The sequence below is a fragment of the Erpetoichthys calabaricus genome, chromosome 6 (assembly GCF_900747795.2).
Source record: "Erpetoichthys calabaricus chromosome 6, fErpCal1.3, whole genome shotgun sequence".
Lineage (NCBI taxonomy): Eukaryota > Metazoa > Chordata > Cladistia > Polypteriformes > Polypteridae > Erpetoichthys > Erpetoichthys calabaricus.
Genome location: NC_041399.2, coordinates 70,547,032 through 70,619,120, shown reverse-complemented (window position 1 = coordinate 70,619,120; position 72,089 = coordinate 70,547,032). Strand labels below are relative to the sequence as shown.

Here is a 72,089-nt window from a genome sequence, read left to right as displayed (position 1 = left end):
ATCCTTCACCGCCAGTGTCCACCAACGGGTTCGGGGATTGCCGCCACGACTGGCACCGACCACCTTACGGCCACAGCTCCGGTCAGCTGCCTCAACAATAGAGGCACGGAACATGGCCCATTCGGACTCAATGTCCCCCACCTCCCTCGGGACGTGGTCGAAGTTCTGCCGGAGGTGGGAGTTGAAGCTACTTCTGACAGGGGGCTCTGCCAGACGTTCCCAGCAGACCCTCACAACACGTTTGGGCCTACCACGCCTGACCGGCATCCTCCCCCACCATCGAAGCCAACTCACCACCAGGTGGTGATCAGTTGACAGCTCCGCCTCTCTCTTCACCCGAGTGTCCAAGACATGTGGCCGCAAGTCCGACGACACGACCACAAAGTCGATCATCGAACTGAGGCCTAGGGTGTCCTGGTGCCAAGTGCACATATGAACACCCCTATGCTTGAACATGGTGTTCGTTATGGACAATCCGTGACAAGCACAGAAGTCCAATAACAAAACACCGCTCGGGTTCAGATCGGGGGGGCCATTCCTCCCAATCACGCCCTTCCAGGTCTCACTGTCAATGGCCACGTGAGCATTGAAGTCTCCCAGGAGAACGAGGGATTCCCCAGATGGTATGCCCTCTAGCACCCCCTCCTGGGACTCCAAAAAGGGTGGGTACTCCGAACTGCTGTTCGGTGCATACGCACAAACAACAGTTAGGACCCGTCCCCCCACCCGAAGGCAAAGGGAGGCTACCCTCTCGTCCACCGGGGTAAACCCCAATGTACAGGCTCCAAGTCAGGGGGCAATAAGTATACCCACACCCGCTCAGCGCCTCTCACCGGGGGCAACTCCAGAGTGGTACAGAGTCCAGCCCCTCTCAAGGAGATTGGTTCCAGAGTCCAAGCTGTGCGTCGAGGTGAGTCCAACTATATCTAGCCGGAACCTCTCAACTTCGCGCACTAGCTCAGGCTCCTTCCCCTTCAGAGAGGTGACATTCCATGTCCCAAGAGCCAGCTTCTGTAGCCGAGGATCGGACCGCCAAGGTCCCCGCCTTCGGCCACCACCCAACTCACACTGCACCCGACCTCCTTGGCCCCTCCCATAGGTGGTGAGCCCATGGGAAGGGGGACCCACGTTGCCTCTTCGGGCTGTGCCCGGATCTTGAACTCTGTTCATGAATTAAACTTATTATTGTCTCTACTGTAACCCAGCCACAGGGGATGCACAAACCAGTTTGTTTCTTCGTGCTGGTCCCAAGCCAGATAAATGGGGAGGGTTAAATTGGGAAGGGCATCCGCTGCAAAATTTTGCCAGATTAATACGCTGCCAACAATTCAGATATCCATACCTGATCTTTCGAGGTCCGGGTTAACTATGGCCACCACCACTACTGTTAGCCAACAGGGTGCTGGCCGAAATTGGGCTACAGGTTGCTGAAAAAGAATGGGTAGATATTTCTGGAGGCCAGAGAAGCAGAGGAAGGTAAAGGGAGTGGAACTGAGGATTGGAACATTGAATGTTGGCAGTATGACTGGTAAGGGGAGAGAGTAAGGTGATGAAGAGAAGGAAGGTTGATATATTGTACGTACAAGATACTAAATGGAAGGGGAGTAAGGCCAGGTGGATCGGAGGTGGATTCAAATTGTTCTATCATGGTGTGGATCGAAGGAGAAATGGGTTCCGAGTTATTCTGAAAGAACCGTATGTCAAGAGTGTTTTGGAAATGTAAAGAGTGTCAGACAGAGTGATGATTATAAAGATGGAAATTGGAGGTGTGATGATGAATGTTGTTAATGCATATGCCCCATAAGTTGGGTGTGTGATGGATGAGAAAGAAAATTTTTGGAAGTTAGTTGGATGAAGTGATGGACAGTGTACTCAAAGTACAGACTGTGATGATTGGAACGGAGTTCAATGGACATGTTGGTGAAGGGTATAGAGGGGATGTAGAGGTGATGGGCAGGTATGGTGTCAAGGAGAAGAATGAAAAAGATCAGGTGATAGTGGATTTTGCAAAAAGGATGAACATGGCTGTGGTTAATACATATTTTAAAAAGAGGGAGGAACATAGGGTGACTTACAAGCGTGGTAGAAGATGCACACAGGTAGATTATATCCTATGCAGGAGGGTCAATCTGTAGGAGACTGAAGACTGCAAAGTGGTAACAGAGGAAAGTGTAGTTAGGCAGCATATGATGGTGTGATGGTATGATGGTGTAGGATGACATTGGAGATCAAGAAGAGGAGGAGAGTGAGAGCAGAGCCAAGGATCAAATGGTGGAAGTTGAAAAAGGAAGACTGCAACTTTGAGTTGAGGGAGTAGAGTATACAGAAGAAGAAGCTGGCAAAGAAGAAGTGGGATAATCAGAGAGATGAAGAAAGTAGACAGGAGTACAAGGAGATAAGGCGTAAGGTGAAGAGAGAGGCAAAGGCTAAAGAAAAGGAGTTTGATGAGTTCCATGATAGACTGGACACTAAGGACGAAGAAAAGAACCTGTATCGATTGGCTAGACAGAGGAACCGAGCTGGGAAAGATGTTGTGACTGTAGATGGCGCTATACCAGCGCTTAACCCGACACAGACAGACACTGGAGGCACACTACTAAAATAAAGTGCTTTTATTTTCTTTTTCGCTCATGTGGAACGTCTTCCCCGTCCCCAGAAGCCCACAACACAGCTCAAAGATCAACACTGCACACAATACTTTCCTTTCTTCACCCTCTATCTTCACCACTCTTCTCCAGCAAGATTAGTCCCTCTCCTCCTTACTCTGGCTCTCAGAGTGGTGGCTGCTGGCTCCTTTTATAGCCCACCCAGAAGTGCTCCAGGTGTTTGATGACCTATTTCCGGCTGCACTTCCGGGTGTGGCGGAAGAACCACCCACACAGGCTCAGGAACAACTGCAGCACCCCCGGATCCCAACAGGGATGTAGGGAACTCCATCTCCCATGGAGCCCTATGGGAATCCGAGGGACCACTGCCACCCAGGGGGGCTGCCATCTAGAATCCCAGGGGAGGTACTGTTCTGACCAGGCTTGCCTCCCCGGTCCATACAGTGAAGAGGCGTCCCGGCCGTCTGTGACAATGTGCAGCAGGTTAGGGTGATAAAGGATAAAGACGGAAACGTACTCACAAGTGAGGAGTGTGTGTTGAGCAGATATAAAGAGTACTGTGAGAGGTTGATGAATGAAGAGAATGAGAGAGAAGGTTGGATGATGTGGTGATAGTGAATCAAGAAATGTAATGCATTAGCAAGGAAGAAGTAAGAACAGCTTTGAAGAGGATGAAGAATGGAAAGGCTGTGGGTCTAGATGACATACCTGTGGAAGCATGGAGGTGTTTAGGAGAGATGGCAGTGGAGTTTTAAACCAGATTGTTTAATAAAATCTTGGAAAGTGAGAGGATGCCTGTGAGAGAGAGTGGAGAAGAAGTGTACTGGTACCAATTTTTAAGAATAAAGGGGATGTGCAGGGCTGTAGTAACTACAGGGGGATAAAACTGATGAGCCACAGCATGATGTTATGGGAAAGAGTAGTGGAAGCCATGTTGAGAAGGGAGGTGATGATAAGTGAGCAGCAGTATGATTTCATGCGAGGAAAGAGGATCACAGATGCGATGTTTGTTCTGAGGGTGTTGATGGAGAAGTATAGAGGAGGCCAGAAGGAGTTGCATTGTGTCTTTGTGGACCTGGAGAATGCATATGACAGGGTGCCTCGAAGGCAAGATTGCATTGGTTTGATCTTGTGCTGAGTAGAAATGCTGGATATATTGGGAAAAGGATGCAAAATATAGAGCTGCCAGGCAAGAGGAAAAAGGAAGGCCTAAGAGAAGGTTTATGGATGTGGTGAGAGAGGACATGTAGGTGATGGGTGTAACAGAGCAAGATGCAGAGGACAGGAAGACGTGGGAAAAGATGATCCACCGTGGCAACCCGTAACGGGAGCAGCAAAAAGAAGAAGAAGTTTCAGTTTAAACCATGCCATTAATTTATTTTAATTTCTTCTATATTACTTTTGTTATTCGGTATGTATTTACTTTATGTATTAATTTTGTAATTACATGCTTTAATGTTAGATGTGATTACTCATGATTAATTACATATATTTATGCAATTAATTAGTTACTTTTTTTAATCGACTATATATATATTGTGATGGACGGCCGGGGTTCCTGCCCGGACAGGGCACCCTTTATATGAGAAGACCGGGGAAATTGGCGCACTACCAGGAGTACCTCCCCCGGGACACGAGAGGGCAGCCCCCTGGGTTTACATCAAGGCCACGGATTTGGAGCATAGAAGCCCATCCTGCTGGGGGTCCATGCTCATCACCAGGGTGCACCTGGACAGCTCCAGAGTCTGGAGTCCGGAAGTGCTGCCAGAAGAGGAGCAGGGTTCCTATGCAGCACTTCCGCCACACCTGGAAGTGCTGCCGGAGGTTAATCATGGGACACCTGGAGCACTTCCGGGTGCACTATAAAGGAGGCTGCCTCGCTCCATTCAGGGGCCGGAGTCGGGAGGCAGAAGACGACAACAGGGTGGACCGTGAGCCGGTGTGCACACGGACAACTAAAGGGCATTGTCCGCACTGCCAGAAGGAGATCCTGATGGACGGGGCGGATGTTCCCGTCCTGTTTTAATTTTCGGAGGGCGCGGAGTCCGGAGGCAGAAGACGAGGTTGCGAGTGAGGAGTGGAGGTGGCAGAAGAAAGGATTGAGTGGAGTTGGGTATTGGAGCACGGTATTGTGTGTGGGACAGTTTAAATAAATAAAAGAGTGTGTTCTGGACATTCTTGGTCTGTGTGTCTGTCTGTAGCCAGGCTATCTTCTACATGGCATCCCATATGGGACTCTCCACCTGCTAAAAGGAGGGGACCCCTCATAAAAATAATTTGTAGAGTAGCCCGGCACAGAAGCACATGGCACGCACTCGGAGCAGCACAAACCACGCACACTCCCGCTGCACGCACGCATGCACACACGCATACTGCGACTGACACCCTGCTCAGAAGGCCGCCAGAGGTCTACGGAGGCACCGTCCTGCTAATGGGGAAGAAGAAGAGCAGGTGAACCCTAAGAGTGGCAAATCCCCAGGCACGCGTCATCGTCGAGGACACCCAGGTCGGCGCAGTGGCTGAAGAGGCCGTCCGGAAGCAGCTCGCTCCAGGAGACGGGATCCAGGAGGTAAGTCTCGCGCATGGGGATGATCGATCCGGCAGAGCTTGCCCGTCTGTCCCCTGGTCTTGCTTTTTAGCAGGGGACTGCCTGAATCCGCATCTGTGGCCGAAGCATGCTGACCCGTGGAGCGACAATGAGACGACCGTGGAAGAGGACGAGGGATCACTGCACGGTGAGGAACAAAGGCCAGGTGAAGAGCGCCTAGCAGCTTGTCTCCCCACTGGGCCTAAGCAAAGGCAGGAAGAGGCAGTGGAGGACTGGATAGCCCTCCTCGAGACAGGCGAGGGATTGGACGGCTTGTGTCGGGTGCCCGACGCTGATTGGTCGAAGGCGGGGCTGATGTACGTCAATCCCAAGCCTGAGGAAGACCTGACTGAGTCTGTGCAAGCAGCGCAGCAGCTCTATGGCTCGCAGCCGGCAGGTGGGTATGAGAAAAGCATGAATCCTGACATAAGTGACTTGTTGCTGACTGTACAGGAGTTTGAGAAGGTCTTTCGCCCTGTATAGCCTCTTTTGCAGATTATGCGCGACTTGAAGGGCGTTATCAAGACGCTGGAGGAGACTGCAGACGCACCCCTGAGAGCCGTACTGGGGTGGTTGAGGCAGCACGATGTGGGATTCTCCAGCCAGTCCGATGCCTGGGTACAGGTGAATGATACCGGTATCGGACATAATATTGGAAACCCTAGCGAAAAGCAACTGGGATGTAACAGAACGGATTCAAGTAGCAGGGATTCCGACAGTGGACGTGGCGGTGATGACGGATCGCACGGTAGGGGCAGAACTGGCAGAGGCATGTATAAAACGCCGACTGATAAGTGTTGACTGTCAGACTGCCCCGCCCAAAAAAACAGAGACTGTTTCACGCAGGTCTACAGGGGCGCAGGGTCTCTTTTCATGTCATAAGGAGGCTCAGACCATTGTTGTGCACCAGAGAGAAAAAGGGAGGACCCAGAACGGTAAGAACGGGCTTCCCTAAGTCAGTATGATCAAGGGGGGGGGGGAGTGTATTGTTTAATTAAAGTGCATATGTCCTTCTTAAGTTGGCATATGCTGGGTTTATGTCCAAGTGTCTGTTGATGGCGTTTTCATCTGATAGCCAAGACTCGGCCAACTCTCTGGTGCTTTTTGTACAGGCCTTAAATTTTACTTTTACGTTGTCCCAGTTGAATGTGTGTCCTGTCGATTTAGTATGTGCATATACCAAAGATAGTGCGTCCTTTCTTCTGACGGCGTTGCGATGTTCCTGTACACGTGTTGAGATTTTTTTTGACGTTTGTCCTATGTATACAGCTGAGCAAGAATTGCATGGAATACTATAAACTGCGTTTCGTGTTTCGGCTGTCAATTTCTTGTTTTTAGCATTAAACAGGACCATGTGCAGATTGTTGGTGGGTTTATGTGCTATTTTGATGCCCCACTTGGTCAGGGTGCGTGCCGTGCCTTCTGACACATTATGGTGATACGGGAGTGAATGCCAGGTGGGGTGGGGGTTCTGATTAACGTCGCTTGTATGCTGATTCCTTTGGTGCCTACTGTGTAGACTCCGATTAATGAATGATTTTGAGTATCCGTTCGAGGTGAAAAGTTGAAACAGATAGCGTCTCTCATTAATTTTTGTTTCCTTGGTATTACAATGCGTTTGGACTCGTTTAAATAGGGTTTTCACGCAGCTCCGTTTATGAGACACCAGGTGATTGCTGGCGAAGTGTAGAATCTTGTCTCCGTGGCATATATATATTGTCACACACATGTGCATGGGAGGCATCTAAAGGGTTCAAATGGTTGTAATTACATGTCAGGGTGTGGCAGTGTGCAATGATCCTTCCTCTCTTTCCTCTGCAGAACAGCTGAAGGAAATCCTGCCTGAGTCTAAGGACGTCACTTCCAGTTCCATCTTCACTGACATTACTTCCGGTTCCAGTTCCTCCAGTTCTCCTATAACCACCATTTTCAATACTATTACTGTGTTCTGTTTTGGACTCCAGTCTGTAAAGACAGTTTTTTTCACTCAACCTACTTATTGCCAAGTTTACGGGCTGGCTACCCCAAACGTCATTCTGTTTCTTCTGCTCTTTATTTTCACAGTTGGCATATTCAGCAGGATTTGCTCCGAAGATGAGCCAGGAGCAGTACCTCAACACAATTCTGGTTAATATGGCCTCAAAGCTCCTGAACCTGAAACTCCAGGTGTGGGAGAATAATGAATGCAGAGTCCGAGGCACGTGTCACTGTCCAGCAAGGTGTGGGCTCTGTCCCTCCAGAGTAATGACAATATTGAATCTTATTTTTTTAATATTTGAACGTACAGCCAACAGGAATCACTGGGAGTGTGCGGAATGGGCTGACATAATAGCTCTGTTCCTAAAGGGGGAAGCACGGAAGACTTCCTATGACCTCGCAGAGGAGACAGTCACCAATTATGATGCTCTAAAGACTGAGGTCCTCAAAGGGTATGGCGTTTCCCCGGACCAGCAGGCAAGGATTTGTCATGAATGGCAATTTGACCCAGAGAAGCCAACACACTCACAGGACTTTGATTTGTGAAGCAAGGCAGGACACTTGCTACGGCCTGTAGTAAATGCGTTGCGACAAGTCCCTGAGCAAATCTCTTTTGATCTTCTAATAAATGCCCTTCCTGATTACCTTGCCCAGCCAGTCCAGCAGCAGTCTGTTAAAACTATAGAGGCTTCCATCATTACCACAGAACATCACTGGGCAGCTATCTGAGAGGGCACAAATGGCATTTGGTCTAAATGCTAAACAAGGATAGGAAGTGTTCTGAATGAAGAGTCTGCCCACCGCAGCATGGAGACCATGTTAAAGCCGAAGTACAAGCACACAAACCCGGTGCTGTTTCAAATGCAGAGACACTTGGTACACCATACTCCCCACTGCCCTCAACTCAGCGAGCCCATGGAATGTAACTGGATGAAGGGAAAAGGGTATTGTGCTAACCCTCTGTCTCTTCCCTGTGCAGTTGTGGTACTAGTTAATGTGCATAAGGTGACAGCTTTAAAAGATTCCCCCAATAGCATTTCCATTTTTGCTTGTCGTTTTGTGTTACAGCAACAGTGGTTGGATTGTAAGACCAGTCTGACCTGTATCCACCACGAAATCCTATGGTACAAGTTTCATCAAATACGAGGGCTCACTAAAAACACTCACAGTAGCTGTCCTCCAGAATCCTCCATATCCGGTGATACTGTCGCGTGACTTGTCTGACATTAAAAGTGGTTTTACACAACCCACTCCTAAGAAAGTTTTGGGCCTAGTAACAGATGGGAATATTTCATCACAAGCTGATTCCATGCTGTGTTTACAAGTCTCAGGATGAAACCACGTTGATTGAGGTCGACTCTGATCCTTTCACTACACAACAATTTTAGTTCATGTAAACTCTGGCCTCCTTAAAAGAGGAGCAATGGAATGATGATTCCATTAAGTTTGTGAAAAATGCAGTCATTCTAGTTGATTTCCAACACACTCACCATCCTATTCCACATGGCCCACACTTTGCCCTAAATAACAGTCTTCTCTATTGAGGAGCCAAATGTGAGGGGGAGGTTCGATCATTGTTGTTAGTGCCGCAGTCTTACTGGTGGCATGTCTGTGAAGTAGCACACACCCATCTTCTATGAGCCCATTTGGGAACTGAAAAGACTCTAGAGCACATTAAGCTCTGATTCTGGGATTAATGAGGAGGTTTGATGCTTTTGCACTTCCTGTCCTGACTGTCAATTAAGTCAAGTTCCTAAAATGGACCAAGCTACGCTAGTCCCCACCCCATTATTCATATTCCCTTTGGGTGAATCAAGGTTGACCTAGTAGGACCCCAAGAGCCCTCGGCTAGAGGACATACAGTGCATCCGGAAAGTATTCACAGCGCATCACTTTTTCCACATTTTGTTATGTTACAGCCTTATTCCAAAATGGATTAAATTCATTTTTTTCCTTAGAATTCTACACACAACACCCCATAATGACAACATGAAAAAAGTTTACTTGAGGTTTTTGCAAATTTATTAAAAATAAAAAAATTGAGAAAGCACATGTACATAAGTATTCACAGCCTTTGCCATGAAGCTCAAAATTGAGCTCAGGTGCATTCTGTTTCCCCTGATCATCCTTGAGATGTTTCTGCAGCTTAATTGGAGTCCACCTGTGGTAAATTCAGTTGATTGGACATGATTTGGAAAGGCACACACCTGTCTATATAAGGTCCCACGGTTGACAGTTCATGTCAGAGCACAAACCAAGCATGAAGTCAAAGGAATTGTCTGTAGACCTCTGAGACAGGATTGTCTCGAGGCACAAATCTGGGGAAGGTTACAGAAAAATTTCTGCTGCTTTGAAGGTCCCAATGAGCACAGTGGCCTCCATCATCTGTAAGTGGAAGAAGTTTGAAACCACCAGGACTCTTCCTAGAGCTGGCCGGCCATCTAAACTGAGTGATTGGGGGAGAAGGGCCTTAGTCAGGGAGGTGACCAAGAACCCGATGGTCACTCTGTCAGAGCTCCAGAGGTCCTCTGTGGAGAGAGGAGAACCTTCCAGAAGGACAACCATCTCACAGCAATCCACCAATCAGGCCTGTATGGTAGAGTGGCCAGACGGAAGCCACTCCTTAGTAAAAGGCACATGGCAGCCCGCCTGGAGTTTGCCAAAAGGCACCTGAAGGACTCTCAGACCATGAGAAAGAAATTCTCTGGTCTGATGAGACAAAGATTGAATTCTTTGGTGTGAATGCCAGATGTCACGTTTGGAGGAAACCAGGCACCGCTCATCACCAGGCCAATACCATCCCTACAGTGAAACATGGTGGTGGCAGCATCATGCTGTGGGGATGTTTTTCAGCGGCAGGAACTGGGAGACTAGTCAGGATAAAGGGAAAGATGACTGCAGCAATGTACAGAGATATCCTGGATGAAAACCTGCTCCAGAGCGCTCTTGACCTCAGTCTGGGGCAACGGTTCATCTTTCAGCAGGACAACGACACTAAGCACACAGCCAAGATATCAAAGGAGTGACTTCAGGACAACTCTGTGAATGTCCTTGAGTGGCCCAGCCAGAGCCCAGACTTGAATCCGATTGAACATCTCTGGAGAGATCTTAAAATGGCTGTGCACCGACGCTTCCCATCCAACCTGATGGAGCTTGAGAGGTGCTGCAAAGAGGAATGGGCGAAACTGGCCAAGGATAGGTGTGCCAAGATAGTGGCATCACATTCAAAAAGACTTGAGGCTGTAATTGCTGCCAAAGGTGCATCGACCAAGTATTGAGCAAAGGCTGTGAATACTTATGTACATGTGATTTCTCAGTTTTTTTATTTTTAATAAATTTGCAAAAACCTCAAGTAAACTTTTTTCACATTGTCATTATGGGGTGTTGTTTGCAGAATTCTGAGGAAAAAAATGAATTTAATCCATTTTGGAATAAGGCTGTAACATAACAAAATGTGGAAAAAGTGATACGCTGTGAATACTTTCTGAATGCACTGTAAATATATTTTTGTTCTTGTTGATTATGCTACAGAGAGTCGTCATCCCTAAAGAAGTCCTAACAGACAAAGAGATGCCTTTTGCCATGAAGACATTCAGGGAAATGGCTAAGTTACTCCACGTGAAGCATTTTAAAAACTTGGTATACCCTCCTCAAAGCGAAGGTGTTATAGAGAGGTTTGGTAAAAAAAATATCTCTCAAATACTCAGCATATCATTGTGTGCTACAACTGCTATACATTAATGTCCACTTTGAAAGGCACTATATGAAAAAGAACAAAAGTAAAAAAGAATGATAGGTCATTTAGCGCTATATAATAGCATCCAGTATAAAGATACTAAATGAAGGAAATAAATATTAGCAGTCATTAAGAGTTATATAATAGTGTCCAATATGAAAATGAGATGAGAAATAACAAAACGTAAAGTTGACATCTTGTCGCCCTCTTCTGGTAGCCGTAGAAAGTTCCAGTACATAAAAATTATTTTTAGAAGATGCGCTTTTGGTCAAAAAAAAACAAAAAAAAACCCAGTAGTTTCTTTCTAACTAAGAATAACTGCATGTGATACAAGTGCTATACATTAGTGTCCACACTAACAGGTAATCTACTAAAAAAAAGAAACTAACGAAGAACAGTAGAAATGCAATGTATAAAACTGTAATCTTTATTTCTGCTTTTATTGTTATTAACACAGTTTAAGTAGGGACTTTCGGCAGTGTATTTTAAAAAAAATAAGCAAAACAAGACATCCCTGAAAAAAATACACTTTTAAAGTTTCACAATGGATAGATTAAGTACGGTCTACACCGGGAGATATCAAAAATAAATCTAAAATAAGAGTTTATGTGTGCGGTGATCTTACTGCTTCCAAAGGAAAGCTAAAAAATAATAATAATAAGTCTGACTGCCTACATACTTGCTGGTGTCTCCAGCTATAACATCTTTGCCAGTTCAATACTGCGATAAAAGACACAGAGAGAAGGTGGGAGCCTAAGAGAAGAACAGGGACCATCCATTGTCTACACCTGCTTTATCCTGGCCAGAGGAGCTGCTGCCGATTGAAGCAAGCATAGGAAACAGAAACATCACAGGGTAGGATGGGGGACCTAAAAGGAAAAATTTTTAAATCTGTGAAGTACCCCATTAGGATGTAGGACCTGATACACTCACCCTCGTCATTAAATAGAAAAGAAATCACCCATCCAAGATCTCATAAAAAAAATCAACAATAACACATCACAAGGAGTGACAACGCTTTGTCGGAACCCTGAATGGGCTGGCTAAAAGAAAATGGTCCTGGGGGGTCCACGTGAAGGGACACCCCCTGTCGGCCGGCTCAGACTACGTCATCTGAAAGGAGATCCGAATTCAGCAGACTGTCAGCCGCGCAGTCTTTAAGCGGGTTTAGCTCGGGTATGCTGGCGTAGGGGTTATGGCTTTGACAGAACGACCCCCGACAATGAGCTGGACCTGCAATGGAGGTCGAGTCGAAGGGGGTCCAGAAAAATGATGGTAATCATTACACTCTCTTTTATTTGCAGAGTCAACAGACAGATTGGTTCTTAAAAGTGATGCAGCTCCAGTGCAACGGGGGTCCAAGGAACAGCTCTGCACTAGACCACCAGTCAGGACGGAAGAAGCGGTGGTCTCAAATCTCACGTCTTAGCCTCATCAAAAAAATGCTGCTTTGCGTCCTTTATTGGAAGAAAGAACAGACACCAATTGCTTACTTTTAATAATAATAAAGCAAACTGACATGATTGCATTTCTAAAGGGAAGCAAATGCTAACAATTACACAAATGTAATAACAATAACACATTTTATTTATATAGTGCCTTTCCCGTGCTCAGAGTGCTTTACAAAATAAACAGCAGGAAATATCTAAAATGGGATACAAAACAACATCCACATAAAACACTAAATAAACATAAATATATGAAACACAAAGATGAACAATGGATTAAAAACAAGCGTCAGGCTACTGTTCTTCAATCAGCTCATTCTTATTGACTTCATCATTAAAGTCGGCGAGCTAAATTATTAATATTTACTGAACTCTTCACACACGGCGAGACACGATTGGCTCCATAGTTGTAGCACAGGCAGTTGAATTCACTCGCTCAGGGTCCCACCGTATTAGTGGGGGGTTGATCATACAACACAGGGATGGTATATCAAACTGGGATTCTGTAAGCTCAACGCCACAACGGGCGTATTATTAGTTATTATTTGACTGACCCCTTTATCCAAGGGGACTTTTACAGACCCCTTTATTTAGCAAAACGTTAGGATTTGAAAAATGTTTATCTCGGTCTGCGGTTGCTATTCGGTTTACATGAACAGATAGTAATGAGCGGATTCCGTCCCCGCGTCGCCTGCTGAGCGCCCTTTGAGTCGTCTGGTGTCACACATCACTTGGGAGATGTTGAGGGCACCAAAGGGTGGGCGAGTAGCTCAGGAGGTTACGCGATCCCTTCGGAAAGGGACGCCCCAGTTTCAAGCCCCATACCCACCATCAGGGCCGGATTTTCCTATAGGCTAACTAGGCTTCAGCCTAGGGCCTCAAGATCAAGAGGGGCCTACATTCAAATTGTTAGCAAAATTAAAATTACACTATTCTAAAAACAGTGAACACTAAAACACTGAACCGAAAATAAGGAGAAATTCTACGCATATGACTAATAAACAAACATAAAAATGTATTGGTTAATATCAACGCGTATTACGTATTTTATTATCTCTCATGTAATTTACAAACTTAAAAATGGAAGGTGAAAGGGCCTCATAAGTGGAATAGCCTATGACCTCTTTTCATATAAATCCGGCCCTGCCCACCATGTATGGTTTACTTCAAATTATTTCGTAATTGCCAGTTTACATGCAGTGCACTCCCACTACCAATAATATTAAAGACTTCGCAGCAGAGAATTAGCTCCCCCCGATAAACGGGCTAATTCAATCCACCCGCTACAATACCGGCCAGTCCAGGTATATGTAGTAAAGGACCCCTTTATTTAAGGGGTCCGCTGACCTGTCGCTAGTATAAAGCACGAGTAGCCGTCAGCTTGGTGAGTCGATTGCGGTAGCTCAACCGGGTAAACCACCGTTGTGCGAGTAGAGGGGTATTGATATAGCAAGCAGTCCCTTTATTAGAAGGGATTGGCAATAAAAATAGTTTATAGTGAGAAGAGAGCGACCCGAACCGGCCACGCGGTTGAAACAGACCGACCACCCCTGTTGAAGCGGCAGACCGGAGCCGAAGAAGGCCCTGAGCTCAAAAGCCCAGCCTCTACCCCATAGGATTCACCTCACATAATATGTAAACTGTCCATTTATTTGCAGCGCCATCTATTCTGACAATGATATAAGAGATTTCTGATTACTTCCAGACGGAGGATTAGCTCTCCGAGATAGACGAGCCGATTCAGCTCTTCTGTTAAAAAGCGGAGGTGCAGGATTCGAGTGCAGTCCTCTCTAGGCGTTTATTTAAGGGGTCCGCAGACCTGTCACTAACATTAAATGTGTCTGGTCGGCGTGCTAGCCACTCAGACTCGGTAGCTCAACCGGTTGGACCACTCATATAAGGTAGAAGAGTTCGAGTCCGCCTCCAAATCATAGCAGGAACTACAATAAAAAGCAGCCTCTTTATGTATTGTGGCCACTGACGAGTTAACGGTATAAATGATTTCTATACCAGTCCTCTAAAGATGACCCCGTGGTGGCACTGCGAAACAAACAGGAGATTCCATCAGCCAAGTCTGAGAGGACCAACCGCTGAGGATCAGCATAACCCGAAGTGTCAACGGAGGGATCAGCTACCGAAAGTACAAAGTGTCCGTTTATTTCTAGCGCCCTCCATTCTGTCAATGATATAGAAGATTTCTTGAATCGTACAACAGGATTAGCTCACCGAGCTAAACATGCCGATTCAGCTAAAAAGCAAAAGTGCAGGGTTCGAGCACTGGCCTCTCCAGCAGTGATAACTGGCCAACCCATTTATTTAAGGGGTCCGCAGACCTGTCACTAACATTAAATGCGTCTGGTCGGCGTACTAACCATGCAGGCAGACTCGGTAGCTCAGCCGGTTGGACCACTCATGCAAGGTAAATGAGTGCGGGTTCGAATCTGCCCCAAATCATAGCAGCAACTATGGCCACCAAAGAATTAACGGTATAAATTATTTCTATACCCTTCTGCTAAAGGGGACCCCTTGGTGACATAGCGAAACAAGCAAACGACCCCATGAGCCAAGACAGAGTCGGCCCTGTAATCGAGACCGACGACCCAAGGGGTGCCCCGAGTCGAGGAGGACCCAGAAGAATGGCGAACTGAAAAACTCTCCCTATTATTTGACGTGTGGACGGAGAAATTAGTTGTTAAAAGTATTGAAACTCCGTAAGGAAAAGGGCTCGAAGAGTATCTCTTTAGGATAAACACCTTCAGACCCACCAGCCAAGATAAAAGAGGCAATGGGTGCCAATCCTCCTTCTACCATCATCAGAAGATATGACCTGCAAAAGAGGGAAAAACAGAAACCAACCCTTACTTTTAATAGTCAGTCATGATAAGAAAACGGAGCATTATGTATGTGTAAAGTGAGGTAAATAAAAGTTACAAAAATGTAATAATTATAATAGTACATTTTAATTATATAGCGCATTTCCCATATTCAAAGAGCGTTTACAGGAATTCAGAAAAAGCAACAGGGAATATACAATATAAGATAGAAAATTATATCCACATAAAACACTAAATAAAGATAAATACTGGAAAACAAGCTATTAGCTAAACAAACGCGTTTGATGGGCTGAGTGTGCTCTCGTTTGTCAAATTTCTTGTTCTTCTCTTCAATATGATTAATTAACAGAACAGAATATCCCGTTCACTACTTCTCAATCAGCTCCTCCTTGTTTACTTACCCATATGTTTTTGTAAAACGAATATCAACAGCCCATTGGGCGAAGAGCGGACGGGACTACACCACCCAGTACTAGAACCTGCTCAGACTATGCAATAGGATTTAGAGGAGGCGGAGAAAGCTGCCTGTCATCTGCCGCTGGTGTTGACATCAGGATTCGCATATGGGAAGCCTTTTCAGAATTGAATCGTCTTTCTTGATATCAAAATTCAAATTTATGATATTGTATGCCTTTGCTATATGATAATGACAAGATATCGGCGCTTTAAAAATTGATATTAAGTTTCTTATTTCTGATATCAGCATTTTAAAATCCGGGCTGACAAGATAGCACACTGGCGCAGTGGTTGCGCTGCTGCCTCGCACTAAGGAATTTGCCTGTTCTTCCCGTGCCTACATGTGTTTGCTCCGGTGCTGCGGTTTCCTCCCAGTGTCTAAAGACATACAGGTTAGGTGAACTGCCGACTCTACATTAGCCCCAGTGTGTGTCTGACGTGTATGTGTTTGTTAGCCATCAGAACACAGCAATCCAAGTCGTATGTCAGTGGTTACAACACTACTTAACCTACATCTGATCACTGAAAAATTCCTAAACTTTTTCCGTGGTAAAATTTTCCACCCATTGTTTGATTTCCTGCAGCGAATCTGGTCTGAGTCATCGGGGCAGCAGTCTAAGCTAAGACACCCAGAACATATCTACTGGTATTGTTGTTCTTTAATAAATAATATATTGTTTTTACCTTTCTATACTTTGTCTTCATATCTAGAGTGATTGAGGTAATAAGGTCATTTTTTAAGAACACCTGGAGCAGTAAGAATTGCCATGTGATCCAAACTGCGAGGTTTATCGAGCTGCAGACAAAGAGCTCTGTCCAATAATGAACAGTGCGCTAAAGTAACACATTCACTGGTCAGTAAAGGGCCTATAGCCAGTGATGTTGAGCCTTTGTATGTCTGAATATATTCTTGGAGACCAAAGGTAATATTTAGGTTTGAGATATGTCCAAGACATCGCAAGTTGTTCGTGCCTATGATTAGTAAGTCTCTTGGAGTACTAGGGAAAGCGGACTGTGCAGGAGTTATTCATACGGTACTTGTGTGGGTTAAAGTGCTAGGGACTAACGTGCATGTGTATACATCTGTCATAAGGTAATTTTGTGGTTAGGGTCTGTGTGTATGCGTATATATCTACAGTATGCATTATGTGTGTGTTTACCTTGAAGTGAGACAGTAGACTAACCCGGTGATGAACCTGATGAGTACATTTATACCTGAAGAAAATAGGTAAAGAGTATGTAGAGGGAAATATCGCGATAACACATCATCAAAAACTGAAATCTATCATTCATAAAAGTATTCAGACCCTTAATTCAGTAATTTGTAGAAGCCCCTTTGTCAGCAATTACAGCTTCATCTATCCTTGGGTAAATCTTTACAAGTTTTGCTCACCTGGATTTGGGCAGTTTATTCTATTCTTCCTAGCAGATCATCAAACACTCTGTTTCACTGGATGGGGAGCATCTGTAAACTGCCATCTTCATGTCTCTCCACAGATGTTATGGGATTTAGGTCTGGGCTTTGGCTTGGCCACTCAAGAACAGACAGAGACTTGTGCAAAAACCACTATATTTGAAAATAATCTTATTCGTATTTTCCCCGACTTCTCACCATCAACAGCTGCAAAACGTGCAGCCTACTCTGACATTAAAAAGTTGCTACGGGAAGCCGATATCAAATACAGCCTCTTGTATCCCGCCAAACTGAAAGTGGAAGTTCAAGATCAATATTATATTTTTTCAAGCAAAGAAGAAGCCAAAAAGGAATTAAAGAAGCTGTTTCTGACACTCTTTTGAAAGTTAATAAGGAGCCGTATTCTATCAAGGCATGGGAAGGACCTGTCATCTGCTCTCTGGATCCATATTTAAAGAGACTGGTATTATAATTATACATCCTTTTCTTTATCTGGACATTATATGTTTATGTCTTAATCAGAGTTATAGACGTGAGTGTGGAAGTGTGGAAGTAATTAAAGTAGGATTTGTTTTTTTTATTACCTTAAAGTAGACTATTTAACATCATACACTTGGTTTATTGCTATTTATACTATTTATACTATTACATTATACTATTACAGTAGGAATTACCATGTTTATCCTAGACTACTTTTTAAAATCATTCCCAGGGTTCATTATTTTTTTATCTTAATATTTTAATTTTTAAAATTGCTGAAGATTATTTTAAGCTTAGATTGTTAATGATTATATTTTCGGCAGATAGTATTAAGAATTCAGCTACAATAGATATCTCTTTGTTTTAATTCTCTAAGGCCGCTGCAGGGTGGTGTTTGTTTTGTTTTGGACGTGCTCTGTCTCTTCGTATGTCAGAGGACCGGGACATCGTGAAGTGGGATCAAGCCTCATGTGGGGAGGCAAAATGGGGGGGGGGGGGGGGGGGGGGGGATAAAGGGGGGAGAGAAGGAGAGCAGGCTATATCTAATCTATTCTTCTAATCCCTATAACTATAAATATCAATGCAACAATAGGCTAAAATGCAATAACTCATGGGGAAATTTTAAACTAAGACTGAAACTGCCTCATTACCAGTTAAGACTATAAAATTACATTAAAAACTCAGAATCAATGTCTCCATGATGGGACAGTTAACTTTGTGAGCTGGAATGTTAAAGGCCTGAATCACGAATTAAAGAGAAAGAAAATATGCTCTCACTTAACAGGCTTAAACGCTAAAATAGTATTTTTACAGGAGACCCACTTACTAAGTAAGGATCAGTTCAGACTACAAAAAGACTGGACTGGCCAAATGTTCCATTCTAGCTTTATAAAGAAAACTAGAGGGGTGGGAATTCTCATACACAGAACAGTTCCATTTGTAGCATCAGATGTAGTATCGGACCCCGAAGGGAGATATGTGATGGTCATGGGCAACTTATATAACAGTAAAATGATTTTGATAAATGTTTATGCACCCAATGCTGATGATAAGGAATTCATGCAAAATCTATAAAATAAAATTATAATGGCTGGGGACTTTAATTGTGTTTTTAATCCACTCTTGGATAGGACTCCTGTGTCAGGGGGGATGATATCTAATACTGAAAAGACAATTACACAGTTTTTAAATGATCACAACTTATCAGACTCCTGGAGGTTTCTTAACCCAAACTCAAGAACATATTCATTCTACTCACCAGTGCATTATGGCTACTCAAGAATTGATTATTTTTTTATAGATAATAATTTCTTGTCTACAATTAAATCATGCAAATTCAAAGTGTTATCTCCGACCATGCACCTCTAGTCTTGGAGCTAAAATCAATAAGCCCCTCACACTCACCTCGCAGATGGCGCCTTAACCTTCTTCTACTGGCAGACGAGAACTGCACAGAATTTATATCCAAACAAATCAGCTTCTTCCTAGAGACAAACACACCCACAGAGGTCTCCGCAGGAACACTCTGGGAAACTCTAAAGGCCTTCTTAAGAGGACAGATTATTTCATATCTTTCCCACAGAAATAAATTAGAAACCAAGAAAATATCAGAACTAAGACGCGAAATTACTAGAATAGATGAAGAACAAGCCAGGCGTCCAAGCGAAGCTCTCCACAGGAAAAGGCAGGCCCTGCATACAGAACTTAACATCTTAACAACTAAAGAAACTAAACAACTTATTTATAAGTCTAGACATCATTACTATGAACACGGAGAAAAAGCTAATAAGCTTTTAGCTCAACAAATTCACAAACAAGAAGTTCGCAATGCAATACCAGTAATTACCAACACGAATGGAGAAGAAATTATAGACCATAAAAATATAATGCACACATTTAGAGATTATTATAAATCCTTATATTCTACTGAGCTCAAAGAAGACAACACACAATCTAATGCATTTCTGGATACATTACAGACACCACAAATAGATGCTTTAAGTGCTGAGGAACTGGATAAACCTCTAACGCTAACAGAATTACTAGATGCTATAAAGTCACTACAAAGCGGGAAATCAGCAGGCCCTGATGGTTACCCCGTAGAATTTTATAAGAAATTCTCCACTCAGCTAGCTCCCCTTTTATTGGCAACATTTACAGAAGCTAGAGACAACCAAATACTACCTGAAACATTTCGACAAGCATTAATCACCGTCTTTCCTAAACAAAATAAGGACTTGTCACAATGTGCATCATACAGACCAATTTCACTCCTGAATAATGATGTTAAGATACTCTCAAAAATTCTAGCTAGAAGGATGGAGAAAGTGCTGCCCTCGGTAATATCGCAGGATCAAACTGGATTTATTAAAGGCCGACATCTATCTTCCAATCTCCGACGCTTGTTTAATGTTATATATTCACCAGCAAAATCAAACACCCCAGAGATATTACAGTAATCCCTCGCTATATCGTACTTCGACTTTCGCGGCTTCACTCTATCGCGGATTTTATATGCAAACATATTTAAATATATATCGCAGATTTTTTGCTGGTTCGCAGATTTCTGCGGACAATGGGTCTTTTAATTTCTGGTACATGCTTCCTCAGTTGATTTGCCCAGTTGATTTCATACAAGGGACGCTATTGGCAGATAGCTGAGAAGCTACCCAATCAGAGCATGTATTACGTATTAAATAAAACTCCTCAAATATATTGTGAGCACAGGGGCTGTTCGTACCCCTAGAAGATTCGGCCACTCCTCAAAAAACACTGAAAGATTACCTTCACATTGTTCTCTTCCTTGCTGGGCTTAAATGTGGCTGTTTTGTCAAGCGATATGCTTCCTGCATGGTGCTTCGCATACTTAAAAGCTCGAATGGCACGTATTGATTTTTAATTGTTTGTTTTTCTCTGTCTCTCTCTCTCTCACTCTCTCTGACATTCTGTGCTCCTGACGGAGTGGGTATGAGCAGGGGGGGCTGTTCGCACCACTAGACGATACGGACGCTCCTCTAAAAAAATGCTGAAAGGCTACCTTTACATTGCTCCTTTCCTAGCAGCTGCGTTGTCCGGCGGTGCTTCGCATACTTAAAAGCCAAACAGCCCTATTGATTTCTGATTGTTTGCTTTTTTCTCTCTATCTCTCTGACATTATCTGCTCCTGATGCGCACTCCTTTGAAGAGGAAGATATGTTTGCATTCTTTTAATTGTGAGATGGAACTGTCATTTCTGTCTTGTTATGGAGCACAGTTTAAACTTTTGAAAAAGAGACAAATGTTTGTTTGCAGTGTTTGAATAAAGTTCCTGTCTCTCTACAACCTCCTGTGTTTCTGTGCAAAAAATAACCATATAAAAAATAAAAAATAACCATATAAACATATGGTTTCTACTTCGCGGATTTTCACCTTTCGCGGGGGGGTCTGGAACGCAACCCCCGCGATAGAGGAGGGATTACTGTACTATCATTAGACGCAGAAAAAGCATTTGATATGATTGAATGGAACTACCTTTTCACTGCATTGGAGAAATTTGGGTTTGGCCCGAATATTTGTGCATGGATCAAATTACTGTATACCAATCCAGAAGCTTCAGTTTGTATTAATAACATTTGTTCAGACTACTTTAAGCTAGAACGTGGCACCAGACAAGGATGTCCCTTGTCACCACTGCTGTTTGCAATCGCTATTGAACCACTGGCGGTTCACTGCCGAAATTCTTATCAGATAAAGGGGATTGTCAGAGAAGGACTGGAACAGAAAATTTCTCTATATGCAGATGATATGGTTTTATATATATCAGACCCAGAAAACACTGTCCCTGCAGTTCTAACAGCACTAACAGAATTTCAAAAGATATCTGGTCTTAAAATTAATCTGAATAAAAGTATACTCTTTCCAGTGAATTCACAAGCATATAATATCAGATTGGACACCCTACCTTTTACCATAGCAGATCAGTTTAAATACCTAGGGGTAAATATCACAAGTAAACATAAAGCTCTTTATCAACAAAATTTTGCCGTCTGTATGGAAAAAATTAAGCAAGACCTGGATAGATGGTCAACCCTTCATCTCACTCTAGCCGGAAGAATTAACGTTGTTAAGATGAATATCCTTCCTAAACTTCTTTTTTTTTATTTCAAAACATTACAATATATATCAATAAATCATTTTTTAAGCAATTAGATTCAACAATAACCTCATTCATTTGGAACTCAAAGCACCCCCGTATCCGAAGAGCGACCCTACAAAGACCTCAGGCAGAAGGTGACATGGCTCTACCTAATTTTCAGTTTTATTACTGGGCAGCAAACATACAAGCCATAAAAACCTGGACACAAATAAATGAACATACACAGGCCTGGTCCGCAATAGAAATAAAATCCTGTAGTACTTCTTTATACTCCCTGCTCTGCTCTCCAATAAATGTAAGTTATCGCAAATATACTAATAACCCAATTGTGCTTTACTCACTTAGAATATGGAACCAAATTAGAAAGCATTTTAAGATGGAAAATCTTTTATCTGTGTCTCCTCTGCAAGAAAACCACCTCTTTCAACCCTCGCAAACATATCCAGTTTTTAATACCTGGAAAAGTTTCGGGATTAAAATGCTCAGAGATCTTTATATAGACAACATATTTGCATCTTTTGAACAATTACGTTCAAAATTCATCCTCCCAGCTACACATTTCTTTCACTATCTTCAAATTAAAAATTTTGTTAAACAGAAATTGCCCGATTTTCCCCACTTCGCACCCTCCACAATGCTGGAAAAAATACTGCTCATTGCCGAGGAATTAAACACCATTTCCGCATTATATAAAATCCTATTAGAGTCCCTACCTTTCAAAGATCCAAGAGGACATTGGGAAGAAGATCTCTTAATCAATATATCAGAAAAGGAGTGGAAGGTAGCAAAGCAGAGAATTCACTTGAGCCCCATATGCGCAAAGCATAGAATTATTCAACTAAAAATTATGTATCGAGCTCATCTGTCTCGCTTAAAACTGTCCAAAATGTTTACAGGGCAAGATCCAACCTGCGAACACTGCAACCAAGCTCCTGCCTCACTGGGTCACATGTTCTGGGTCTGCACCAAATTAACATCATCCATCCATCCATCCATTTTCCAACCCGCTGAATCCAAACACAGGGTCACGGGGGTCTGCCGGAGCCAATCCCAGCCAACACAGGGCACAAGGCAGGGAACCAATCCTGGGCAGGGTGCCAACCCACCGCAGAAATTAACATCATTTTGGACAAAAAAATTTTAAGTGCCTTTCAGACAGCCTTGGTGTCACAATCCCTCCTAACCCATTAACAGCTGTGTTCGGTGTTCTTCCAGACGGACTTGAAGTGGAAAAGGACAAGCAAATGGTGATTGCATTCACTACACTTTTGGCACGCAGACTTATTCTGTTAAATTGGAAGAAACCTAACTCTCCTCTGATAAGTCAGTGGGAAACCGATGTTTTATATTATTTGAAATTGGAAAAAATCAAATTCTCAGTTAGAGGATCTGTACAAAATTTTTTCAAAATCTGGCAGGATCTGATCAATATTATTTTAGAATAAGAGAAATAACTATTACCGCATTTAATTCCCTTCTCCATCTCTTATTTACATATATATTTATTTCTCCCTTTCCTTTGCTTATTGTTGTCTTATTAAAAAGCCCTAAGCAATTCTCCTTTAGCTAAGCTCTCCTTCTCAGGGGTGGGGTTTGATTTGTCTTTAATTTGTTTGGTTATAAATTGATCTGTTTGTATGGAATGATTACAATAAAAATTAGTAAAAAAAAAAACAAAAAAAAAAACCACTCTAGCATTGTTTTGGCTGTATGCATCAGGTGTTGTACTTAAAGGTGAACCACTGCATCAGTCTAAGGTTGCATGAACTCTGGAGCACATTTCCTTCAATAACTCTGCAATTGGCTACATTCATTCTTCCTTCAATTCTGAACAGTCTCACTCTTCCTGCTGCTGAGAAGCAGCCCCATACCATAATGTTTCTACCACCATGCTTCACCGTAGGGATGGTATTAGGCATTTGATGAGCAGTGCCTGGTCTTTGTCAGACAAAGGGTTTTGATGTTTATCCAAAGAATTCAATTTTTTTCTCATCAAACCAGAGGATCATTTTCCTCATTCTCTCTGAGTTCTTTAAATATTATTTGGCACACTCTAAGTGGAAGTTAGCCACTCTACCATAAACACCGGATTGACTGTATGCTGCTGAGATGGTTATCTTTCCAACTGGATCACCCATCTCAGCCAAAGACTTCTTAAGCTCTGTTACAGTGACCATTGGATTTTTGGTCAGATTCCTGACCAAGGCTCTTCTTGCCCAGATACTCAGTTTGGCAGGATGGACAAGTGTAGAAAGAGTCCTGGTAGCCCCAAACTTCTTCCAATTCATAGTTATTGAGGCCACTGTGCTCCTGAGAACACTCAAAGCTTCACAAATGATTTTAGGTCCTTTCCCTGGCCTAGATCTTACCACAATTTAATCATGGAGGTCTACAGGGAGTTCCTTGGCCTTCATGGCTGGTTTTAGGCTGACATGCAGTGTGAACTGTGATACCTTATATACACAGGTGTGTGCCTTTCAATTCAGTTAGACACAGTTGGCCTCCAGTCAAGTTCTAGACACATTTCAAAGGTAATTAAAGCAAACAGGATTTATGTGACCACAATTTGGAGTGCCACATGGAAAGGGTCTGAAAACTTACAGTATATGAATGGGAGATTTCAGTTTTTGATTTTTAATAAATTTGCAAGTCTTTCTGAAAACATGCTTTCACTTTGTCATTATGGGTTATTGAGTGAAGACTGATAGGCAATAATGATAAATATATCCATTTAAAATTTAAATCTACAATGCAATAAAGTGGGCAGACGGTGAAGGGGTCTGAATCATTTCTGAATTCACTACATAGTTATATTTCAAGCCTTATCACCACTCCACAGCAACCGTATGGATAGCCTTTCCAAACATGCAGTGCTTGTCTCCAGGTTTGCAGCTTGTTTGTGAGCACATCCCTTCCAGGTCTGCAGATATCAGTGAGCAGCAGTTCAGTAATTTTTTATACAGTATAAGGCAGGTGCCAGAAAGTAATGCGAAACAGGCCATTTGTGCTTATACCATATACAACTGTTTCAGTTCTGGGCATGGCTCACTGCATTTTACTCCACTTTAAAAATGAATGCATTCTATTAGCGGTTAGTCACTAAAAGCAAAAATATCTTTGACATCACTGAATACTGTTCAATGCATTTTTTTATTAATACATCTTTTTTGACATGAAGCCAGTCCTCTTCCACATCCCCAGCATGGTTTGTCTTTCAGAGCCCAGCAGCTGTCAGACTTCGGGGTACAGAGCATAACTAGAAATACCGCAGGCATTGTCCTTATTCCTGGCTAGCTTCATGTAACCATTTTCACCCCATGAGCTGCTCCAACTGGAAGAAAAAGAAGCAATCAAGTAATAAGTCACTGTCGCACATGGTAGTAATGGAAGTCCAGTGTTATGGAACATCAGCTTCAATGGGCTGACTGCAGATGCGGACTCGAGTTTTTTATACTTGTTTGGTCTTAGATGAACAGTGCTGTTAGATGCACTAGGGTTTTCCAAAAGACACAGATGCAGCATATCCCTGAGCATACTGTGACCATTAGCTCGATCAAAATAGGTAAACTAAGTACATCATACAGTGATTTTAATGTTATACAGATCTAAATGAGAGAGGATGTGTTTAAAAAATTTGCAGTGGGCTAAAACAGGGGCTTTCGATTCAGTCTGACCCATTCTTCTCTTGAATTTCAGCTTTCTGTAAAGCTATTTCTGAAATAGGCTTTGGTGCATGATTAACTTTAAAAAGACATTTAAGATGTACTAGGATAGTCAACTGAAGGATGGACTGCTAAAGGTGGACCTTTGAGCAGACATCTTTTTTTAATCTTTAATTATTTCTTTTCATTTTAAGAGGTCTCCATCTTGTTAAAATAGGTTATTTTTTTCTTTAACTAGTGTCCTGTAAAAATGGCAGTCAGTAAAGTGCAGGCATTAGAACAAATCATAATATACTTTATCATCCATCCATCCATTTTCCAACCCACTGAATCCGAACACAGGGTCACGGGGGTCTGCTGGAGCCAATCCCAGCCAACACAGGGCACAGGGCAGGAACCAATCCTGGGCAGGGTGCCAACCCACCGCAGGACAATGCTTTATCAGGAACTTCTAATTTTATTATTATTCACATATGGCATTTTCCAGACATTTCTAAAAAAATGAGAAGGGCAGCATAGTAGCACAGTAGTTAGTGCTGCTGCCTCACAGCTGCACAGTTCTGATCCTGAATTCTGTGGAGCCTGCACATTTTTCTATGTGTCTGTTTAGATTTAGGTTAATTGTGAGTATTAAGGATTGTTCCCTGTAATGGACTGCTTCCTCATTCAGTGATGGTTTCCATCTTGCATGCAATGCAACCACTGGGGCACTCCCTATGATTCGCAAGTAGGTAAGCAGTAGTGATGAGTGAAACAGGCAAGTTTCAATTCACATACAGTCTCATAAAATTGACACTAAAATACATTTTGTAAGCAATTTTCCAATTTTGGTGGAATGCCACTAAATAAAATCTTGTTCAAACATTCTGTGTCTACCAGTGTTCTTTTCTGCAGTTGCATACCAGATCAGCAAAATCAGCTCTACTTATGCCTGTCGTTTACATCATCATGGAAGATATGTTTTTGAAAAAATGTGACATTCTCCACACAAAGATCCACTTAAACACCCCATTGTGCATATTCTGTGTTTTCTACACAAAACAACGCAGCCAACCCTCTGTAATAGCCTATTCCTAGTTGAGGATATGCACACTACTGGTGTTTTTTTCTTTTTTACTTGAGATTTTTATTTAAATATTAACTGGCTGGCAAACACATGCAGAATTAATGTATGACAAGACAGGAGCTAAGCACCTTTATTCTTGTGTGAAAGGCACATAATGTAATTTATTTCACAAATGTTTTATGAATTGAAACACCAGGTTTCACTCTAAAATTATTTTCACACAAATCATTTTACACATCGCTAGTTAGCAGGTTAGAAAATGAATGAATAAAGGAAGAAAGCAGAATTTTAACATGTAAGCTAATTAATTTCCCATATATTTAGTATACAGTAGTCTCTGCTTCCTGGATATTTAAGGGATGTAATCCCTCCAGCATGCCCTGAGTCTGCCCCTGTGTTTTTTCCCAGTTGGACATATCTTGGCTATATTCTCTCAGATAGCCATATCCTATGGTAGACACCAAGGGGAATTCTAACTACCCAACCAAAACTCTTCAACTGGCTCCTTTCAATCCAGTGAGATCCTCCTTCAGAGGGGTAGAGAAGGCAGCCCCATCCACAATCTGCAATTTCCGTTTCACACACACATAAAATATAAATACATATGTTTAAATATTTGAATAAAGTGTTGCACATAGCTTATTTTTACTCACAATGAAATGTTAAATTAGTGGGAAAGCAGAGTCATCATTCAAAAATAAAGGCACATCCATCCCATACTAACTACATTATTAGTTGCAAGCTAAACATTATTGCAGAATGCACTATAACTAAAGTACAGAAATGTCAAGCATTATCTGAGATAAAGACAAAGTGTTAAGAGTGAGCTCAGGAAAAGAAAAAGGAAGCAGAAGAATACAAATTTGGAACCTAAATGTTGAAAGGTTTCTTGGAAAAATCAGGAGATAAGAAAAAGGGACATTAACAGCAACCCTGTCAACAAGAATAGTAGTGAGAAAGCAGAAAGCACCAACAGCCTTAGCAGTAATCGTGCTGATCAGTTAAGTAGCCATTTTACCACCTCGCCCTACTAGTTCCTGCCTCCGCCTCCACAACCTACAAGAATCTCACAACACAAACCCACTCACTCGTTGAGATAGCCCTGCCCTAACCCTGTCATGGATTTTCAGCCCAGAAACCCTCAGTAGGAACCTCATTTTAGTTCTTCTGTTTTTTCAGTCACTACACAAGACCATAATCATAGATAAAGAAGGAGCTGAATACTGACTGGTAAATTGAAAACTTAGTCTAAGGGTGAAGCTCTTGCTTCACTACTATGGTGTGGTAACATCTGAAAAACTGCTGCTGCTGCACTGATATATTGGTTAATCTTTCAATCACATCTTACCAAACTCATGAACAAAACCCTGAGGTACTTGAACTCCTTAACTCACTCACCCCATGCCAACAGGGAAAAAGCCAGATTTGGAGCATCACAATTTTGTGTGGTCATGCCTGTATGCCAGAGGGCCCCCTGATCTGCTTAGCTGAGGTAAGCATTTCTACTCCAGGGCAATAGGGGCGATGTCAATAACATTCTCCTCTCCTTTTTTCACAGCCCAAAAAAGTGAGAGCAATCAAGTCCGATAGTAAGGTCAGAAGAAAGTCCCACCTCTTCTGAACCCTTAGACATAAAAACTGGAACACCAGGAATGTGGCGCCATCTTGAGAGGACCTTGGAAGACAGAGGAGCTTGGACGAGTAACTACTTTCTACATAATCGTTTCAGTTCTTTAAAACCTGAGTTAATTTTGGGACTGTTTCTGTTACCATTTTCCCTTTTTGAGTTAAAAAGTAAACATGGTTACTGGGATGTTACCTCAAAGTTTCAACGTTTTCTTGCCTGCTTCCTGGCTGCCGGTCACACTGCTTAATGAAAATCACAGTCCGTTGAGGCTAAGAGAGCAACATGCAAATTTGCAATGTCCTGTGGTGTAATGGCTAACTATGATAAGTGGTCCATGGCATTGTGCAGGTGTTTAAATAAATAATTGTGTCCCATCAAGTGTAGGTTCCAATAGGGTGCTGGTGTGCATGATCATGCTTTACTCTGGGGATGATTGGGTAGCTTATCTAATCACGCATACAAGTGCAAATGCAAGCAGGTCAGTCAGGTGTCTCATTCATATTTCAGAGGTAGCGGCGTATCACAACTGTGCCCAATCAAGCCAGTTAAAGAGGAGCCTGCACAGCAGACAGGGGAACAAAAACAGAAATAGGAAGAAAGAACAGAAAGAGTAAGACAGAGGTTTAAAAGGAACTGAAAGTAAATGAGGTGACAGGATTGGGATCCTGCCAGGGTATGGTGGAGTGGAAGCAGGCAGCCAGAAGGCAGCCCCTAGGAGATGCGTAAGGCCAACGCTTATGGGCTGAAGAGGGTCACACCAGTGTAGCATTTTTTGGGGTAACTGGAATGATCAAATGCTCGTAGGTGGCTCCCGCATCAGACTAAGGACTGGCAGTGGGAGACAAAGGAGTGAGGCAAGGTGAGGTGCAGCACCCTTCTGGGAGCCTGTGAGGAAAAGTTGGCTGTGCTTGTCAGTTGGGTGTCTCCTCTGCTGCAAGATCCCATGTAGGGTAAGCAGAGGAGACATTGGTTTTAGAAAGGCTGTGCTGGGACTGAATTTTTTTTTTTGTATTGGACAGCTTTCTGCCTTCAATTTTAACTTCATTTTGATGAATTATTTATTGAACTGTTTCATTAGCACATGCAAAAAAATTTTTGCTGTACTCTGTACATGTGATAATAATGTCCCTATATAGCTCTATATCTGCCAGATAAGTACACAGACTGGCACAAGAGAATGAAGGCTAAGGATACAGACTCAAACAAATGGAAAGTAGCTGACTGTGGGGACTATGACAAAAATAAAATTACGAGTTCAATATTAAATTTCCAGAAATACAACCATAAAACCTCAGCTACACTAACAAGGCTGATGGTTCTGTCTGTGTTGTGTCGAGACATATGTGCTCTGTGGCATACCAATGATATCTGTATCACCTGTTTTTAATGATCCAATAGTCTTGGTTTCCTTCAGTCCCGTAGCCAACCAGCAGGACTGCGTGATTCAGCTGTTCTTCGTCACAATTTGGATCATTATAGATTCCTGTAAGACAGAAATGACGCTCAATGCACCAGTTGTGAATGTCAGTGGATTGTATAATTCCCAGTTGAAGTTTACACCATAATACATAAATGAAATTATCTCTGATTTAGAATTTTTGTCACAAAGGACTGTCATTTTATATTTGAACAGAATATCCGATTACCTGAGCTGTAGAACTGGAAGCTGGGATTGCTTGCATCCAGTGTTACTGTGATTGGGCCAACAGTGGCTACAGCATTAGCTAATGCCTGCTCATCACCTTCTGGAAGGAATTTATAACCTGTGATTCGGGCCGCAGACCTTCTGCTATTGTATAGACAGGGTTGGTCATCCTGCAAGACAGCAACACAAAATGCTGAGAAGGGAATCATTAAAAAAAATAATTGTGTTCCTCCTTTATTTTTGAAGATGAGTAAAACACTTCATGTCAGACTTGGCTTTCTTTTCCAACTGTGGAATCAATATGATTTTTTGATAATGTGTATGGTTAATACATCAGCTTCTTTTAGTCTTTTCCCCTTAACTAGGATGGAAGAGCTATGTTAATGGATGAATGGTAACCATAGTATAGAAGTGAACATGATAGATTGACTTTGAGGTTTGGAAGAAAAACAGACGGACAACCGTTAATGATGTCAGGTGATCAGTCAGCTCTATCCCTATCATTCTTTCAAGATAAAAAGCCGTTGACCACAAGAAGCAAAGATTCACTATCAAGGGTCTATTAAATTCTTGCAGTATAAAACTCCTTCTTTCCCTTCCAGAATAAAGAGGGTGTCTATCTGAAACCACAAATCTTTAATGTTGTCTCTCTCGGATCTTTATCACCACAATAGCATATTTTAAAAATAAAATCTAACATCACTGCTATGTGAATAATTTAGTGTATGTTATTTCATATGGATGTGTTTTTTAATTCTGATGGACTTTGTAGACTGTATTCTTCCAACACAACATAAGGACACTGTCTATAGCACCTAACCAACCATACTGTATGTCTACAAGAAGACTGGAACTCCAGTCCTAGATCTCAACAGCAACAATATTCAAGAACATCAATCATAAAATAAAAATATATATATCTGATTCGTGCATAGATGCTGAAATTAGATCCTGAATTTTCTTCACACACTGAATGTAACAAATTTCACTTACAAGAGTAAGTAGGCCATGAGGCTTGTTTGTTTAACTAATGACTAAGTTGTTCCAGTATCTAAGAATTGAGATACTTCTTAAAGGTTGTCTCAAATCTTGCTTTATAACCAGCTGGTTCAAGATTCCCATGACCCAATATGTGAAGAATGCCCTGTGACTTCAGTGCACTAGCCCTTCATTTTAATCAGTTTCCTTGAATGTGTAATTCACTATTTAACTGGTACAATTCTGATGGATAAAAGTTTTTAAAGTCATTGAGAATTAAAAAGACATGGGTTAAAACTTCTACTGTTTATTATAATTTTTTTCATTTTCCCAAGCCGGATAAATGGGGAGGGTTACGTCAGGAAGGGCATCCGGTGTAAAATTTTGCCAAATCAATATGCAGACAAGATGATCAGCTGTGGCAACCCCTAATGGGAGCAGCCGAAAGAAGAAGAAGAAGAATGTTGCTTTATTAAGTGCCTTATAATAATGCAGGCTATAGATGACTCAAGATAAAGGCAGATTGACTATGTGCTATGTTCCTTTTATTGGTGCTGCCCTCTATTTTATGCAGTATTTGCATTAAACTTTACTCAAGATACTTTTTTGCAAACTGGTATGATGGTGCAGTGATTAGAATGGCTGCCTCTCAGATACAGTAGTCTCCTCTGTGAGTTTCTCTCCATTCTTGAAGACATGCACGTTAAGTTGATTGATGAATTCATGTTGTCCCTATGTGAACATGAGTATGAGTATGGGTAATACGCAAGGGTAGGTCCTGTGATGGACTGGAGGCCTACCAGGGAAAGCTGATACTGCTGACCCCTAATTATATTAAGCAGCTTTGAGAATTGTATGCCATATATTACTGTATAGGAACATCACAAGCCAATTGCTCATCCAGGTGCTTTGTATTACATCAGCTCTTGCCCACATTGTATAGTAACACTGTGTAACTTACCTGAAGGATGTATCTTGGAAGCCCATTATATATATCTGTTGGACTGGTTTTTACTCTTTTTGGTTTCTCCTATTTTCTATAAGCTTTTGAATTGAAGACGGGACTCTCAACCAATCAGTGAGGAGGAGAGGGGGATCTTCAATTGAAAAGCGCAATCTATTTTGAATGTGTTTCCTATTTGTCCACTATTGTGATTTGATAGTATTTTTTGATATTTCAGCCACAATTCCATATGTTTCGCATGTTGTGAGCAATTGGATAACTTAACTTGTGGATTTGTCAGTTTGCTATTGTACAACATTGATCTCCATAGGTGCTTATTCTGTCAGAAGTTTATTTTTATTCTCCATGAAAATAAGAGATTACATTTTTTTTGCCCATCATGGGTTAAGTAACATATAAAAAATCATTTTTGGGAGGTGTTTTCCTTCCAGAATTACCCACAGTATAATGTGGCCTGTTAAATGTGGAGAGGCTTTCTACCTTGGTGATGCTAAAGTAGAGATCAAAGACTTTATGAAAATATAAAACAGATACTCCAAAAAGTTAAATACTACATATTTAACAAAAATAAAATTGCCACAAAGAAAACTTAAAGTGGTTTTACTGTGCTAAGTTCTAGAAGGATAGCTATCTTAAATCTATTTACAAATGGCATCCTGGCAATTTAAACAATCATGGGTTGGCAAGTTTTGTCGGGAGATGAAGATGAACAAAGCAAAGTGAAAAAACTCTATGATTTGTTTTGATGAAAAAATGGTAATAGGTGGTGCTTCTACCACTAACACAGTGGAATGTGAAGCAAGACCTTTGACCAAGCTTCAAACCTCTATTTGTGTGGGTCAGGCATGGTATGGTAAAGCTGGAGGAAATTGGATAGCTTGCCTGTCATACCACCAGGTATGTTAACTATATTAGTTCATTTTCTTCCCAATATTCATAAGGAGAATGGCACTACTACACAGTGGTTAGTGCTGCGGCCTCACAATCTCAAGGACGGGCTTTGACTGCTGACCTGGTCTCTGTTTGGGTGGAGTTTAGATGTTCTTCTTGAGTTTTCTCTTTCCTCTTACATCCTGCCACTGTGCCATTTAGGTTTAGTGTTGATTCTACTTTGGCATTTGTGACTAAGTGTGATACTGCGGTGGGTTGGCACCCTGCCCGGGATTGGTTCCTGCCTTGTGCCCTGTGTTGGCTGGGATTGGCTCCAGCAGACCCCCGTGACCCTGTGTTCGGATTCAGCAGGTTGGAAAATGGATGGATGGATGGACTAAGTGTGATAATATGCAATGACTGCATCCTGCGAGGTACTGGCATCCCTTCCATGATTGCTTCCTGATTTGAGTCAATAGGTGCCAGGAAACGTCTACAACCATGTCAAACTGTGAGACAACAGTGTCAAAAAAATCAATGGATGGATGGCTTTAACATTATAGAGCCTGTCTTTACAGTAGTGGATAGAAGGCAGGAATGAAATCTGTACGGGTGCAAGTCTTTTACTGGGTGCACACAGATACTGTATATCCACTGACAGTACAATAATCCTGATGGCCTTTAGTCAAAGTGAAAAAGAATCCATCTTTAAGGAGAACATGCAAACTCAACACAGATGTGAAATCAAGCTGGGCCCATAGAACCATATTAATAAGGCTAAACCTTGAAAGCTAGACCCTGGTACTGCAAGCTGTTGTACCAACTAATATCTGAAATAATGATAGCTAAAATAAAGCTAATAGCACACTTCCTTCCTTAGCTCCAACAACAGACTGCCATATCAGAGGATTTTTCACACTCTTTCCTTTCTGGTCCTGTCATACTGATTCCTGGATCATTCAGCCCATCTGCTGGTAAAAACTTAGTATTACATCTGAGAGTCCTGATTACTCAGTGTAATATTAGTCAGCTCATAATGTGTCTTCTTATTTTTTATAAAATAAACAATTGTCTTATAAATAATTCAAAACCATTCTTATATAGCACACGTGGTTTGGATTTAAAGCTCACATTTCTTTTGTGTCCCTTTCATAATTATACCAAAAGCCTGAAAGTAATGTTTATTTTTTCTTACCCGTGCAGTATAAGGGTAGGTGTTTTCAGACTCTATCCCTCCATTTTTCAGCACATAATCATAGGCGTGTGACATCCACGCCCCTTGACAGCCATAGGTGCCAAAGGGCTTTGAACAGTCCACCAAGTTTTGTTCACTGAGAGATACCAGATTTCCAGTCTTCTTGAATATCTGTCCTTCAATTGCTCCAGTCGTGCTGAATGCCCAACAGGATCCGCATTGACCCTACAGCAAGAGATATGAATTCTAGAGTTAACTGATACACAATTTCCTTTTCATGTCATGTCATGTGTAGAACTCCTGTCTGGACCGTTAATCTCATAGTCTGACCAGTGAGTGTTTAGCTGGAAATCATGTAGTTACCACATCAACCTTCTTGTAGTGTGCTGTTCAAATGCCCACTAAGTGTCAAGACAATTAGGTGGATTAGGTCTACCAGTAACCTTATCTTCCATTCTCAAACCTGCTTAATTTAATTCAAGTTCAATTAGTAGGTTGGACCTGTAGTGGGCACCAGGCCGGAGTCAACATGGGATGATGTACTGATCTACTAGACCAGGGGTCTCCAACTCTGGTCCTGGAGGGCAGCTGTGGCTGCAGGTTCTCATTTTAATCCTTTTTCTTTAATTTATGACCAGTTTTCATTGCTAATTCACTTCTTTTCCCTTCATTTTAATTGCCTTGTTTTTTAAGATTCAGTTCTCTGAATTACCCCTTCTGTTCCAGAAACGAGATGTGAAGTGAGCCAGCAGATGGCCAGCTAAGTCAAGGCTGCAAACTCCAACCAATTTCATTAAACAAGTTTCTTAATTAGAAGTTTCTTGTTGTTAATTAAACCCGTTATTTAATACCATGGCATGTTGGTGCTCTCATTATGCTACAGCAGAAATTTCCAAAACTGTTGATATTCTTTTTTCTAAGAACACTATCAAAATGTTTTGTGGACCTGAACAGATCAATGTTAGTGAGACCTTCACCTTTCTTTATTTTGAGATATTGTATGATGGAGTCAGACACAGGTTAGCCAGTCACGTGTTGGCTCATTATGCATCTTGCTATTGTTTGGATGCTAATTAAGGAAAAAGGAAACAATTCAGGGGTCTGACCCTTAAAGTCAATTAAAATTAAGGCAAAAGAGTTAATTGGTATCAACACTTGTTACTAATTTAGAAAACAATTAACAGTAAAAGCCCACTGCCTCAGTGGCGCTCCAGGACTGGAGTTGCAGACCCCTGTACTAGAAGTTTATTTCTTTTTATTCTCCCCAAGCCTTAACTTCTAATGCAGCACCTCATTTACAATGAGAAACCCTTAGAAATTCACTTAAACTACCATCATGCCAAATGTCAAAAAAGGATGTCTATGTTAGCCCCTGCTGTATATCTCTGGATGGCACTTGTAAGAGAAAGATGCTGCATAAAGCAGAGGTAATTTAGTTGTATGTTTTCCTATCCTACTTTTCTATCTAACAGTTAATAATATCCCATATGCCTGTCATTTTCATTTTCAATGTGACATGTTTTGTAAAAAAATTAATTGAAAATTACACCGCTTACTTTTACAAATGATTCAGCTCCTTAATATCGGCCTGTTTCATATGCCTCAGTGTATTAGTAGGTTCGCACTCAGAAAACATTCAACAATCCAAGTGCCTCTCTGCTTGCATCTTCTTTAATTTGTCTGTTGAATAACACTTACGCAGGCCAGCCCTCAAATTTTCAATATGTATTTTCTGTTGTTTATGTCCTCCATAAAGTGAGAATTGTATTGGCCTGTATTGCTCTTGTGATATTACTCAGCCTGCTTGCTCCATCACTGGGTGGATGAGACTGGAGCCTATCCCAGAGGCACTGGGCTGAAGGTAGGAACTGATATTTGATGCAATGTCAGCCCATCACAAATGCAAACACTTGGTGACTCACTGATCAGTGATGGTGATGAGCCTGCACACATACTGGAGGTTGAGCAGTTGGCTCTTTGGTGTGGTGAGAACAATCTGGAGCTAAACAAGCTCAAAACTATAGAGATGACGGTGGTCTTTAGGAGGGTTCCCCAATATTACAACCTCTCACCATACTTAATAATAATGTGTCAGTTGTGGAAACCTTCATGTTTATGGGATCCAAAATCTCACAGGATTTGAAATAGAAGACCAGAATAGATTCCACTACAATAAAGGCACAGCAGCAGATGTCATTCCTGCAATACCAAAGAGAGTTCAATCTACCACAGGAGCTGCTGATTTCAGTTTTCCACAGCAATCATCGAGTCTGTTCTCAACTCATTCATCACAGTGTGGCTTGGATCAGCAACTAAATATGACAAGAACAGGCTACAACAAATAGTCAGGTCTGCCGAAAAGGATCTTGGGCATTAGTCTTCTCACCTTAGAAGACTGATGTACAATTCCAGAGTCATCACGCAGGCAGGGAAAATCATCATCAACCCCTTACATCCAGGGCATGACCTCTTTGAACCTCTCTTACATGCCATGTATTATTCAAAAATGCTTTGCCAGAACAAGCAGATATAAGAAGAGTTTCTTTCCACTGGCTTTTAAGCTCATGAATGGTTAATTCAGCTGTCACTTCCCTGGCTGGGCTTCCCCAACAATAACTTACATGTTACATATAACTAGTGCTTAACTCCGTATTCATTCAGTATTTCTTGAACTGCCTCGCACTATGTACATTTCTTGTTTTGTATTTCATTCAGGTATGTACTTAATAATTTTGTGTATAGTATGTTTGTCATGTAATTATAATGTGAAGAGTCAAAAACAAAAAAAAACAGCCAAGTTCCTTGTATGTGTGCATTCTTGACCAATAAATGTGATTCTAATTCTGTTTCATACCAGGGAAATTTATAGTCTATACAGTAATCCCTCGCTACTTCGCGGTTCACTTTTCGCGGATTCACGACTTCGCGGGTTTTTAAATACAAGTGATTGCCCGCCTATCGCGGAAGTTATGTTCCAGACCCATCAGCAACAGGAGAAAATCCGCGATATAGAAAGACCATATAAATAAACATTTTTATAGTTTAAGCCTTAAAATACCCATCCCACATGCTTTAAACACATGTAAACTTATAAAACACACTTTGTTAACACATATGATATGTGGATGTCGGGCTAAGGATATGAGTAACATCTCACTATTATAAAACATTTTAACTTCACGCAAGACAAGACAGTGAGACAGGAAAATTGGTGATGTACAGGCTTTTAAATTATTGACACACAGAGCGACAAGCAGCACAAAGCCAGCACAAAGTCCACTTCTCCTTAGCGTTCATTCAGCTCCCCACCCCCTTGACAATGCGAAGTGGCAGGAGCGTACTGCGCTTCCGGGGAGGGGGGGTTTGAGCGAAGGTGCGTTCAGCTCTCACACCCCCCCCCTCCCACACACACACACACACACACACACTCCTCCTTCTCCTTCCGAACGCGCAGAGCGACAAGCAGGCATTTTGGCAGAAGCAGCACAAAGTCCATTTCTGCTCAGCGTGAGTTCAGCTGCCCCACTTCATAAAGCGAGTGCAGAAACATTGACGTCTGATCGCTGCGTGCAGTGTGCAGTGTTGGTCTGAGGTGTTTAAGAATGTAGAAAGTGTTTAAGAGCATAGGAAGTGTTTATAAGAGCGTGGGAAAGGTTAACAAGAGAGTGAGAAAGGTTTATAAGAGTGTGGGAAGGGTTTATAAAGCCTTAAAATATGTATAAATAATAAAATAAATATAGGTCGCTACTTTGCGGATTTTCACCTATCGCGGGGGGCTCTGGAACGTAACCCCCGCTATAGGTGAGGGATTACTGTACTTAACTTTATCAATCTAAAATGCACATCCTTGGAATGTGGAAGGACAAATAAAGAACCTCCCACACAAAGCCATCTGTTTATTATCAAATTTATTTTAGGGTCATGGAGGCCAAGACTGTCATGGTTTATTGTTAGGTAAACAGCTGAAACAATCCCTGAACTGGACTCCAGTACACTGTAGGGCACACTGGCGCAGAAATGCGGCCATCCTCACTCATGAGGGGCTAATTCAGAGCTGCCAAATAATTTGAATTGCACATCTTTCAGATTCTGGAGAAACCCCCACAGACACATGCAAAACTCAGCAAGGTCCCTGCAAGGTTAATACCTATTCCCACTCTGTATTAACTAGGATGTTTAAATTGTTCTTCACATTTCTACTCTCTGTCTATTCTACTGTACGCTACAATATGGAAAACAGGGACAGTATTATAGAGGAGCAGCTGGTGTTTGTTATAGTAAAGTTGTAAGATTTTACATGTAAATAATTCATCCATTCAATTGTTTATGAACTCTTATACTCCAAGTCAAGGTTGTGAGGACCAAGGTCATATCCTGTGGTGCAACTTAGTAACTAATCTTGAGTGAGACACCAATCACAACTTATGAGATGAACTTATAAGTAACACATCCCTTTAGGTGTCTGCTACCTTGCTCATGTTCTGAGCAAAGCAGGGCACACCAAAGTCTCAGTAATGACTGGACTATACTGACATGTTTGCTCCTAAAGACCTGTATAAGAGTGACCTCAGAAGTGGACCACCATGCATGCTGATGATATAACTTGAATAACATCTAGTATACACGAATACTTGGATTTATAAGATACTAAAAAGTGTCAAAGAAAGTGTTGCCATCACTCATCTTTTGTCTTCAAACTGGGGCCTGGTACCTATTTTTGTGGAGTCTTCTTGTTCTTCATGTCTGCATTTGGCTGTTTCCCTAATTTCCACTCTAAATTGTAAAGAAGTGCATGCAAGGTTTCTTGGACACTAACTTGGCCTTGTATGGGTCACTTGTTGGTGTGCATGACCTTTAGGATTGGTCTATGCTTTGCACCCACTACTACCAGGATAGTCTCTATCATCTGTGACCCAGGACTGGATAAAGAAGAAAAAAAATGAATGGATACACAGATGGTTGGTAAGAAAATTAACGTAAAGTGTAACATATGTATCAATGTAACACACAGGCATGAATTGACAGACAATCTGTGTGTGTGGAATTTCTGGAATGAGTGCATAACCTGCCTGTTATTGTTTTAGGAATGTTCCATATGTGCATAAGCCAATCAGTTCAGTGTAGCTTATCAATTCCTGTACACTAAAAATCTGCAAGATGCCGGTATATTGTTGAGTCAAGATTTGAAGTTCACAAAGTGCTGTTATCTACTACACTGTTTAGTAGCTTATTCAATATATCAGTGACTCTCCACATGTACAAAAACTTTGGACCATTAGTGCAAAAGTTAACCAGCTTCTGTCTGTGCCCAAGAAACAGCTGCATCCACCTTAAGAATTCCCTTCATAATTTTAAAATCATCAATTGCTTCATCCCTAAATCTTGCAGAAACAGGAAAGATTCAGCTTTCTTTCTTTCTTTCTTTCTTTCTTTCTTTTTTTCTTTCTTTCTTTCTTTCTTTCTTTCTTTCTTTCTTTCTTTCTTTCTTTCTTTCTTATATGCAGAGAAAAGCCAAGCAAAATGACACCTTTTATTGGCTAACTAGAAAGATTACAATATGCAAGCTTTCGAGGCAACTCAGGCCCCTTCTTCAGGCAAGATGTCTTGCCTGAAGAAGGGGCCTGAGTTGCCTCGAAAGCTTGCATATTGTAATCTTTCTAGTTAGCCAATAAAAGGTGTCATTTTGCTTGGCTTTTCTCTACATTCATAATGGCTAACACGGTACAACACCCTAGTACTACAGATTTCTTATATGCCAAAGTCTTAGAATCAGTGTAGTAACTCGTATCTGAACTTGCTGTTCCTTTTTAGTAATTTGGAAAACAAAACTGCATATAAAACTCCACATGAGGTATTGCTAATGTGCTGTACATGTAAAGTGTAAGTTCCCTGTATTTATATTCAGCACATTGTGCCATTTGACCTTGCACCTCATTAGCCTTCTTAATCACTCCAGTTTGCTTGCGGACACTATCACTTCCACTATGAAGCCCAAACTTTTCTCATTAGGTCTACTTTCCTCACCTTTCTGAGCTCTGTCCCATCTTTGTTGATTTTGCTGAGTCTTAGGCATTTTTATTACATTTAGCTAACTATGAAGAGTAAGGTAGTCTGACAGTTCTTACTTGGTCCTTTACACGGGTCACAAAACCTCGGGTTCGGTAGTCAATGCTGGGCAAGTTTGACACGTTTAACCTGCTGGCCTTTCTCTTCAGCTCTGAAGCAGACACAGTCTTGGCAGAAGTACGCTGCTTTTTGCTGACAAATGCTCCCTGTAGCTGTCTGTATTCTTCATTTGTCTGTCAAAAAAAAATAACACAGACAGACAGTCACATAATTTGTACAATTATACGGACATACTACATACTGTATTCATACATACAGGAAATTATAAGTATGATTTAAACAGAAACAATAGCATCACACTACTGAAAATCCAGTGAAACTGGGGTTTTAACTAAGTGGCCACTTCATTAGATCAATAAACGACAGGTCAATAGGTGACAACATCATATGTGCAGGTGATGCTATTCAAAATAAGTAGTCACCAACCAATGTATGCACATGTGTGCAACTCAAAGAGCAAGACACAGGTGGCTTTGAAGTCAGCATGACACACTATACATCAGCTTATCGGGAACAGTAACTCTACTTGGGAATTTACAGGAAGACTACAAGAAGTCTTTCAAGAAGTGTCATGAATTAGACATCACCCAAAAAACAGTGGTCCCAAGGTCAGAAACAGCTAGTTGATGAATGCATTTCAACAGATGCTGATTCAACTTGTGAACAATTGGGCTACAGTCAGTCTGCTAAGAGCTGAACACCTCAGTGGTCCTGAATGGAGTACAAGAGGACATGCAACATGGACAGTACATGCCAGCAAAAGATGAGATAGAAGGGCACAAAAGCAGAGGACTACAGGACTGGAAAGGCATCTGATTGGATGACTCCTAATCATTTATACTAATGGAGGGACCAGGCTCTGGTGTCCACGGATTCATCTTAATAATGTCTCGATATTGTTTCTAAGCAGATTTATGCCTTCATGGCCATTACTATTATTTCTACTATTTCTTTGACAGAAGCCTTCACGCAGGGCAGCTTGCAAAATTAATATTCATGCTATACATTTAAGTGATCTAAAAGTACAAAGTTAACCGATGAACCAATACAGATGTACTGTATGTAACTACATAAAGAAAATACAAGATAAATGGATGTCCATACAGATCATAAGGTACAGTATACTCACCAGATCACCAAATTTATTCATTGACATTGTAAAGGACCCTCCTGGATTTTCCAGATTGTGCTCTTGAATAATCCTATAATTTGTCTCCCACACTTCTCTCTTCATGTTTTCACTCTGAAATTCCAACAGACAGTACAGCCATATACACACACATATATATATATATTCTTTGTATTCATAAAGTTACATACCTGTTGTTAATATTAATGCTCAAGGCACTACCAGCAGGCAAAAAAAAGCTACAGCAGGGTCCGAAGTAAAGATCCATGTTTAGTGGAGTTTTGTGAGGCCATGGACAATGAATTTTGCATGACTGAGAGGTTCTGAAAAACCTTTCAAAAGTTTGGGAAAACTATGCCACCCAGGTTGTCCTCAGCAAAGGTGAAGAAACACTGATGCCTACTGGGTGTATTTCTGAAAGTTGGAAGGAGCTCTTTGAAGAACTCCTAAGCCCAAGGAACAAGTCCCTCCTTAGAGGAGGTACTGCCTGGTACTGGTGTTTTGTCCATCACTGTGGCTGAGAGTCCTGTGGTGACAAGCAGCCACAAGAACGGATGAGATCTATTCAGAAATGCAGAAAGCACTTGATCTGCTGGGTAGTGTGATACCCATTTTTAAAAATGGGGAGAAGAGGAAGTGTTCCACGTAATGAGGGATCACACTTCGCCAGCTCCAAAGGAAAGCTTATTCTGAGGTAATGGAATGGAGAATCTTCAGACGGTTGAAATTCAGATACAAAAGTAATAATGCAGACTCTGCCCTGGTCATGGGGTAGGGATCCACGCTTTGCTCCTGCACGGATTCGATATTTCAAGAGTCATGGGAATATGTCAGTCCAGTCTACATCTGCACAGTGGATTTGGAAGTAGCTTACAACCATGTACCCTGTGATATCTTGTGGCTGGTGCTTCAAGATTCCAAGGTTCAAGGGCAACTACCCTTTGGTCTTTGTATTTGCTGAGCAACAGTTATATTTCCATACATGGCATTAAAGTAATTCTGTTACATGTGAGCATTCTATACCAAGGGTGCATTTCATCTACTTTCCTGTTCATGGTTTTCAAGGATTAAAAATAAAAAGAGAACCAAGATTTGGCTATATGCAAATGATATTGTCCTATTGGCTTCAGGATACCATAATCTCTACTGCGCACTGGAACAGCTCACACCAGAGTGTGATGCAAGTGGGATATAAATTATGCCCTCTATATCTGGGGTTGTGATCTCTTCTCACAAGCACAAAAGGCTTGTTCTCTTTATGTAAGAGATGAGCAGCTGACCCACGTGGAGAAGTTTAAATAGCTCCAACTCTTGTTATCAATTGAGTGAGGAAGTGATTGAGAGATTGACCAATGAAAAGGTACAACAGTAGCAATTATCCAGATATTATACTGGACCATGGTGAAGAAGGAGCTGTCTGTGCGCAAAGCTGTCAATTCAACTGACAATCTACATACCCATCCTCACCTATAGTCACAGGTTCTGAGTGAAACAATGAAACATCTGACTTTAGGCAACCAAAATCAGGTTCTTTCTTATTGTTGCTGGGCTGATTATCCATGGTAGATGAGGAGCTCAGTAATACAGAAGGGTGTTGGAGTAGAACTACTACTTCTTTGAATCGAGAGGATTCAGTTGAGGTGGTTTACACTTGTAGTTTCAGTATCACTTTAGTGTCTCCACCCAGGATACATTCAAGGTATTACACCTCTCAGTGGTAATGGACATGTCTGGAAATTCTCAGAAGGTGTTGGAACAAGTTGCTGGTGATAGTGAGGTTTGATCAGTCCAGCTCGCTGTGTTGTGATTGACACCCTCATCAGGTTAAACAGATTGATATTCATTCCTTAATTAATCTGCCAACAGTTTGTTTGTTGTACTATACTTGTGCCTTTCGACAGGGGGTGTAGCTGTGTTCTACTTTTACCATTGAGAGTGCAATGATATTAATTCAGCAGGTATATTCACAACAAGACAATGTCATATTTTTGATAAGGGTAGTTTGGCAATTCTGAATTATTTTAAGAAAATAAATGTGTAACACTCTCATTGACATTAACACCCTAAACACAACTACCAAGAAAGAGGTACAGATTTTTAATTAAATTGCATTATGCACTTACTGTCCCACAACTGCAAGCCCAGAGCCACATGTTACTTAGAAGTCTTAGTAACTTTTAATGACCTTTTACTCTAATGAATATGAAACCCCAAAAGATGCCTATACTTTCAGACTCACCACTGGGTTATAATTCATCCTAAATGTGCTTTTCCAGGCCTGCCATTCCGAATCCAGCCTTTCATCTGAGCATTTCACCAGTTGCAAGCAAACAAGCACTGGGGCCAGGTTAGCAAAAATGTTCATGATATAGACCTGTCAGCAAAGAGAAACAAAGCTAAAGAAATGCAGTAGTAAAAGAGGCTACAATCAAAATGTGGCTGATTTGTGACAGTTATGGAGACTTTCTGGGTCTCAAACAGGGTTGGTGGTTTTCAGATTGGAAGCTACCTAACAGTTAAGAGAAAGGTACATTCAAGTGCTCAGAGGCACAATGGCTAGCTCTGCAGTCACACAGCTTCAACTCCCTGGGTTCTGTATACTGTAATTCATCTTGTGACTATGCCTTTATTCCTCAACATTTCCAATCATATCCCAAACACATGCAGTTTTGGTTAATGCTATATTCTCCAGGTGTGAGCGAGAGTGCCCTACAATTGGCAGGATTGATTAACATTCTTTGTACTTACTGTTCCTGGAACAGGATCCCTGAGACTAAACATTAGAAAAAACATTATGAAACAATAGCATAAATCGAAATAATTATTTAGTGTGGTTGTAACTATATCTAAGAAGAGTTTTTCATTGAATGATTCAGGTAAACCCAACCTGGAGTTAGTGTGTGAGCCCATGTATGCCCTACAGTTGATTCTCATCCCATCCAGGATTGCCTCCTGTTTTTCTCCCAATGCTACTGTGCTGATAAAGTAGATTTAGCAGAATTCTTTCAAATTAACAATAAGTTACATACTCAAGGAAAAAGTGAAAATAAAGGGGAAATTTATTTAGGACTGAAATTAGAAAGCATTTCTTTACTCAAAGAGTTTTTGGAATCTAGAACAAACTAGAAGTTGAAGCAGAAGTCTTGGTGATCTTTAAGAGGTATCTGAATGAGATTTTGGGAAAGTTTAACTAATAGTTGAACAAACGAGCTTGGTGGTCTGAATGGTCTCCTCTCGTATGTCAAATTTCTTATGTTTATATGAGGCTGAAGTAAGCTGGCTGCTCTTGATCCAAAAAGCATGTTCTGAAACTGAATAGATAACTGCTCACTAGCATGATTTTTTTCCTAACAGCTGAAACCAGGTAGGTAACCTTACTCCAGGTGTGCAACCGATTATAACTGAAAATACCAAACAGGGCCTCTCACCAGTGCCTCTACTTTCTTAGACATCTGAGGTCAGCTAACATCTCTCAATCCATTCTCATGAATTTCTCGTGAATTTCTACAGGTGCACATGGAGTTCAATTTCAGTGGCTGCATCACAACCTGTAACAGTACCTGCATGGCACAAAATTGCAAAGCTCTGCAGAGGGAGGCAAAAGCAACATGGAATATTACTGGCACCCAGCTGGCTTCCCTTGAGGAGATGAACAACACTGGCCACCTTTGACAGGCAAACAGAATAATTAAAGACTTCAGCCATCGTGCACAGCTGCTTTTCTCACCCCTTCATTCTAGCAAATGGTACAGGACCATTGGCATTTCAGCCAGTAGATTCAGGGATAGTTTCTAGCCATAAGTCAAAAAGTTGCTGACCAGTCAATCATAAGAATTTAGATATCAAATATCAGAAATGTAAACCTTGGGAGTGTCTAATGGGTTTTCACCTGAGGAATGCTGTGTGCAACATAGGAGCTCTTCCATTTCCACCTTAAGAATAAAGGAACACCCACCAGAAGGCATATGATATCACTTCTGGAAAAATGGCCATGACTCTGCCTGTGTGGCCCACATGGCCATATAAACCTGAATTTGACAGGAAGATGTCACTCAGTTTGAATCCAGTTACTCAAAGGGTCAGACCTCAAGGAAGCTAGTCCTAAATGTCACGAAGACTGACCTATATTGCTTGTTTTGTGGTGTTGCTTTTTTCAGTTTTCTTTTTGGACACTGAATACAGCATCCTCTGGGATCCCAACACTTTATAGTCTCTTGTCCATTTTCTTCACAATAGATGTAGCATATATATATATATAGTGCATGTTATGTATAATTTTTATTTATTTATTGTACTGTTTTTGTCATCTGTTCTTAGGAGACTTGAAAGTAACAACTTCATTGTACTACACTACGTACAAATAACAATAAACTTGACTTGAGCACTGACTACAGTACATCAAACATCTGTGGCAGAGGTCTGTTGTTTCTCACATATTAAAAACTACAGAAAATGAAAAATGACTACAAAGATATGTGTACCTGTTTCTGTCTTGTTTTAGTTGACTTTTTTGTTTTCTCACCTTATTTTATGAGGAGCAGGGTGTCCACTTCTTTTAGCTCCTACGACATTTCCTTCTCTACTTTTTTATTAAACTGCATCGATTGCTGACTTGAACTCTAGCTAAAATAGGTTCTTGCATATATACGTTCTCACAAAGCAAGCCACAAGGAAAAATCAGTGATGGAGCATCTAAAATTCTGCTTCGATGACATAATGATTGAAATGTAGCTATTACAACTGCCAAGTAAGCTTTATTTTCCTTTTCAGCCCCAATAAAGAGTGCATTAACAATAAATACTTTCTACTAAAGATTGACATTACAAAATCAGTCACTTTTTTATCGAATTAGTAGAATTATAATTCTGCTTAAAAAATGTAATAAGGTTTGAACGTATAAATGTCTGTGTGAATATGTGGTCAGTTTAGTTATGGATGGAGTAAGATTCCCTTTTCTCCTCTTGAAAGAACAGAAAAAAGGAAGGTAGCTCCAGAGGTTCAGTAGGCTGAGACTAATAAACATTCCCACGACATGTCCACGGATGTGCCTGGAAATTTAATAGTGAATACAGACTATAATTGAGATCCTCAGCCAAACTTTCTAGGTGTAACACACTGTATAAGGAGTGGGCAATGAAGTTGAAGGTCTTGGATTTTAGAAAAACCAGGGATAGTTTTAAAAATAGTTTTTCAAGGGGAGGCAAGGAAGAGACTGTGTTGCCATTCTGAAACCAAAGGTAATGGATAATCAGATGTTTAGCACAGAGTCGCACGTAATGCAGTCTCTGGTTTAAACGATTGAGAAAGAGGATGAGAGAGCAGTGAGACACCAGATACCTTACTAATAGATATGAACTGGGGAAGAAATTAAAAACTCACTGATCTCAGTGAAAGTTTGGAGACCTAATCCATCAGAAATTTTCACTCCCTATACTTGAAGAGGATCCCAATTAATCTAACACACATAACTTTCAAACTAAGAAAGCAAAAACTAAGTGTTGGGAATCCCTAAAGACAAATTTAGGAAATGTAAGCATGAAAGAGACAGTGACCGAAATGAGATATAAATCCAATCATATGAAGCAATGAAGGAGTAACACTAGCCACTGTGCTTGCAAATATTTTGTTATGTTTTTATGTCCTTCAAGATGTATAAGGTAGATAGTAAGGTAGTGGCCAAGACATTTAACTGACTCATCTTGTGATGATGAGTGATGCAAGTAATCTGACAGACCTAATATGCAAAGAAACATAAGCGCTATTGTTTAGTGTCAACTCTTAAACATAAATATGCACTGGATAGGGTGAGCATATGAAGGTAAATGCATATCTGCTTCAGAACGACATAATCAAGCCATTCTAAATATCTTTCACAGGGCCTATCCACTTCACTTACCTCTGATTGCTTGCTATATGAGTTTCCATATAAAGCTGCAATTATCCTCAGTTGAACTGACTTATGAAAATGATTGTTTTCATTTGGGTCAAGAAGACTTTTAATAGTTGCCTTTGTGAATTCATTACATTTCCACTTATCCCAAGAGTTTATTTTGAATAATAATTCATAGAAAGTCATTTTTAGCTCTTTTCATATTGAACACCTTAAAGCATTAAACATTACACAATCTTATAGAGTGTGTAGGGTGGCCAGAACAGCCTCACAACATGCAAACTTAACATGACTAAATTTTACTCATCTTCTGAATCAATTCCCGTCTAAAGCAGGAGAATGTGTTGCTTTTTAGTAGACTGTTCAAGTATGATATTTAACAGAAGTAATAATTCTAACTAATATGAACTCAGCAGAGTAAAATCATTAAGAAACAGACTAAGATGTTCAATTTTTGCAGTTGAACTTCTGCTCCACTCTCACCTTTGCTTGATGTTCTGTGCAGCACCCAAATTGGAAGATGCTTGGTTGTCTCAGAATGTGGAAGAAGATGACACAGATGTGGAGGGTGTTGAGACTCACCTGGCTGTGCACGGACAATGATGCACCCAGGGGTGCCTTTTATTCCTCACTCGAGTGGGTGTGCCCTTACGTACTCTATAATTCACCCTTAACATCCTTCATTGACGTAAGAGGAAATTAGCATTGTTGTTGTGAAGTGTGGAGACCTTCTATTAGATGGGTAAGAAGCCCTGGTGAAAAGGATTCAGTTGATAACAGTCACTAGGTTCTGAGACAAATACAATAGCTGATGGATGACAGTCAGGTTCTACTTTGGCAGGAGGCTCAGTTTATCTCCCCATCAGATGGGCATTTTGACTTTGATAGTGATGACTCAGCTATCTTACTTCAGTATTAAAAAGAACATGTGCATCCCATATGGTGTTTAGTTTAATGTACTGTAAGTCTTTTCATTACTTCTATAAAAGACAGGAAAAAATCAGAAGGAAATTAAGATTAGTGAAAATCAGCAGAATCACTCTAGAGCAGGGGTGTCAAACTCAGTTCTGCTGAGGTCAAATAATAACACCTCATATACTCAACATGGGCTGGAACGCATGAACAAATGACTACTACAATATTCTCTTTGCAAACAAGACCCACAGGTACCTCTCTGTTCATCACAATCTTATTTTCTGCCTGGCATCTCTACTGAAACTGCCACCACACTACCAGATTTTCTTTCTTAGACATTGTAGCAGGTTAGGAAAGCTAATAGCAGCCATAAGGCTAAAATCCGCATTGAGTGAAAATATTGTGTTGGTGCTTAAAGTTGAGTGAGAATGGCAGTCCAGATGCATGTGAAAATTTGCAGCTAAAGCAAAATAAATGTATTTATGCATATGTTAACATGTGTCACAATCAAATGGCACTTGAACAAATAAAAAAAAAACAAAACTGAACATATTGGTGATGGATCACATAGACCAGTGGTTCTCAAACTGTGAGGCTAACCAGTAGTGTAGCGTGGGTGTCAGCCGCCCAGGGCGGAGGAAAATTCCGCCGCCCCCTTATTTAGGTATGGTTCAAATTTTTACAAGATATTATTATTTATTGTGAAATTTTGCCACCCTCTAAAAGTGCCGCCCGGGGCGGGCCGCCCCTGCCGCCCCCACTACGCTACGCCACTGGGGCTAACCCCCCTAGGGGGGCGCAAAGTAACAAAAAGGGGGGCGCGAAGATGTGAAAAAAAGAAAACAAGAATCGAAAATATGAAAAATACATCTATTGAAACCAAACAAATTAACTTAAACTACATTCTGATACTAGAAAAATAAATATAGAGTTAAATAAATGTTGATAAAAGTTAAGTAGGTATAATAAAATATGCATCTATGATATATCATTAATTAAAAAAGAACAAATTGGTATTAGTGGGCTCCTTTCAAAAAAACCTTAGGATGGCGCGATTAAAACTGTTATGAAAACTTGGGTCGCAAATACTTAAAGGTTGAGAAACGCTGACATAGACCACGTTCAGAGTTGGTTTGAAACAGATAGCGATCATATTAACATGAGTGGAAATGCAAATGTATTTTCTATTCCATACAATGAAAAAGTAAGTGGAGAAGTCAAGAATTGTGTATGGTGGTAGCAGCAGTCAGGTAAGCCATGAAGGGGTGGTCAGCCCTGACACCTGTGCAGCTTTAAAAAGTCAGTGGACTGGCAACAGCAGACAAGATACCGTCTCCTTCATGAAGCTGCCACATGTTTTGCATCATGTTAAAACACTAAAGTTCTTTATGGCAGTGTGGGATGTTACCTTTTTGCCTTTTCTTATTGGGTCATTACGAGCATCTGCTTCTCATTGTAATAGCTGGGGTGCACTGTGCTGCACAGATAAATATGAGCAGTCACTGGAGGTGCATTTTGATGCCAATTGTAAATGTAAACTATGCAGTATACTGATTTGATCTGTATATGAAATGCACATTTAAGGGGGTTTTTGAGAAAACTAGATACCATCATTGGCAGTATGAAACATGTTTTAAATACTGATGAAGCAGGCCGACTTAAAAAGATCGAAGAGTTAAACTCCGCCAATGAACCTTGAGTTTGACATCCTTGTCCTAGAGGTCAAACATAAATAGAATTATGGAAATTAAATTGTTTACCTGAGCCATCCTTGCACTCCTGAATTCTTTGTTTATTATTCAGGGTTCTAATAGCCCCACCTTAGCTAGCAAGCACAAAATCATTTGTGAGGTAAACCACCTCTACTCAGATACAGTACTTATATCAAGGTCAGGATAAAGCCTGAGAATGTTTGAGGTCAGGGGTCATTCAAAAAGACCTTGGACTACTGAGTCCCTCCATGTGCTGTATGTATAAACATAAGGACCAGAAAAATTGTTTAGTGCAAAAGTACGGAATAAAAAACTTACTGGTCTAGAATGGGCCTAAACATGAATGTTAGAATTTCAGTGGTTAATAATATACAGTAAGTGGTTTGGTGTCATGGCATGTAGTCATAAATGTGTTAAATTGTATACTATGGCACATTCAAGCAGGGGGTGGTGCAGTGGTAGAGCTCCTGCCTTACAGTAAGGAGACCAGGGTTCTTGTCCCAGGTCCTCCCTACGTTTGCATGTTCTCCTCATGTCCGCGTGGGCTTCCTCCGGGTGCTCCTGTTTCCTCCCCCAGTCCAAAGACATGCAAGTTAGGTGGATTCGCAATACTAAATTGGCCACAATGTGAGGCTAGGGTTTGTGTGTGTGTACATAAGTGTTCGCTCTGTGATGGACTGGTGCCCTGTCCAGGTATTTGTTCCTGCCTTGCACCCTATGCTAGCTGAGCTTGGCTCCAGCACCTCCTGTGACCCTGTTAAGGACAAAGCGGTTTAGAAAATTACTGACTGACATTCAAGTAAATACTGTGGAAAGGAAGGTTGAGAGCTAAAGATACAGAAAAAATGGACGTGAGACAAGGCAGAGGGTCTTTCCACCAAAACAGTGAATTGCTAATATATTTGTATTTATTTTCTGGGTGGCCACGACCAATTAAAGTTTTGTAACAGTGTGAACTAGAAATTTTTGAAAAGAATGCTACGGCAATAACCAAAATTTCTTAGCAAAATCTAATATATTGAGATTATTTTTCTTTTCTTTATTTCCCTTAAATAGAAAATACAGTTCCATGCAGATGTGTTGACATCCCTGGCTAAATTAAATGTTTTGTTGATATTTGAAGTAAAAAAACAGTAAATATAACTTCGGCATCAGACATTTAAAGCAATGGCTTTTTATGAAAATGTTAACAGTTACAAATTATTTGATGAACTGAAAAAATTTAAAGGTTAAAAGTAAATATGGAATTTGGAAAAGTTTAGGTATCATTTTAGTTGTAAGGTCTTAGGACCCATAGGTCATTAGTCTGGTCTGGCTTAGCTTCTTAGGTGTTAGTCTGGTCAAGAATTTTCATTAAGATGTGTCAGATGGTCACAATTCCAGAGCCTAAAAAACCCTTTGGCATTGTGCAACTCTGAATAACTTCTAAGCAACTGACAGAGGCTCTGAAAATTAAGCTAACTGATACCTACAAAGCAGGAAGGCGGTAAAAAAAAGCCCAGTCTGAAAATGTAATAAAGAAATGGCAGTTAAAGGAAACCATAGAGGCCAAGACAAGCTCTGGAAGACTAAGAAAAATGATAAATAGAATAGATTGTATACTGTGCAGGAAAACCAAGAAAAAACCCCGCATGACTGCAAGGATCCTGCAGGCAGGTTTAGCTGAGAAAGGATTTGTGATGTGATGCTCTAGTGTGCAATGTTACTTACATGGACACAGCCTTCATAGTAGAGCAATACCATGGTAACATTACCTGCGATCAAATCACAAAAAACAATGACTTCAGTAAGTAAAACCATGCCTGGGTAAGATAGTAGCATTTTGAAACCAAGTGTTGTGGACAGATGGAGTTAAATTCAAACTCTCTGACCTCAAGTGCCATCCTTTATAATACAACATTTGTTTCGCAAATTGTTTTTGTGAAGCAAAACTCTTAAGTTTTACAGCAAACTCTTGTTTCACAGGAATCGCTTCACTTGTGACTAGTAAGGACCTTTTTGTACATTGCATGACTTCTAGTTGGAAGGGATGTTATGCTTGATGACTGTCTCATCACCTGTGGATGCCAGAGTACACAAGTGAATATTGCAGGGCATGTCAAATTACACAACTCTGTGACTACTTTCCAGCAGGGTTTCACATTTCCAAAGTATCGCAAGCTCACTGCTTTTTCTCACAGTTAATAACGTGCTGCCTGAAAGGGCAGGTGCTATACGAATGCTTTCCAGGTATGGTGAGTTCACCTGCAATCTCATTCTTTTTTTTTTCCTTTTTTCCATTTTGCTGTGGTATGTAAAATAAGAGATATCAAACAAATAAGCCTCTCTTGTGCTTGTAAAAATACATACGTTCCTTATTCCTCTTTGTACTTCCGGATGAGTGTTCATTTGTAGTCATCTCTTACGTATACAAGAGCCCACCTAATACAACTTAAGATTAAATCAAATCTGTTTGTTGGGGTGAGTTACAGCCTGCTCTGACTGAGGTTATGTTGGACGATAAGACTGGCAGTCATGGGAATGTACCATGACTGCCTCCAATTCTCTAAGATTGAGCAAATGGATTCTGCAACTGAAAATCCCTGGAAAACTCATGTAATTTGACTGGGCCTTAAGACTTCTCTTTTACATTTTGGCTTTGCTTATCAGTTTATTTTAAGCTTTGTCTTTTTGACCTCTCATTAAAACGCATTAAAACATAACCCTGGCTACAATACTTTTATCCCTTATGCTTCTCATTTAGTTTCAAAATGACAACCCCATGGGAATTAGAAAGTTTCTTTTTGTTACATCTTAAAACAATACAAAGTAGAAATGTTTCAGTCATATATGTAAAGCTTTGTATTTCTGTGCATCCATTATAAAATAATCTAATGGTAATACACTGCTTGAGAATTAAAGCTTTTAGCAAGAGCAATTAATCTACTTCATAAATTATTAACATTCATTTGGGAACAGAAAGAAATAAAAATCACTGCAGCAGCTAAAAGGTTTCTGATACCAAGCTTGCTCCATGCCTACATGACCCTATGCTTTCAGTCTGATCATTGTGAAGCTGAAAATAAAGATTTGAAAAGTTTTCTTCCATTCATTCATCCTTTATTTTTACTTGCTTAAAGCAGCCAGCAAGAAGGCAATTGTGAATGAGACACCAGGCCATCACTGGGTACACTCGAATTTGGACAATCAGTTAATCTCACCTGTATATTTTTAGGAAATGAGCAGACACTTAAGTACTGTCGTCGACAAGGAGGAATACACAAGCCAAAATGAAATGTTGGGGTGCAAACTGGGTCACCACAAATAAAATTTCAACAAAAGAACAGGCGCATGATGGGGCAAAGCAGAACAAAAACTGGTGTCTGCTTTTTAAGTAAGTGACAAGGCCCTGAAGAGCAGTTAAGCATAATGAGATGCCTCTTTCCAGGAGCACCCTGCTCTTATAGTCCTTGGACTGGAAGAGGCAGAGTCAGTTGCCCTCAATGGGCATGGGTGGGAAAAGAGACAAAACGGTCAGCAACAGCGCCATCTCATGTACAGGCTTGGTAGTGATCACCTTTGATGAGCACTTGACCTTCTAACACATGTGTGACAGTAACTTGAGAAATTCTTCATATTTAAGTGATGGAGCTGGGTTTATACCACTGTTACACCAGGTTACAGCTTTTTTTTTTCCTCCTTTTTAATTGTTTTGCAGGAGTGGTATCACTCATTTGTGACCCATCGCCAGGGTTTCACTGATTTTTTTATTAACAATATTATTCTCTTCTTACCTCACCATCTTCTTCACTTTTCCTTAGAAGAAACCATTCCTCCGTTAGGTGTCATCCTTGGCTTTTAAAAAATGACAAGGGGATAGCAACCCTAGGTGATCATGAAAATGTTCTTTTCAGGGAACACACTTATCTTCCCACCTAGGAAGAAAGCAAAGTTTCAGTCTACATTATTAAAGGATATCTCAGCCCCATCAAGTCTTTCTTTAAATTAATTTTCTGGATATTTGACATTGACAAGGACATTGACATCCTTGAAAAGTAGTCTCCAAAGTGATGCTCCAAATTAAGATTTCTAACTGCTAAACATATTTAGCTCTACAGTAAATGTCCATGTTTCAAAACATCAGAGGCCTAAAAATCAACAGCGTTAACTTCAGAAAAATGGTTTTGATTTATAAACCAAACTAAAGAGTTCTCTGCCTGTCGCTCTGTAAAACCATTAAGGTCAATTAGGCCCCTGACAGGTCTCATGTTTCTGCTTTGTCTTCTGCTTCTTGTTGCTCCCTCATGTATTCTGTCTACAAAGCATCTGTGGAAAAAAAAAGATACCTGCAAAGATGCAATTGCCTTTTGTTGAGTTCCTAGAATTGTTGCTGAAATCTGAGTTAGATTGTAATGATTTTCTCCAATGGTTTCAAAGAACGTTAGTTCTGAGATGGTTGTGATACATTATTATTATTTATTATGTGATTTAAAATCAGTTCTATGGTTCAATATTATTTTTCCTTCATAATTTTGTTTTACCACAATTGCCACTATTTTGAGATACTCATTTCTCTACTGCCTGCCATTTTATAAAAATGATCTCTTTGCCATTATGTGACATGTGTGATAAGCAGCCCGGACACAGACAGACGGACACCATTGTACAGTATACCACACGTTTTTTTACACTATTTACACAGTCCATATATGCACAACCCAGTGCCGCAGCACCAATCACCCCAATAGTCCAGACCTCTGTCCACAATGCCTTCAGGCCGCCTCCTTCTCTCTGCTCTCAGACCTTGTCCTCTTCCACCTGACTTCAGCCCCGAATGAAGGGAGGCGGCCCCTTTTATAGTCACCCGGATGTGCTCCAGGTGATTCCCAGCAATCTTCCACCGACACACCCTTGTCTCTCCGGAAGCCCTCCAGGTGTCTCCTCTCTTCTTCCCCCCAGCACTTCCTGGTGTGGTGGAAGTGCTGGGGTCTCGAGTCCTCCAGGCATGGGGATGCCCCCTGGCGGTGACCACGAGCCCCTACAGGGTTGAGCTTCCAAGCCCTGTACCCGTGGCCCCCAATATAACCAGGACGGTCGCCCCCTCGTGGTCCGGAGGAGGCACGAGCCCTCCTCCTGTCCTCCTGGGCTGGGCGCCACCCCCAGCCGCATGCCACACTTGCCAAGTCTTTGTTAACCAGAAAAGTATAGAATTCTGTGGTATGTTTCTGTTGGTGTCCAAGATTGCAGAATTTATTTAAAGTTACTTTACATTGTTGCTTTACTTCAAGTTTGTTTATGGTTAAAAGGCATATTTTGTGTCTGTAGTAATTAACCTGCATGTTATTTTCTTTTGGGTGGCATTTTATAGCTTTTTACCATGGAGAATCTCATTTTAGGGGATTTAAATTGCTTTTATTATTTTTTTTTCAAAGTTTATTTCAACTCACGAGAACCCTGAGATTCAACAAAATTAATTTAATTTCTTAAAGGACTCTTCAGCATTTCCTTTTCCTACTGCAGAAAATCCAAGGTGGATTGGTCAGCCAGTCGATCTGGGTAATCAGGTCTACCGGTTTGTCTGTTAAACTGGACATTTGGGCCCTAAACACTTTCTTTCTTCAGGAATGCTGTTTGAGTGGATTTTTTTTCTATCCCACTTTGCTCTTTCCTCATCCAGAGGTGTGGCGTGGGTAGCTTTGGACATGAGTGAGTGGTTTTAACCACACAACTGTCTCAAATCTCATAGCAAATTGAGGTCACGGATTATATTTAGTTTAAACCCATTATTATTTCCCAAAGTTTGGAAATAATACTCAGGCAAAGCAGAGCTATTTTTTCCAGAAAAAAAAATATTGTATACAAAAAAGCTTTCCAATAGTAATCAGTGAAAGTGGCAAGTTTCGATTCACATACAGATTTGCAAAAGTGACACAAAAAATCTATTCTGCAGACAATTCACACTTGCAAAACACAAAACTTACTTTAGAGTACTTGGGGGTTTTAAAGGGTTTTTTGGTTAAAAATAAGGAATATCTCTTCCTAAATCATCTTTCACTCTTCGGCGATTACCTTCATTCTTTAATGCAGCCTCATAATGCATGTAATCCATTCCACACCAGTAAAGCAAGTTCTATTCATGCCTCTTGATCACATCACCACAGAAGAGTGCAGTGCATTTTTTTTTTTAATTGACACACTGCATATTTTTGACGTGAAGACAAGCCCAATCAAACCATTGTGCACAAAAATATGTTTTATTCACAGGAAAACTCAGCAAAATGACAGGCAGAACAATGCAGAATTAATTCATGAAGACACTTCTAGACAGGAGCTAAATACCTATGTGCTTGTTTGAATGTAATGAATTTCTCAAACAAAATGTGTATTTCTTTTGCAAATAGTTTTTTGGGAGGCAAGGCATTGAGTTTCACTGTAAATTCAACTTCGCATAAATCATTTCGCTTATCACTACTGTCCAATTCTAACAACAGTTATGCACTAAATGCAACAAGTTTAATGGTAATAAAGTGTCTTTCTAACCTGGGCAGCACTGGGTTATTCTGGTAGTAGACTATATCGTCATGAATTTCACTGTGTGTAGCATGTTTGAGCTTTTATGTATTTAAGTTTTCTATTTTCAGTAATATAGTGTTAATGTGTGATAGTTATAACAATATGCACCCGATCTGAGGTTGTACTCAGTAAAAAGTCAGTCAGTCATTTTCTAACCTGCTTAGCTTTGAACAGGATTGTGAAGGGTCTGCTGGAGCCTATCCCAGTCAGCACAGTGCACAAAGCAGGAACAAACCCTGGATAGGGTGCCAGTCCATCACAAGGCAAACAAAAACATGTCAACTCCAACCACACACTAGGGTCAATTTAGGATCACCAATTCACCTAACATGCATTTCTTTGGACTGTGGGAGGACTGGAGCAGACACAGGGAGAACACTCAAACTCATGCAGGGAGTACTTGGGATGTGAACCCTGGTGCTCTTACTGCAGTAGTGCTACCACTGTGCCACCATGCCACCCACTCATTAAGAAATGCTACACAAAAATATCTGTATTGAATTGAATTATTGTATTCTTCTAAAGCTCCTACCAATTATGTCAGATTACTTTATCGTAAATAATCTTTTTATCTCTGCTCAGTACTACAATGAACTGTAAAATATGTCTTAAACAAAGTCATCTTGTAACCATATTACTCATTAAGGCTACATTTTCAAATAAAATCAAAATCTTTATTGTCATTGTAGCAATGAGACATTGTACAACAAAATTTTATGTGCAATTACTCAAGTTAAAACTAAAATAAAAAGGGAATAAAATAAGTACCAAAATAGTCCATAACAGCAGAACAATGTTTTCCACTCATGCATACATTATATTGCACTTGTCCCTTATCCAATGTTAACTTAGAGCTGTATTGTAAACATGAGAGTGTATTGTATTGTAAACACGAAGGTGCACTCTGTCAGCTTGACCACTTAGCAGCATTCAGCATGGTGATGGCTGAAGGATAGAAACTGTTTCTCAGTCTATTTGTCTTAGTTTTTATGGACCTGAAACGTCTGCCTGAAGGCAAGCGTTCAAACAATGCATGTCCTGGGTATGATGGGTCCTGAAGAATTTTCTTGATGTTCCTGAGGCAACAGGAACTATGTAGTTCTTCTAGTGAGGGGAGAGGACAGCCGACTATCCGCTGGGCGATCTTAATGACCATATGGAGCTCTTTCTTCTGTGCTACTGTGCAGCTGGAGAACTACGCACAGAGACAGTAGAAGCTGTTTTATCCATTTAACACAATATCTCATATTAATATGTTAATCAGAATTAATACTCCACTTCTTAAAAAATTCAAGATACAAAATAAATAAACTTAATGACACTAAGGTTCAGGTGTTCACCTGTAAACACAAAACAGAGCGAGTTGTTGTCATGAGAAAAAAATTTCTCTACAGTCAAAACCTGTGTTTATGTAAACTAATTAGGGAGATTTAGTTGGAAAGGATCTAATGAAGGTCTGTTGAAATTATAGACTGACACACGTAAGGTTTACTCTACTGAGGTTTATCATGGCAGTGCAAATATAAACAGTTCTATTACCAGAACAGCAGTTTTCTGAAGATGATAGATTTATTTATGGCTTTCCCTTAAAACTACTTTTCCAGAAGCTGTGATGCAGTTAGTTGTTTTTAATGATTCTGGAGTACCCTCAGTCTTTTACGGAACAGAACAATTTTGAAAATGTTTTAACTGAGATTGCATGAGAGTGTGATAAAATGAAAGTAAAGCTAAAGACAAAGTGGGCTATATGCTGGTACACATGGTTTTGAGAAGCTTTTGAGAGGGAAAAACTATACAATGAAGGGGCATTTACCTAACTAATGTTTGATTTGTTAATGTTGTAGACTGAATCTTTCTTTTTAGCTCTTTCAATAAAATTTACATGGTGTTTAATCACATATCTCAGCCCAACCATTCACTTAAACAAGAAATGATCTAACCTTTCTGCGTCTCTTTGTCCTTAACATCCCAGCTCTCTTTCAGTTATTTCTCATGACACAACTCATGAGAAGTAATACATATCTTTGTTATGTTATTGAAGGAGATGATAATCATAATTTTATTTAGTAATATACATTTTCAGAATAATTTCACTTTAACAAAAATGGAATAAATAAACAAAAGGATGTTACTCAGTCAAAGAAGGTTGTCTGGTTAACTGATAGACTATGTCTCAGTTGTTTGCCCCACATTCCTAAAAATGTTGGTTTCTAAGAAGTGCTTCTTAAATTCCATCTAGAATAGAGTTCTACCTAATTTAACACTAAAATCCCTGAAGCCTACAAAAAAATTTGCAATCCCTTCACACCTCTCCAGCAGCATCTTTTGTTTTGTAAATGCATCAATCGACAAAAGCAGCAAGCAGCCTGCTGTCCCAGAGCTCAGCTCTCCCAGCTCAAGCCAAGGCTCCTTATCTGCATGTGAGGTTCCTGGAGTTGTATAGGGTAAATAATACAGTATGTCGTTATTTGGAATACATGCATTTCATGTGCACCGTGTCTACAAAGATCTGGGTAAGTGTAGGATGAAAGGAAATGCGAGGCAAGAAATGCTGAACACATAGAGAGAGAGAAAGAGAGGTTAGGAGCACACGCTGATACAGCGCATTGCCACACCCACCACATGACAAACCAACTCAGGATCCCAGTGCAGCCATGCATAGGTGACACCTCAGCACCACACTAGCTCAGATGGAATGGAACAGTGTGAGGTTTTTTATGGTGGCCAGCTCTGAACACATACCTAAAGCAGAAACTTTTTCCATGTTATACTAATAATGACGTGAAGTGTATAATGTGTGAAGACTTTAGTCCAAATAAACACGTGCGCTTTTATTCTAGAATATAACCAAAGTAAAAAAACATTTGATTTACATGTTGCTGACAATGAGTTAAAATCCCAAGCTCAAATGTCAATCAACAGGGAGTTTATATGTATTTTTGAATGGTGCAGAGGTAATAACTGCTGCCTTATAACCCACTGGTCTCGGGTTCGAAACTGGGTGCTCTGTGTTTTGTGTAGTGAGCTGCTATTACTATTATTACTATAATAAAATTAAAAACATAAATTTGATTTGAGTCTGTAACATCCGGTGTAAATTTTGGCTACTTGTAAAAGTTAGCGCTTGTTTTTTTATTATTCAGTTTTATCCTCTCAGTGACGTTCACGTGGTACAACAAACTTGCCTCTTCCTTTCTGAGTTGATAGCATTTACTTACATTCTTTTCACAACACAAGCAGTATGGCTGATGCCTGTGCAGAACTATTTGTTATCCCGGCAATCAAAGATATGATGTCCAGTGACCGCTATCAGACTGGACAAAGGCAGGACCGTAACAACAGACAGCTTCTTCATAGCGCTTTCACTGGCTAATAGACTGCTGCACTCAGCTTGGCACCATAAAGTAAAATGGGACTTCCACCTCCGGCTAAAGTCACTTCAGTATGCAAGCAATTCGTCCCGCTGCTGTTTAGATGTGGCAGTGCCATGATGACGGTGTATGTGCCCAAAAAGAAGTCTGCCTGCATTCTCATTACCATGCACCATATCGTGGAGTACAGGTAAGATCGAAAAAAAAAAAAAATCATGTTCAAATGACAACTCATGTTCAAATGGCACAGTGTTTTCAAATAGTGACGTTTTCATCTATGAATGTGTGTATGCGTGAGAGAGGCATAGACAGATTCAATCTCATTCAAGTGGTTACTGTAATATAAAATAAACACTTTTGACAAAGGTATAATGAAACAAGTGTGATTTTATTCAAGAATGAAACTGAAGAACAAGATACAACAAGATACCAAGAAGACATTATTCTCCAGCGTTTGTGTATTTGCTGATTTGCCTTCAGTGATATCTTTTACAGGTAGCAAAACTGTGCATTGGCTGTTACAGACTGAAATCAAATGCTTCTTCTTTTTGGGTGCATACACCAAGGTTGGAATCTTTGAAAGGAATAGACTTTAAAATGTTTTTATTTATTACTGAGATGTCGTCTGAGTCTTCAAGTCTGATCAGTATTGCCTCTGTAATAGAAATGGATGGGATGGGAGTAAAATTGGGCAGGTCCCATTTAGCAAAGTTTCTGATTTGAAAGTAGTGGAAAAATAGGATGGGTTTAGAGAAAGGACTGCCATTGATCTGCAATGCCTGAAGAAGCTGATTGTGCCACAAATACAAAGGTCAGGGTGATATTATACTTTTCATCGCACAAAGTTACTTATTGGTATAACGTACAACAGACTGAGTGCGGGATACGATTTATCCATACCTGAACAGCAAGTTATTACTGCCATGACACAGTGTGTTGTTGGGATGTGATAATGTATGAGTGTGATGTCATCTGAGCTTTCTTATTTAAGGCTGAGCCGCATTCTCTAATAGTATGCTGTCAATCTTCAGTGAGAGAGCACTGTTTTCTGTAAGAATTTTTCAAGTTTTTTTTTTTATTTTACTTTAGTTTGACTTTTTAATGATGTTCAGCCTGATTTTGCCTCTCTCCTGCATATAATCCTGTTCAGTCCTGACTACTCTTCTTCTCTATGTGCTTATTTATGTGTTGTCCCTAACTTAAATTAAAATCTTTAAGATAAGTGTCACGTTTGGTATTCACATTATACAATAAATCAGTTCCCTTTCAAGTTTTTAGTTTTAACTAATATTGTTGCTAGATGGGGAACTCATTTCAGTTGCTTTTCTCTTTTCATAGGGTAATATTGATAGTTATTTCATGTTAGTATTGGTCATTTTGTATTAAAAGTTATTTTCTTTAGGTGATTATTAGGTACTACTCTATTTGATATCTTACCAAAAATGTTATGTTTAACAAAATTGAACAACAGTCAGTCAGTGACCCTCCAACTTACACACATCCATCTAAGCTTTTGAGCCACCACAAGCCTATTTAGGCTACATTTTTAACTACATGACATTGTAAAGTGCTGTTAAAAAGTATGAATTTAATGTCAGTTGCTAATTGTGGTGATTGTAGTTCAGAGGTTCACGATATAGTATATAGTATACCACAAGCATCTACTGTATATTGGGCCCATTGCTTTTTTCATTCTACATGCTTCCATTAAGACGTATTATATCAAAATTATATCAAAATACAAGGTGAACTATCACAGCTATATGCAGATGACACCTAGCCCTACTTATTCATAGAACCTGATGACTCTGATGTTCTAGCCTTTCTGATTCAATGTCTTAGAAGTATTTTTGAATGGATGGAGAGCAGAAATTATTAAACAAGAAAAAATATTTAAAAAATTATCAACAGTCATAGCCAGATTTGGGCATAACTGGTCAGGATCTCAAAAATAAGTTAAGCAACAGCAGTTGTGATAAACTAATAGGCCTGTTCTAACAATCAGGCAGTCACAAGCAAAATGACCTTTCTTTTACCAGAGATCAATTTAAATTGGTAAGTTCTAACATCTAGACTTTTTTGTCATTACCTTTCTGATAATAAGATCCATTTGTTTGTCCTATAAAAGACCCTGGATAACCTTTCACCGATTGAGGCACATCATCATACACATTGGCTGTTTTTTTGCCATGCCATCACTTTCTGAATCTAAAGGTCACAATTTTTTAAACTGGAAAACAACAGTTCAGACACGGCTCTGTGAATAAGCAGAAGACAGCAGAATATCAAATCGAACCCTCGGATGATTCCATAATCTTGAGTAAACGTGGGTTAGCTGAAGATGCAAAGTTAACAATATGTTCGCTGTCCCTTCTCACTGTCATTTCTGATAACATGTGTTTATAAAGAATTAGCAGCCCCTAATCTGTGTGTTTAGCTTTCAAAGTAAAATAATGTTTTTCAGATTTAAATAATGTTTTCGAACTTACTTGAATGATTGTGGTAGTGGAAATCTTTAGAGTCAAAGCACCCCTACTTTATAATCAAAGATTTGTCTCCACCTATTGCATGTAGTTTTAATATAAAGATATGTTTTTTATTTTTTATTTTTATTGCACAGTTACTGTTTAGTTAGGAGAACAGTCTTCATTGCAGTGGATGTGACATAATCACATCCTTCCCACCACAATTATAGCATTTTATCAACAGAATCAGTGGTAGTTTTTTCTTCAAGCTACTTTTCCTTTTTAAGCTCTTTAAGCAAGTTTAATTATATTTATTTTGTTCATTATAATAGTTGCATTTTCCTTAATCTTTATTTTAAAAAATTTGAAATCAGAACAAATTTAATGAAACTAGACCATTCAGTCCAACAAAACCTGCCCATCCTAATTGCCTATTTTTTCTGTTTTTGAAGGTCCCTGAAGTCCCACTCTCTACCACTTTAATTGATAACTAGAATGACTCGTCTGTATAGTGTTTTGTTTTTTTAGAAAAACTAAATTTTGTTTGTGCAATATTTGCCTGTAAAAACATCTGTGTTCTTATGTTGTTGTTGAAGTCAGAACATGACCAACTGTACTATTATAATAGTTTTAAAAAAATATTATATATAATTTTATATAATTCTAATTTGAAAAACTTCGATTATGTCACCACTTAATCTCTGTTAGTTTTCTGTGAAGATTCAGATCCAACTTGCAATCCTGGAATGGGTCTATTTGCTCTACTCTGAATGTTTTTGCTCATTTCTAAGTCTTTTTGTAGAGCTGAAATACAAATCTGTACATTGTAACCCGGTGAGGTCTCACTGCGAACTTTTGCACGTGGGAGGACTCCAAGTTGTATTGGAAGTCCGATGTATATAGGCTGAACATGACCGGAGAAAGTACAGTCCCCTGCGGCACTCCTGTGTTGCTGACCACAATGTCAAACCTACAGTTCCCGAGACGCACATACTGAGGTCTGTCTTTAAGATAGTCCACGATCCATGCTACCAGTATGAATCTACTCCCATCTCTGTCAGCTTGGCCCTTTTGGAGCAGAGGTTGGATGGTGCTGAAGGCGCTAGAGAAGTCCAGAAACATAATTCTTACTGCACCACTGTCTCTGTCCAGGTGGGAGAGGGATCGGTGTAGCATGTAGATGATAGCATCCTCCGCTCCCACCTTCTCCTGGTATGCGAACTGCAGAGGGTCGAGGGTGTGACGGACCTGTGGCCTCAGGTGGTGAAGTAGCAGCCGCTCCATGGTTTTCATCACATGCGACATCAGAGCGACAGGCCGGAAGTCATTCAGCTCACTAGGATGTGATACCTTTGGGACTGGGGTGATGCAAGATGTTTTCCAAATTCTGTTCCAGGCTCAGGTTGAAGATGCGCTGTAGAGGACTCCCCAGCTCCAATGCACAGGCCTTCAGCAGTCATGGCGATACTCCATCTGGACCCGCTGCTTTGCTGGCACAAAGTCTCCTCAGCTCTCTGCTCACCTGCGCTGCTGTAATTATGGGTTGGGGTAAACTCTCTCCTATGCTGGTATCAGCAGAAGGATGGGTGGAGGGTGCAGTACTCTGAGGTGAGAGTGGGTTAGAGTGGTCAAACCTGTTAAAAAAGTTGTTCATCTGGTTTGCTCTCTCCACATCTCTCTCGATGGTGGCACCCCACTTCGAGCTGCAGCCAGTGATGATCTTCATCCCATCCCACATTTCCTTCATGCTGTTATTCTGCAATTTCTGCTCCAGCTTTCTCCTGTACTGCTCCTTTGCTGCCCTGAGCTTGACTCGGACTTCCTTCTGCACGCACTTGAGCTCATGCTGATCACCGCCTTTAAAAGCCCTTTTCTTCTGGTTCAAAAGGCCCTTGATGTCACTTGTAATCCATGGCTTGTTGTTAGCATAGCAGCATACTGTTCTTACTGGAACTACAATGTCCATACAGAAGTTGATGTAGTCAGTAGTGCAGTCAACAACCTCCTCAATGTTCTCACTATGTGATCCCTGAAGGATATCCCAGTCCGTAGTTCCAAAGCAGTCTCTCAGAGCCTGCTCTGCCTCAGGGGACCACTTCCTGAATGAGCGTGTGGTTGTAGGTAGCTCCCTCACTCTTGGTTTGTAGTGAGGCTGAAGCAGAACCAGGTTATGATCTGCTTTCCCAAGCGCAGGCAGCGGGGTGGCGCTGTATGCGTCTTTAATGTATGTACTGTACATGTAAATGTTCATAAACCTTGTGATAGTTTAAATCTTGTTATTGTTGCGTTTTTGTTTCACCAAAACGCCATTTTCTTTATCGTGCAGTGTGTAGTTTATAGGGGCCATTTCCTGAATGTCACATTGTGTGACATTATTGGCACAATTCTTTAAAAGCTGGCACCTCCTGCGCACTGGCATCTGAGATTGCTGATAGCAATTTCCAAATTGTTTGCCTCTTTTAGTGATTTTTGGTTTAAAAATTATAGCAAGCTTAATTTTTTCAGTGAGTTTTGTTTAGCCTTTTTGGTTTTAGTGCCTGCTTTTTTTAACTTTTGTTATATTTAAAGTTTTCTATTTATCTCCTGATCTCTTTTTTCCATCCTCTTTTGCAACTGGGAAGTTAAAGCTTAATAAAAAAAGCAGCTGGACTTTGCCTATGCTGCGACTCAGTTGAACTGATAGCTTTTCTGTGTGGCATATTTTTCTTTTTCTGCCTTTTTCCTCCATGCTGACAAGGTTGAATTGCCAGACCTTTTGGCTCACTCTATTTCTTAATAATTACTTTAATTTTCAAAACTATAAAAATTCTTTACTTGCTGACTCTCAGTATTCACCATATTTACACGAAACTCAAAGCAAGGCTTTGCTTCCTAAACTAGGCCTAAAGATTCCATTGAAGCCAAGCATCAAAGTGAGCCTTGCCCCAAACTCATGAAGTAGGCCAAACAGAAAAGGGGGTAAAGCTTAAACATAAACATGCAGAAAGGGGAGAACCATTAAAACCCTTGACCCACAATAACAAAAATAATGTTTTGAAATATTAAAAGAGTTAATAAAATATATTTTAAAAAACAAACATGAAAAATGCATAAAAAATATACCTAAAAAGACAAACCTTAACTTCAGCAAACAAAACTAGTCTATTATGTAATATTCAAAATCCGAAAAACAAGCAATCATAAAAAAATTACAATAGCAGAAATATAAAGTTGTAATCCAAAAATCAAGAGCTAAATGAGATTTGAACAACAGTGGGTTAAACTAATGTCATAGTGCCATCCATGTGGCTGTTGCAGAGGCATTTAGTCCTGGGGATGGTCCCAAAATAGCAACCCCTTAGGCTCAACATAAAAAAGACATGGAAAATGACTAAAAATATATATAATCATGTAGGAAATTAAACTCTCAACAGACACAAAAAAAAGTTGGGGAATTGTCCCCTTATAATGTGCGGTGATCTTGCTGAAAAAACAGATGCAAAATCATAACATTTGACGATACATAGTAGTTGAAGGTGAGTATATATAGAAAATGGCAACCAGAAGGAAGTAATGGTGGAAATGTCATCATGACTGTGCAACCGGAAGTGATGTCATCAGGAGGCGACCAGAATTGATGTCATCAAACGGTGACCAGAAGTGCCGTCGGCAGAAGTGATGTCAACCGGAACCGGAAAGTGATGTCATCTTCAGGAGTCAGAGGCGGAAGTGCTGGAAAGGAACAGGAGCCATTTTGTGAATCCAGGACTGTCGATGGTGAGTGAGTTAATTTATGGTTTTTCTTCGGCAGTTCTTTTGGAAGAAGGAGAGAGGCGTTATTAATACCCGATATAATCCCTCTGTCTTGCGATAGTTCACTCACCTCAGGGCCTGTTGGCTGCCTCCTAACCGCACATGTGTGACAAATCAACACAACACATGCACACAAAATAATTAACTAATAAACAGTACTAGATAAGAAGTAATAAAATACAAACAGAAAGAAAGCAGAAACAATTTATGAAAAAAGATTAAGAATACAGTAATATGAAAGACAACTGAGCCAGGTATGAAGCCCTGGCTTCACCGTAACACTCAGAGCAAGTTTGCAGGCAAAATACAACAGCAAATTTTACAGATGACATAATGTATAAACAACAATGAAGATTTGTTTTACTACCCAGTAAAATAAAGCAATTTTAATCTGACTATGGTGAATGAATCATAACAGTATATCACTTTTAATATTATCTATCCATAAAAAAAGAAAAAGAATAGTGCTTGTCTTGAGGTTATTATATCAACAAGAATGCTTTGTTAAGGTACTTTCTTATAATAACCTTTGATTTGAAACCCTGGACTTGCATCCATGCTATTGTGTCTGGAGAGTGCTGCAACACCCTCTAGTGTCCATGATAGATAGATAGATAGATAGATAGATAGATAGATAGATAGATAGATAGATAGATAGATAGATAGATAGATAGATAGATAGATAGATAGATAGATAGATAGATAGATAGATAGATAGATAGATAGATAGATAGATAGATAGATAGACTTAATTTGTCCCCAATGGGTAATTAAAACTTTACGGAAGTTCAAATGAAGAAAAATATACTTATAAATAGTATAATAAACAAACAGCAACTCCCCAAATACACATAAGAACTTTTGGCTTGAACAATGAATAGCCAGGCTAGTTCTATGACACTCTGATCAGGTAAACCTGCCCAATAAACTGTTGTTTCACCACTGTTGCTTTATTTGCATAGGTTTATATTTCTATGTGCTTTTTGCCCCCAGTCATGGTGGTTTGTCAGTCTCACTAGCCATACATTGTAAGGCACATTCATAAGTACACTTATTCATTTTTGACCAATTTAGAATTTTAAATGAAATTAAAGGCAGTGTGGTGTAGTGGTTAAGACTTTGGACTTCAAAGATTGTGGGTTCAAATCCCAGTACATCCAAGTGTGATCACGAGCAAGGCACTTTACCTTCCTGTGCTGCAATTAGAACAATGCACATTAGAGGGTCACCATCAGTGTTCCTCCCAGCAATTTAATACCCATAGTATGTAAGTCACCTTGGATAAAGGCATCAGCCAAATAACAAGTAATAAATGACCTGCATGCCTTAGGAACGTGAGAGTAAAGTTAAGAACAAGAAGGAAAACCCCTTAGTAGTGAATCAAAATGGGGCAGAGTGAAGATGGGTACAAAATTCACTCAAGACATGGAAAGCAAAAGGTTATGGTGCAAGGAATCTTATCAGAATTCAGTGATATTAAAAGTGGTGTCCACCATAATATTGTATGCATAAATGCAAAAATGATCTGGATAAGAACGTTAACAACAGGCTGGTTAAGTTTGCAGACTCAGCCCAATCATTACAGGAACCATGACAGGAAAAAGGCTTCAGTTGATATGTGGCAAATGAAGTTTAATATAATTAAATGTGAAGTATATGTGGGAAGTAAAATTGTTAGATTTTTGTGAATTTTTGTGATTTTTTTTGTGAATTTCCCATCGGGATTAATAAAGTATCTATCTATCTATCTATCTAGATTTGAATACACAATGGGAGGTCTACATTTGGAAAGTGTACAGAAGCCTGTAAGAAGGCTTTAGAATGTTAGGTTACATAGCATGGCATACAGAGTACAAGCCACAGGAGGCCATTTTATAACTTTTTATAACATTTTATAAAAAAGCAGGATCTGCAGGTACAGTAACTCATGCAAAAGATGGTCTCAAAGTGCATGTATCTACAATCATACAGTATATTTGACCTAAATGCAAGGTGTGGCAGATAAAGGTCTTTGCTGTCCAAAAAGAACATTAGAGCAAGGCTACAATTTGCAATTGAGCATATAGGAAAAGAACAGGCCACCTGGAAAAATGTGCTTTGGACAAATGAGTCAAAGATAGAGTTGTTTGGCCAGAGTAACTATAGACATGTTTGATGCAAACCAAAAACAGTATTTCAGAAGAAGAACCTTATACCAGCTATAAAACATGGTGGTGAGAAAGAAAAAACATTATTAACTGTAATGATTATACGTAAGTATTTAACTCTAGGACTGTATTTTGTATTAATCATGCTGCAGAGAGCTATATGATTTTTACTTCTATATGAATTTGTTCTTCATTTAGGTAGAAAAAGAATTAAGCTTGTGCACAGTTTAAGGGACTAACTTGCATTCTTTTATGAGAAAAAAACTGACCTCTTGATACTAACAGAACACCCTGTGATATTATAAATCAATGTGAAAGTTTCTGAATTCCTGCTTAAACTTATTTGAGCCTATTTCTTAAAACTGTGAGTGCTCTGATAACCTCTTTATCTGAAAGAAGCAATGTACACATTCCAATTCAGGGAGTAGTAAGCTATTATAATTTATGTATTACCTCAAAATGAACTGCCATGTATATTTTTTTTAATACATGGAGAAGGTATATAGAGAGAGGCCCCACGTTAGACTGCAGACTGTCTGATCTGACCAGCCAGTAGCACTGAACCAGGGGGGTGGGGGGTGGGTTAGGGGTGTGGGGTACCCATTCTCTTTAGAGGCGTGGGGGGAGGGGGGGGGGCAGCAGTCTCTTTAACTCACCAAGAATTAAGAATAAAGAAATTGCTTTTTATTTAAATTGGTGTTTGTTTTCCCGTTGTTATCGACTTCAGCGTCCACAGTGGTGGAAATGTTATGGTTTGGGGATAAGAGAACAGTTACAGTGAGACATTATTGCTGAAGGTATAAAGGAGCCTCTGTAATATTTTTTGACACACTTCTCATGCATAATAATCTGTTATCTCAAAGCTTACGTGTCAAAGAGAGGATGTGCAGCATTGTTCATAATTACACTCAGTTTTGTCTTCATTGTCTCCTCCTCTACTACCTCCAGTGGGTCAAGAGTACATCTTATACCTGTGCCTAACCTTTAATTAGTTTGTTGATTTTGTGGGCCTCTCTTGAAGTGATGTTACGAGCCCAGCACACCACAGCATAGACAATTTCACTGGCCATCACAGAGTTGTAGAAGATAGGCCTCTCTTATAGATAGTTCCGGCGCCGCCAAGAGTGGCAGCCTTTTCAGCAGCTCCGTGTATAACTGTATGTGTATGTGTACTTTTCTACTTTTATTTTTCTATTTTTATTTATTGATCACTCCTATCACTTTATATGTATGTGAATTTCCCCTTTGGATTAATAAAGTATCTATCTATCTATCTATCTATCTATCTATCTATCTATCTATCTATCTATCTATCTATCTATCTATCTATCTATCTATCTATCTATCTATCTATCTATCTATCTATCTATCTATCTAAGATGAAAGGATGTCACTACTCACATTAAAGGAATTCAGACTCCTAAGAAAATATAGCCTGTTCTGCCATTTATTTTACAGTTCCTCTGTGTTACAAGACCAGCATAGTCTGTCAATGATGTGGACCCCATGTACTTGTAGGAATGTAGCACCTCTACATCTACACCATGAATTGTGACCTGGTGTGAGACTTCTTTGATGTTAAGAGAGTCCAGTTCCTTGCTTTTGTTAAGTTGCAGACAATTCTTTCTGAACCAAGAAACAAAGCTCTCCATCTGACTCCTACTGTATACTCTGTCTCAATTCTCTTATTGATACATGACATGACCTAGTCTTATATTCATAGTCCAAGGTGTACAGGGTGAAGAAAAAGGAAGACAGGACTGTTCTTTATGGTGCTCTATTGTTGCTCACATCCATATCAAAGACACAGACTTTGAGCCTCACAAACTGTCTGCTTAACAGATACCCAGGACAACATAGGCTCATCTCTCTGCATATCATTGAGCTTGCCCCTTAACTGGAATGGTTGACTGATAGTGACTGGGATTTGACTCTTGTTTAAGATCAAAAAGTGACTGTTACAGCACAGTACAGAATGTATTAGAACAGATGACCTTTCTCAGTTTACATTTTCTTTCTTTTTTAATGGGAAAACATGGACATTTCAATGTTTTCAATGATGTTGTGCTCGGTTTCATTTAAAACAATGAGATGAGGAAGGCTTGGCTCATATTGCATGGGAAAAGAATCCTGAACAAAAGGGGCACGTCACAAAGACCAGAGTTATTTATTAAAAAATAATAAGCTTTACTAAAACAATCATTCAGCCCTACGGACAACAACCATTCATTCATTTTTGATTTTGCTTAAGCCAGTTCAGAGTTGTAGAAAGCCACAGCAGCTGGAATGAGCCTGACTGGCACAGCAGTCCATCAACACACATATTCAAACATACAGGTTGAGATTAGAGTCTCTATCAAGCACATCTTTGGGTGGCTTTAGGAAAACTGCAGGACAAGGAGATAAACAAAATAATTGATTGCATACGTATTCACCCCCTTCATGTCAGTATTTACTTGCTGCACCTTTGGCAGCCATGACAGCCTTAAGTCTGTGTGCATAGGTCTCTCAGCTTTGCATATCTGGACATTGCAGTTATGTTCCCATTCATCTCTACAAAACTGCTGAAGCTCTGTCAGGTTGCACAGGGATTGTGAGTGAACAGCCTTTCTCAAGACAGCTACTGTGGAAAGCATACCGCCGGACACAGACAGACAGACACCAGAATGTCCAAAACACTTCTTTATTTTCTCCAAAGCACCACAATGCCTTCCTCCAACACTCTTTCTTCTTCTCTTTCTCTTCTTCTTTCTCTTTCTTTTCTTTCTCTTTTCCTTTTTTCCTTTTTGACCTCCTCTCCCCTCCTCACAAGCTTCGTCTCTTTCCTCCCAACTCTGGCTCAGCTTCTAGAGGGAGGCGGTCCCTTTTATACTGACCCGGATGAGCTCCAGGTGCTCCCCCTGACGACACTTCCTGGTGTGGCGGAAGTGTCAAGAGAGCCCCTGGAAGCACTCCGGGTGCCCCTGGGAATTCCTCCGACAACACTTCCTGGTGTGGCGGAAGTGCTGCCATCCAGGACTTCACAACCATCTGGGCGCCCCCTGGCGATGGCCACGTCCTCCGGTAGGGATGAGCGTCCCAGTTCCGGTCCAGTGACCTATAAGCAGACCCGGGCAGCTGCCCCCTCGTGGCCCAGGGGAGGTATTGTCCATCACAGGGACCATCCAGGCATCCCGGCTGGGTAGGGTCCCCATCCCTCTGGGACACTACAAATTCTCAGTTGGATTGAGAGCTAGACTCTGATTTGGCCACTCCAGGCTCCACCATTAATGTTTTTTAAAGCCATCCATTTGTAGGTTTGGCTTTATGCTTAAAAGTTGTTGTGTTGCTGGAAAACAAATCTTCTCCCGAGGTGCAGGTTTTTTTGGAGTGCATCAGTTGAACAAAAAGGTCAGTATTGGTCTCATCAGACCAGTGAAACATTTTCCAGCTGATTTCAGAGTCTCCCATTTGCCTACTGGCAAAATCTAGTCTGTTGTGATTTGGAGTCTCAAACATAACAAAAAGGGAGGGAAGTCTTCTAAAATTACCACAGCTGGTAATGTAAGGTCCAAATGTTTCAAAATAATTGCATGGGGGAACACTTTCAAAATCTCCACCTAGATATAAACAGGCCTTGAAGAATCTTTCTAAAATAACCAATTTATTCTTCACAAAATGCTCCATGGAGCCCAAAAAGCAAAAGAATTGCCCAAAAAGTCTAAGGCAATCCAATGTGCACAAAGTCCCAATACAATGATACAGAAACATAGTAAAAAAAACCACAGGAAGAAGGTCAACATCCCAAAAAACACCTAAGAATAGAAAAGGCACAAGAACTCACCAAAACTTCCAGAGTGCATTCACAATGAACCATCAGGAACTGTGGGAGATCCTCTGTATTTACAGGGTGGATGATAGTTTAGATTGGCAGGTGGTCCATCTTGGAGGACCACCCACAAAACACATGGAACATCACCAAGGCATAGTACACAAAGCAGTGATCCAGAGACATAGTTTTAAAAAAAGACAGAGCAAGAAGATCAAAATCCCCAAAATACCAAAGCAAAGAAAAGGCAATCCTAGAGTGCATTCTTGGAGGACCACCCACAAAACACATGGAACATCACCAAGGCATAGTACATGAAGCAAATAATACATGAAAGTAACATTAACAGAAAACAATGAGCCAAAAGTGAACCAAACATACAAACAAGAATATAAATCCCAGCTAGGGGAGGAAGCCTGGATGAAATATAACAGTACAGCTTTAACCTAACCAGCCTGCCTAAGGAGACTCACCCCAAATCCAGCTAGCCTTAAAACTGGTA

General features: G+C 40.5%; 1 protein-coding gene and 1 pseudogene across 1 annotated transcript; one reads left to right on the top strand and one right to left on the bottom strand.

Annotated features, from left to right (window-relative positions):
• Positions 1-24,810: 24,810 nt before the first annotated feature.
• Positions 24,811-47,433, bottom strand: LOC114653391 (procathepsin L-like). Its single transcript, XM_028803679.2, has 8 exons — positions 47,309-47,433; positions 43,175-43,309; positions 40,936-41,049; positions 39,806-39,979; positions 33,681-33,905; positions 29,675-29,843; positions 29,406-29,511; positions 24,811-25,004 (listed from the first exon to the last, which is right to left on the bottom strand). The coding sequence occupies exons 2-8, from the start codon at positions 43,298-43,300 to the stop codon at positions 24,905-24,907; spliced, it is 1,014 nt and encodes a 337-aa protein (XP_028659512.2). The 5' UTR covers positions 43,301-43,309; positions 47,309-47,433; the 3' UTR covers positions 24,811-24,904.
• Positions 47,434-71,626: 24,193 nt separating this feature from the next.
• Positions 71,627-72,089, top strand: part of LOC114653064 (cathepsin K-like) — a 6,220-nt pseudogene continuing 5,757 nt past the window's right edge.

What these genes read in the sequence shown, in the direction of transcription:
- LOC114653391 (XM_028803679.2), bottom strand. Translation starts at nt 43,300, where the DNA reads ATGAACATTTTTGCTAACCTGGCCCCAGTGCTTGTTTGCTTGCAACTG. An exon ending in TGAATAAATTTGGTGATCTG is followed by an intron (nt 39,980 to 40,935) that starts GTGAGTATACTG and finishes TTTTTTTGACAG; the next exon opens with ACAAATGAAGAATACAGACA. An exon ending in TGACCCGTGTAAAGGACCAA is followed by an intron (nt 33,906 to 39,805) that starts GTAAGAACTGTC and finishes CTCTTGCTGTAG; the next exon opens with GGTCAATGCGGATCCTGTTG.